Source organism: Spea bombifrons, chromosome 7, assembly GCF_027358695.1.
Source record: "Spea bombifrons isolate aSpeBom1 chromosome 7, aSpeBom1.2.pri, whole genome shotgun sequence".
In the NCBI taxonomy this organism is placed as follows: Eukaryota; Metazoa; Chordata; class Amphibia; order Anura; family Pelobatidae; genus Spea; species Spea bombifrons.
In genome coordinates this window covers 25,781,886-25,843,139 of record NC_071093.1, presented here as the reverse complement: position 1 = coordinate 25,843,139, position 61,254 = coordinate 25,781,886, and the positions used below count along the sequence as shown (strand labels likewise).

Below are 61,254 nucleotides of genomic sequence, written 5' to 3'. Positions count from 1 at the left end.
AGGCAGAGTGCTCTGTGAAATGCCTTTTAACCCCCTTAATGCCACTCTGCCTCCAGAAATGCCTTTTTAACCCTCTATACGCCACTCTGCCTCCTGAATGCCTTAAACCTCCCTATATGCCACTCTTCCCCATAATATGCCTTTTAACCCTCTAAATGCCATAGTGGCATATAGGGGTATAAGGCATTTCTGGAGGCAGAGTGGCACATGGGGGGGTCAAAAGGCATATCATGGGGCACAGTGTCATATAGGGTTAAAAGGCATATCATGGGGCACAGTGGCATTTAGAGGGTTAAAAGGCATATCATGGGGCACAGTGGCATATAGGGGGTATAAGGCATTTCTGGGGCAGATGTGCATAACTGGGGGGCAGGTTGGAAAATAGAAGGAAATAAAACCAAAATATTTTTCTCAATCATAGCTTTTATTAAAAAAAAATAGTTTAGATGAATTAACATTTACTGGTAAAACTTTTTTCCTATAGGGTCATCTTATATTCAGGCTTTTTCTTTTTTTCCTAAATTAATATTCAGATTTGGGGGGTCGTCTTATAATCGAGCAAATACGGTATATACTCTTAACCTCCTGGTATCCCTTTTTACTCACTTCGACGAGCTATATAGTGGCAGGAGGGCCCGGTTACAAACAAGAAACTCCAAACACCAGCAGAATAAAAGCAAAATGTGATTTATTGTAGCTTTCTTTAACCCCTGCAATCCCATGGGTTTTTGGTACCTCAAGTCCCAGAGCAATTTTGCCACTTTTGGGTTCAGCGATTATTCTCCTTTCCTGTGAATAGTGTACCTATGTAAACTATATATTGTTTTTTCAAGGGGAGAGAGAGAGCTTTCTTTTGATACCATAGTTGGATGATTAGCTGAAAATTTAGAATGAGAAATTTAGTAAAAACTAGCGAAAATTAGAAAAAAAACACCATTTTAAAAAAAATTTCCCTCTGAATCCTTACAAAATGTGATGGAAAATCCCCTCCAAGTTTATCAATCCAGTTGTCCTGATTTCCGAAATACCTAATTTATATAGATTTTTCAAACTTTCCCATCACCAGGGAAAATACTATAAGGTGTACATTTTTTGTATAATTTTTATGCCTATGGCTTAACGGGTTTGGAGGTTATGAACGGGGGCAGGAGGGTTATACTGGCTAGATATATATTTATTTAACTAATCACATAGTGATTAGAAAGCTTGGCTCCATTGACTTGCATGGTTGAATGCAGTACCTGTATTCAACCTGCAAGGGGAGTCAGACTTCTCTGGAGGGTCTGGAGAGACCCTCTGTGAAACCTTTTCAACTTACATCTTGCGAGTGGCAAAATCGCAACCACCACTGCGAGTGATTTTGCCAGTTTGCGTACTGGGGTGGGTGTTCGGTGTCGCTGAATGCCTCGCTATCACTGATCGCCTCCTGAACTCTTTTGAAGCGGACGTTGACACCCCTGATGCCGATCTCGGTGTTGCTGAATGCCTCAACATCGTCAATTGCATTCTGCACCCGTTTAAAGCCATGACGGTCTTGGCACGTCAATTGCCACTAACTGGAGCAGGTAGTCAGGCAAGCCGGGTCGGTACACAGGAGCAGGTAGTCAGGCAAGCCGGGTTGGTACACAGGAGCAGGTAGTCGGGTAAGCCGGTTCGGTACACAAGAGACACGGGCAGAAGCACAGAATCACTAGGCAAATGGGAGGTCCGGCAGGCAAGGGTCAAAAACAGGAATCAGCAATAAACTCAGGAACATAGGTAAAAGACCACAACAGGGTGCCTTTGATTTGCCCATCGAGGAGTTCCCAGGACCGATCTTCCTTCTCCCGTGTTGGCGCGGAGAGAACGTGAAAGTTTCTCGGGTGCCCGTGCACTGCGAGCGGAAGTCCGCTCACCGACCACAGGACCAGAGAGAGTAATATCGGGTCCCTGTGATCTGCAAGCAGACCCCCGCCCGTGGCCAAACGGGTCCCGAGGACATGACAGCCTGGACCGTCAATTGTCATCAAGGAGTTAACACTACCCATCACTAAAACTAAGGGCAGCAGCTTACCTAAAGGGGGCGGGGTGGTCGGGCACCCCGTGTGCCACTCATCAGGGTAGGTGGGCGTTGGGCCGCATAGGTATCTGCACAGCCCCCAGTGATGCTCGGCCGGCCCCTGGACCAGTGAAATCTGTAAGAGAGGTAAGGGGGTGCGGGAGAGTGAATGGGTGAGTGGGTGACTGAATAAATGCAGTTAGTGTATAAGTTAGTGTTTAGGGGCACAGGTGGCACAGGCAGGCTGATTGGGGAGGAAGAAGTGACACAGGCAGGCTGATTAGGGGGGTACAAGTGGCACAGGCAGACTGCTAAAGGGGCAGCGTTGGCACAGACAGGCTGCTTCAGGGGCAGACATGGCCCAGGCAGGCTGTTTCAGAGGCAGACTTGGCACAAGCAGGCTGCTTCAGGGGCAGCGGTGGCACAGGCAGGCTGTTTCAGGGCAGCGGTGGCACAGGCAGACTGCTTCAGGGGCAGGGGTGGCAGAGACAGACTGTTTTAGGGGCAGAAGCCTACCACCTCAATGTATAATAATAGGGGTTATGCTGCACTACCGTCAATGTCTGGCTCATTGTATAGTGGTGGGAATTACGCTGTACCATATCTGTTCAGTAAATGTTATTTGTGACAAAACCCTCCATCACTGGGGCCACTGGCAGAGCAAGCATATTGGGGGACTGCGAAAGAATTATTATTATTATGGGATAGTCTTCAGGGGATCCGGACTTTGGCAGCACAGCGGAGTGGCGGATTCAGGACATCCGGGATTTCAGGGAGTTGGACCTCCCAGATGCACTAGGACTGAGAGGTGATTTAGACTTTTTAATTACACAGGAGTGGGAACTGGAGAAGGCATATAAAAACAGTTTGACCGTGTTCAACAGTATGCCCCAATGTCCATGGATTTTGTGGATTCAATGGATTTTTCATCTGAGGATGTTAACCCAGGAGGGGTAGATGAGACTACGGTCTCCATACCTGGGTCCTCAGAATGCTGGGCAGTCCGCCCAGATCCCCAACCCCTAGCTGAAGCATTGACAAGAGGGCAACCTCTTGTCTTGGCTGCCTTGCACCAGTTTTGGGAGGGCATTGATGTGCCAAATGAACTGACTGACTACAGAGTAAACCCGTCTGTGGTCTCCTTCTGGGTCAGTCCCATTCGGAAGGAGAGAAATGTGACAGAACTCTCCATCACTGGGCCGCTGGAGAGGCCTGAGAGCCAGCCTTCTCCCTACCGACTATAGGCCCTGGCTTTGTAAAGACTTCTCTATCTACCCCCAGAAGTATATCATCCCATTATTAACTGGGGGTATTTTCTGTGACAGACGGCCAGGATCTGCAACCAGGGAGTGACCACCAATGTTTCAGTTTAATGTCAGACCTTCCCCCCACCCCAAGGTTCCTTTAATGTGTTGTATAAGTTACATAGTTACATAGGCTGAAAAAGGACATGCATCCATCAAGTTCAGCCTTTCCCATATCCGTTTATTTCTTGCTGTTGATCCAAAAGAAGGCAAAAAACCCCTAGCTGTGACTCTTTCCAATTTTGCACAAACTAGGGGGAAAAATCCTTCTTGACCCCAGAATGGCAGTCAGCTCTCCTTGGATCAAGAAGCTATTTCCTCATAATTTAAAAACTATATCGCTGCATATTATGTTTTTGCAAGTATACATCCAATTGTTGCTTAAATGTCTGTACAGACTCTCATAAAGGTACCTCTGCAGGCAGAGAATTCCACATCCTTATTGTCCTAACTGTAAAAAACCATTTCCTTTGCCTTATACTAAATTTCCTTTCTTCCAGTCTAAATGTGTGACCACGTGTCCTATGCATAGTCCTGTTTATGAATAGATTTCCATGCAATGGTTTGTATTGGCCCCGAATACATTTATATAATGCTATCATATCCCCTCTGAGGCGCTGTTTTTCTAAACAGATTTAAATTAACCTTTCTTCATAACTAAAGTTTTCCATTCCTTTTATTAATTTTGTAGCCTGCCTCTGCACTTTTTCCAGTGCTATAATATCCTTCTTTAGAATAGGTGCCCAAAATTGCACAGCATATTCAAGGTGTGGTGTTACCATTGATTTATACAGAGGCAAAATTATATTTTTATCCCGCGAATTGATGCCCCTTTTTATACATGACAATACCTTACTGGCCTTAGCAACTGCTGATTGACATTGCACATTGTTTCCTAGTTTGTTGTCTATAACAATTCCCAAATCCTTCTCATTTGTTGTTATTCCTAATTCACTACCATTTAGGGTGTTAAGTTGCTTGTGCATTCCTTACCCTGAAGTGCATAACTTTGCATTTATCTACATTAAATTTCATCTGCCATTTGTGTGCCCAGTCCCCCAGTCTATCTAAATCCCTCTGCAGCAAAGTACTTTACAGAGTTTAGTGTCATCTGCAAACACAGAAACATGACTTTCAACGCCTATTGCAAGGTAATTTATAAATATGTTGAATAAAATTGGTCCCAGGACAGAACCCTGAGGAACACCACTTATCACGTTTGTCCAGCTTGAAAATTTACCATTTACGACAACTCTCAGTACTCTCTATCACTAAGCCAATGTTCACCCAAGAACATTTGCATCTAGACCAATTTTTTTCAGTTTGAATACTAACCTATTGTGTGGAACCGTGTCAAACGCCTTTGCAAAATCCAAGTAGATTACATGCATTGCAACACCCTGATCTACACTTCTACTTACTTCTTCGTAGAATGCAATTAATTTAGTTTGACATGACCTATGTTTCATAAAACCATGCTGATTTTTGCTAATGACACTGTTCTTCCCAATGAATTCCTGAATATTATCCCTTAATAGCCCTTAAATTCTTTCCCAGCCACAGACGTTAAGCTCACAGGTCTATAATTTCCAGGCAAAGAGTCATCCAATCATGCTTTGTCTGTAATTTTTTTTGCAGTGGTCATTTGCATATCAATTGCCATAGGTTCCTCCTTTATATATATTAAGGAAAAATAGTTATTTAAAGTTTCTGCCTTTTCCTGGTACTTGTTAACTAACACTCCGATCTCTGTTTTAAGTGTACCTACACTTTACTGATTTTTTTTAGAATTTATGTACTTAAATAATTTTTTTATGGTTTTTTTTGCTCTCTTTGGCCATCCCTCTCTCATTTTCTAGTTTAGCCCATCTAATCACCTTTTGCATGCATTATTGGCTTCCTTATATCTTTTATAAGATGCTTCTGATTTAAATGCTTTAAAAGCCCTTTTCTTATTATGAATTTCTTGGTTTACTTCCCCACTTAGCCACATTGGTTTCAATCTGTTTCTTTTATATTTATTACCCAGTGGTATATACTGAGAAAGTGTACCTTTCTAATATTTGTTTGAGGATACCCCATTTTTCCTTACGTCCTTATCTTATTGAAATGTACCTTTTTAAAATTAGATGTTTTAGTATTCCCCATGGGCAATTTCATTTTTGAGTTTATTTCAAAAGACACCATATTGTGATCACTATTACCCAAGTGCTCCCCCACGAATGTTTGACAGTAAATCAACATTGTTTCTTATAATAGGATCCAGACAACACTCATTTCTAGTTGGTGCTTGTAGCAGTTGTGACATGAAGGTGTCATTTAACAGGTTCAAAAACCTGAATCCCCTTGCAGAACTACTAGTCCCTCTATCCCAATTTATGCCCGGGTAATTAAAATCTCCTATAATTAATGTGTTACCCAGATGTGCAGGTTTCTCATTTTGCTGTAAAAGGAATACTTCCTCATCAGTATTAACATAAGTTGGTTTATAACATATCCCAACCAGCAGTTGATTTCCTTTTTTTTTTGCCCGAAGCTGATATCTACCCATAAGGCTTCAATATTTTCAAGTTGCTTAATATTAGCTCATTGTTAACATACAAGCATACTCCATCTCCCTTCCTGCTTTTTCTATCCTTCCTAAATAATGTGTACCCATTTAAGTTAACAGCCCATGCGTCTCATCCCACCATCCCACCATGTTTCCGTTATGCTGTTATGTCTTGTTGCTTAGTTATTTCATTGCATTAGTAAGCACACATTTATTATCCTGAGTCTCTTGTCTTTTATGTGAATTTTTATTATTACATACCTCCTCTGTTCTGATCTTGCCCATCCCCCATCTCCGCCCCTCTTGTTCCGATCTAAAGCCCCTCTCCTTTCTGTGCTATCTCCATTTCCTAGATTTCTGTGTATGTGAGTATATGCTAAAGCACAAATCCCTGTATCATCTTCTGCAAAGCAAACCTTCTTACTGATCTGCAGGTCTTGAAATCAGAAATCAGAGGAGCAAAAACATTCAGCTAGCGACAACTGACGTGCCAGGACCGTCTACGGGTGTAGAAAGAGATCTACGTTCGCTTTCTGCACCCAAATGGTCTTGCTGTAATGCCTCGATGTTGAGGCATTCAGCAACACTGTGATCGGCATCAGGGGCCATGCCCGGAGAGCGGTCACAACCACCACTGGAAGATTTTGCCACTTGCAAGGTGGCGGCATGTCATTTAAAAAAATAAAGAAGTTGCCAAAGTTTCCAAGAGGGTCTTTCCAGACTGCATTCAACCATGCAAGTCAATGGAGCCCAGCTTTCTAATCATAATGTGATTAGCAAAGTAAATTATATATTTTTTAAAAATGGTAACGTGTAAAAATAATTTTTCACTGATGTCACCATCAGGGTAACTTCCAGTTCCAAAAAATTAACCCCTTCAATCCCAGGGGTTTTTGGTACCTCAAAGCCCGGAGCAATTTTTTCTGCTATGTCGGTTGAGAGATGATTCTCTTTTCCTGTGAATAGTGGACCCATGTAAACTATATATTGTTTTTTCAAGGAGAGATAGAGCTTTCTTTTGATACCATAGTTGGATGATTAGCTGAAAATTTAGAATGAAAAATTTAGTGAAAACTAACGAAAATTAGAAAAAAAAACTAATTTTGTTTTAATTTTCCCTCTGAATCCTCACAAAATTAGGTAAAGTGATAGAAAATCCCCTCCAAGTTTATCAATTCAGGTGTCCTGATTTCAGAAATACCTAATTTATATAGATTTTCCATACTTTCCCAGCACCAGGGAGCATACTATAAGGTGTACATTTTGTGTATAATTATTATGCCTATGGCTTAACGGGTTTGGGGGTTTTGAACAGGGACAGGAGGGTTATACTGGCTAGATGCTATGCTAGGACAATGGGATGTAAGGTTTTTTAATTTTTTTTTGTATTATCTTTTTTATATATTTTTTAAAATTTTTTAAAATTTTATTTATTTTTTAATATTTTTTGTATTTTTTATATATTTTTTTTTTTTACACACAAATGGTTAAAGGTCATCTTAGGGACCGCCTGAACATGCCAGTGATGTCACAATGACATCACAAGTCACATTATTTTTTTTATTATTATTTATATTATTATTTTAATTATTTTTTTATTATTATTTTTTAAATGAATTAACAGCTTTTTTTTCCTTCACTGTTTTAGGACGGGAGGGGGAGTGAGAGACATGGTTTCTCACTGCCCTCCCCACGATCCCCCTGCACCGATCACACTGTGATCTCTATGCAGGGCCGGACTGGGACTGAAAAGCAGCCCTGGAAAAATTTGGAGAGCAGCCCCATATAGTTTATCTCACGGTGAAGCTCTTATACCCACACGCACCCCTTATACCCACCCGAGTCACACTATTCGCCATTCTTTTTATCTCATTATTTGTATTAAAATGCCAGAAAGCAAAAGTGTTAAAAGGCCCCAATAAATGAAATACATTACACAGAATGGGATCAAAACATTTACTACTGCGAACATTTTTAGATGAAAGAGTCCATTTTATTCAGTGGAACAAAACACTGATCACATTATTCTTCACGATATTCTGGTAAGAAACTTTTATTTCTTTATTAATTCATGTAGACTATTTTTTTTCATATTTAATAAAAGCTATGATTGAGACATGTTTGGTTTTTATTTCCTTTCATTTGACAACCTACCCCCGAGTTATGCACATCTGCCCCCAGGCTTGCCACTCTGCCCCCTGATATGCCTTCTAACCCCCTATATGCCACTCTGCCTCCAGAAATGCCTTATACCCCCTATATGCCACTCTGTCCCATGATATGCCTTCTAACCCCCTATATGCCACTCTGCCATATAGGGGATTAAAAGGCATATCATGGGACAGAGTGGCATATAGTGGGTATAAGGCATTCCTGGAGGCAGAGTGGCATAAAGGGGGTTAAAAGGCATATCATGGGACAGAGTGGCATATAGTGGGTATAAGGCATTCCTGGAGGCAGAGTGGCATGAAGGGGGTTAAAAGGCATATCATGGGGCACTCTGCCTCCAGAAAAGCCTTATGCCCCCCTATATGCCACTCTGCCTCCCTGATATGCTTTATACGCTCCTATATGCCACTCTGCCCCATAATATGCCTTTTAATCCCCTATATGCCACTCTGCCTCCAGAAATGCCTTTTACTCCCTATGTCACTCTGCCTCCAGAAATGCCTTATACCCCCCATATGCCACTCTGCCTCCCTGATATGCCTCAACCCTCCTATATGCCCCTCTGCCCCGTGATATGGCTTTTAACCCCCTTTTTGCCACTCCACCTCCAGATATGCCTTTTGACCCCCTATATGTCACTCTGCATCCAGAAATGCCTTATACCTCTATATGCCACTCTGTCCCATGATATGCCTTCTAACCCCCTATATGCCACTCTGCCATATGTGGCATATAGGGGGGTATAAGGCATTTCTGGAGGCAGAGTGGCATAAAGGGGGTTAAAAAGCATATCATGAGGCACTCTGCCTACAGAAAAGCCTTATGCCCCCTATATGCCACTCTGCCTCCTCAATATGCTTTATACCCTCCTATATGCCCCTCTGCCCCATGACATCCCTTTTAACTCCCTTTATGTCACTCTGCCTCCAGATATGCCGTTGACCCCCTATATGTCACTCTGCATCCAGAAATGAATTATACCCCTATATGCCACTCTGGCATATAGGGGGTTAAAAGGCATATCATGGGACAGAGTGGCATATAGGGGGGTATAAGGCATTTCTGGAGGCAGAGTGGCATAAAGGGGGTGAAAAGGCATATCATGGGGCACTCTGCCTCCAGAAAAGCCTTATACCCCCCTATATGCCACTCTGCCTCCCTGATATGCCTCAACCCTCCTATATGCCACTCTGTCCCATGATATGCCTTCTAACCCCCTATATGCCACTCTGCCATATAGGAGGTTAAAAGGCATATCATGGGACATTTTTGTTTACTTTATATGGCAAGCCGATCCAGCTTGCCATATTAAATAAAAAATAATATATGCCACTCTGTCCCATGATATGCCTTCTAACCCCCTATATGCCACTCTGCCATATAGGGGGTTAAAAGGCATATCATGGGACAGAGTGGCATATAGGGGGTATAAGGCATTTCTGGAGGCAGAGTGGCATGAAGGGGGTTAAAAGGCATATCATGGGGCACTCTGCCTCCAGAAAAGCCTTATATGCAACTCTGCCTCCCCGATATGCTTTATACCCTCCTATATGCTCCTCTGCCCCATGATATACCTTTTAACCCCCTTTATGCCACTCTGCCTCCAGATATGCCTTTTGACCCCCTATATGTCACTCTGCATCCAGAAATGCCTTATACCCCTATATGCAACTCTGGCATATAGGGGGTTAAAAGGCATATCATGGGACAGAGTGGCATATAGGGGGGTATAAGGCATTTCTGGAGGCAGAGTGGCATATAGGGGGGCACACTTACATACACACACATGCCGATTTTTTTGTTTTTAACAAATACAAAAAACATTATACAGTACAAAAATACATTATTTTACTCACCTTCTACTTCTCTTGACTTCCTGGTAGCTGCACACTGTTCTCCTCTATGCTGACTGGATGCCACTGACCTGACATCCGGTGCTGCAGCAGTCTGAGCGCGAGGGGGCGGAGCTTCCACCTCACGCTGCTCCCATCACTATGCAGCCATCAGACTGCTGGGAATGTAATCTAAACGGCTGGTGCGTGCTGATGCCCCCGGCCGGAGCTACTTTAACACTTTTTTTTTTATTTATATGGTAAGCTGGATCGGCTTGCCATATAAAGTAAAAAAAAAAGTATTAAAGCAGAGGCGGCCGGCGGCATCAGCACGCACCAGCCGTTCAGATTACATTCCCAGCAGTCTGATGGCCGCATAGTGATGGGAGCAGCGTGAGGGGTGAAAGGTCAGTGCGAGGGGGCGGAGCTTTCACCCCTCACACTGCTCCCATCACTAGACGGCCATCGCACACGGCTGCTGGGTGCTGATGCCGGCCGGCCGCATCAGCACCCAGCGGCCGCTTTGATTAGATTTCGGGCAGCCTGGGGGGCAGCTCACCGGCTGTCTTCATGGCCGCCCAGCCCACGGACCTTCCGGCCCACCGGGAAATTTCCCGGTATCCCGGTGGGCCAGTCCGGCCCTGTCTCTATGCAAGTCCTCACAGACGTGCATAGAGATCGCAGCGTCTGTGCCTCATCGGAGGACAGGATATCCCCTGCCAGGTTACGTCAGCAATGAAACAGCATTTGAAACTGCCCGATCGCGTGATCGGGCAGTTTGAAACATAACAGCTTTCCAGCTTTCATGCCAGGAGCTGTTACAGCAGATAGGCCTCAGAAAGCCGGCGATGCCGGCTTCTGCTGTCAGTGGGTAGTCCAGGCTGTCAAACGACAGCCTGATCTCCCGTGCAGCAGCAGGGATGTGTCCCTGAGAGAACAAGATTGTCGAGGGCTGGACCTAAGAGAAGGAGACAGGTAGGCCTAAACAGTAGGCGAAAAAGTTCTGCTATCCTCGCCGAGGCCGAAAATGGAATGCCTCTCCTTGTTAAATCTGCCGTCAATTTGGGAATCATCCAAGCACGTAGAGAAGGTGAGGCAGCAATGTCTGACCCTGGCGTGGGTGAGCGGGGAATGGAAGACCTTTCCTCTTGTTCGATTGATATGACATTAAATGAATATATAAAAGGAGCCACAGACAGATACCACAGGCCCTAGGATCTAAAACTAACTCTATAGCTAAACGAGCTCTGCAATAGAGCGGGATGAAAAACATAGGGGGAGGCCTAACTAATAGTGAGGCACGAATGACTAGCTCGAGTGACGTAACCTCCAAACGAGGAGGGGATATTGCCTCGGGGTAGGGGGGTGGGCAACTGACTAGTTCAAGGAGGCAGACTTACTATGTGGTGACGTAACAAGTTAAAAACTCTACAGAATTACCTGTTCCTATGTTTATGACCTAAATCAAAAAAATACACAACCACATGACCTGGGACCTTAACCTAAACCTAAACAAAGCACACCTGACAGGGTTAACCGCCTCATAAAAACACCCAAAACTTAAAGCAACCGTCTCTGCCCCTAACAACAACACATAAAAGCAGAACCAGCACAGTGAAAACATGAAACAATCACACGGACAAGCTGTAACGTATAGTTAGTAATGTGAAGAAAGATATAGTGAAGGAATGTAAACACACTTAAGATAGGCAAATGAACCTCCGTAAAGGTGCAGACATAGTAACATGAACCCAGCAGTATAGAAGTCATATATCATAAAGATGCATTGCCAATGACGTATTGCCAACGATATTATGTAATATAAGTGCATAAAGGCAAGTGGGCGTGCTTAATAATGTGTAGTGCAGGACTATCAGAATTGAAAGGGATAAACAGGCTTGGGAAGGTTTATGTTTGATGAACACCACCTGTGTAGTGCCATGCATACACAATGGAGTCTGTACCAACAACAGAACTCTGCATAGACCCTGCAAATGAGTCAACAAACAAGCAACAAGAAAACAAAGTATAACAGGAAGGTGGTACCCCCCCCTCTCGAATAACCTGGAAAAACCTGATTTGCAGGAGTTGTTTGGCTTGTAACGGTTCCTGGAACACAGAACCGCCACACTACCAATACTAGCCGAAAACCGCAAAGTTTTTTTCCCCAGCGATCCGTAGCAGCCATTCCCCCTCAATTCCGTGCACGTGATCGCTTTGAAGCGAATCACGAGCATGGAATTTAAATATTTACAAAAAAACTGCGCTCTTCAAGGGACCTGCGTCGGACCACACAGACTGATGATCACTAGATCCCAAACTTTCACCTACAGAAATATCTGTTAACAAATCTCCATTTGTGAACACTAAATCTAATATGGCCTCCTTACGAGTTGGCTCCTCAATTACTTGTTTTAAAGATAATCCAAGTATGGAATTCAGAATATCTGCACTCCGGGCACAACCAGCTACTTTCGTTTTCCAGTTCACATCAGGGAGATTAAAGTCAACCATGATTATAACATCCTCTTTCACTGTCATTTAGCCATTTCCTCCACTAGTAGATTATCTAATTTTTCTACTTGTCCTGGGGGTCTATAAATCACACCTACACGAGTTACTTTACTTTTGCCAAATTGTACTGTAACCCAAACCGACTCTATGTTCTCCTCACTAACTTGTGTTAAGTTAGATTTTATGTTATTTTTCACATATAGGGCCGCCCCTCCCCCTTTCTTGCCCTTTCTGTTTTTTTCTATATAAAGAGTACCCCGTTATTGATATGTCCCAGTAACAGCTACTATATCAACATTCTCAGTTGCCACTACTGTAACAAGTTCATGGATCTTATTCTAAACTGCAAGCATTTGCAGACATGACCTTTAGCTTGTCATTTAACACTAATGCTGTAATCGCTTTCTGTCCTTGTTTTCGGGGGGGGATATATGCTTCTCCCTCTTATCTGTATAGACCAAGCCCCCAGATCCACCCACCTGGTAACTAAGTAAATCACCTTCCCTTTCTATACTGTCTAGCCTGGTATTTATTCCCGCCCCCCGATTCCTAGTTTAAAATCTCCTCCAACCGTCTAGCTATTCTCTCCCCAGGTATATTGGACCCTCTTGCATTTAGGTGCAATCCATCATGACTATACGAGATCATACCCCAAAGCAAAATCAGCCCAGTGCTCTAAAAACCCAAAGCCCTCCTTCTTATACCAAGACTTCAGCCATGCATTTAGCTGCGTAATGTCCTGCTGCCTTTCTGGTGTAGCACATGGCACAGGTAGTATCTCTGAGAAGACTACCTTAGAGGTCCTTTTTTTAATCTTAGTCCATAAATTACCTTTTAGGACACTCCATCTTCCTCTTACTGTGTCATTGGTGCCAATAAGCACCAAGACAGCTGGATCCTCACCACCCCCTCCCAATAATCTATCAACTCTGTCTGCAACAGAGACAGTGACATTTACGAGGGGCTGTACATTCATACCTAAAGTACAACTGAAAAAGGCTGGTGGTAAAATGTGTGCATACAAAGAGTTAAAATACCAACATTTAAAATACCCTGGGGTGTCTCGTTTTCAAAAATATATGGTTTTATAGGGCACATTGAATTGGCCAGGCTCAAAGATGTACGTAATAGGGCATGGGCACAGGATCACCAAATGTCAAAGTTCAATACTGAAAAATGTGGGGTATCACTGTACTCAGGAGATGTTGCTGAACACATATTGGGGTGTTGTGTGACAGCGGCATATAATCAGGGGCTATAAATTTATACTTAAAGTACAACTTGTGTGGAAAAAATACACACAAAAAATACTACTACATACGTTGACAAGGGCTGGTGGTAAAATGTGTGCAGCATTTGAAATACCATATCTAGTTTTCAAAAATATATGGTTTGATGGAGTAAATTGCATTGGCCAGCTTCAAAGATACCCGAAATAGCACATAAAGGCAGAATTATCAGATTTGGAGGAAATGGTTTTGAAATAGGAAAACACTACTTGTACTTATTGCCCAATAACTTTTTAAAGATGAGTAAAAGATTTTTCAAGTAAAAGTTAGGAAAAGTCCTTTTTTCTAAATTATTCACCATAATTTATTTATTAAATGATATGATACAATCAAAATAATGACATCTAAAGAAAGCCCTTCTTGTCCTGAAAAAAAAACAATATATAAAAGTAAAAATAACAATACAGTGAGGGTTCAGTAAACGGGAAGAAACTTACAGCTAAACACGAGCACTGCAGAAATGTTAAAACAGCCATTGTCACAAAGGGTACAAAAATAAAATCAGCCATTGTCACAAAGGGGTTAATTGTTTTACGTAAATTGGTTATCATCCATTTTTTACTTGTCCAATGTGGTACTGTGCGTTACTGAAGTGTCCATAAACTGTAGTCAGCTTAAAATATAACTTGGTGGTGGCAGCGTATTACCAGTCTGGGGTGGTATGTGTGGAGTGTTTATGGGTTAAGTGAGGGACCAAAGGGCTGGTATCGTTAACCCTTGCACACCCTATGTGTCCGGTTATCCAATATAAACGTGACACCATCCAGTTTCAAGAAAAAAAAAATAAAAAAAAAAAAATATATATATATATATATATATATAAAAAGTTTATTTTTTATAAGTGCTAAAATTATTCCCAAAACTCCTGGCATGGAAAGAGTTTAAATACTAGCATTTGAAATACCCATGGGGTGTCCAGTCCTCAAAAATATACAGTTTGATGGGGTAAATTGAACTTGCCTGCTTCAAAGAGGTCCCAAAATGTAGCAAAATGCTTGCACTGTTTTCCCTATAACTTGCAACATAAAAACATTGCCTTATATTTTATTATTTCTTTTATAGGAAATTAGATGAAATTATCAAAATAATTGTACCTAAAGAAAGCCCTTCTTGTTCTGAAAAAACAGTATATAATTTGTGTTATTACACTAAACGAGAGAGAAGAAAATTACGGCTAAACACAAGCACAGCATAAATGTTAACAGCCTTGGTCACAAAAGGTACAAGAAGAAAAAAAAACCTGGTCCTTAAGGGGTTAAATGAGTTAGGCCGAAACTGTGGAAGATGTCTTCACCTGGGTAAATAATTCTCTTCCCCAGTAGTTATCTTTAGAATTACTTCCCCAATAATTCTTTACCCTCAAAGGAGATGCTACACAGGCAATGTTTAGACGCTTTAGCTGCTGCCAAGGATTTTAGTCATAGATTCCATCGCTTAGAATATCTTCCTTCTTTGTCTTCATTGAATCTTTGAAAACGGCAGTAACATCATCATTAGCTTTAATGCAGGAAGAGCATAACTTCCTAGTGGGGTCAGATAAAGTAGCCTTGCAGTTCTTACAGGATGTATGTCCCGTTTCAGAGGATCTCCAGTGTCTTCAGGAAAACCCCAGAAAAAAAACCTAGCCCAAAACCACTGGAGTCAAGCTATCAGACAATTTAAAATCAGTGGTCATGCCATCAGACGCTTTTTCTTTAGATTAGCAAAAGGTGCATTAGACCTGCAAACGTGATAATAATCATATAATGTTACAATTCTGAGTAGATTATGCAGAGTTCTCACACATATATATCTCCCTGCAAAATTACATACGTTTATTAAACAAATTAAAGGTAAATATCCGCTCATATCCAGCAAACTACATTTTCTAGCATTTCTGCATATATTACAAAATTCCACCATTGGACCAATATATTTACACTGCACATATCTCACATACACCCCCCTATATAATATCTTACAATATGGTGCATTTTTACTGTGGAAATTTAAAGATACAGTAAAAATGCACCATATTCTCAGAAATAATAGAGGGGTGTGTGTTTGAGATATGTGCAGTGTAACTGTATTGGTCCAATGGGGGAATTTTTTTTAACCCCATGTAGAATGTTGAAATATGACATTTATCAAGTACTGCGCTGATATTTGGGGTGCTATATCTTTAAATTTCCACAGTAAAAATGCACCATATTGTAAGATATTATGGGGGGGGTGAGATATGTGCAGTATAAATGTGTTGGTCCAATGGTGGAATTTTGTAATATATGCAGAAATGTTATAAAAGGTAATTTGCTAGATATGAGTGGATATTTACCTTTAATTTGTTTAATAAACGTATCCAATTTTGTAGGGAGATATATTTGTGTGAGAACTCTGCAAAACCCACTCACAATTGTAACATTATATGATTATTATCACATTTCCAGGTCTAAAGCACCTTTTGCATCTGATGGCATGACCACTGATTTGAAAGTGTCTTGACTCCAGTCCCAAAACCTACTTGGGCATGACAGAAACACAGCATCTGGGTCTCAGAAGCAGGGTAACACGCAGGAAATCAGATAAATATCACCTCCAGGACATCTGGCAACAGGATGCCACTTCTGGTCTTTTTATGTACAGCCGGTAACCCGAGTCCGAAAGTATGTCATCCTCTTGAGGAAGTATCCACAACAAACTATGGGCCGCCCTCGTAGTCAGTCCACGGAGCCCAGCAGGAGGAAGAGAGTGGCCGCCCACTCAAGGGCTAGCAGTGACCGCTTAAGATATGCGTATCGTCCCAGCATTGAAATACTTTCAAATAGTCAGCTGAGGCGGAGATAAAAGTATAAGCTACCCGCTTCCTATAGTGGGGAAATCAAGCTAGTGAACCCAGGCTCCCACAAGTCCAATAGAAAATAAAAAATGGCAGAAGCCCCTACCCAGGATAGGGCCGGAAAAAAAAGAGGGAAAAGCAGAGGTTTCAGGAGTTTGATTTTCTGCCCTAACTGGATCGGCAAAGACTTTCCCTCTGCTACAAGAAGTGAAGTAGAAATATATAATACTGAAACCAGTTGTAAAGGTAATTGATTTAGCTTTTTGTATATCGTGGCTTATGTGGTTTGTTCATTGAAACTGTGCTATTAGGTGGGACAATACATTTCACAGACAAGGTCTCCCCCTCCCAAACTCAAAGCCTCACCCACATGCCGTGACACATATTAAAGTACTTTGTAAATAACCTTTTTAAATACCTTCTTTAGTTGTGCAATCAAAGTCAAAGCGGGAGCATTTGTGTGAGGGGTCTTGTTAAAAACCCTGAAACTATTGTTCAAGCTGGCTGGCGGCGAGTCTATTCTGCATAAGCAGTGACAAAAGGGAAATATGTTTGACTGAACATATGTAGAGCTAGAGGACATGGAAAGAGTGAAAATGCATAATGTGGATTTGAAAGTTCTCCATACATTTGCGAGAGGACAAAAATGATAATTTAAAGGGTACACTCAGCTATCATATGCATTAATGTGGATATGATGACTGTGTCCCTTTAGTTGATATATCAACATATGCTCTTAATCATCCCCCAAAATGGGTTATAGGCAAATCTTTAGCTTCTTGTTCTACTTTATTAAATACAAGTGAAGCTGAAAAATAAACCTAATTAGTTGCCTTTTGTCCATTAATGAAAATGTAGGGGTTGCGACCATTTACAGTGCTTTGCAAAAGTATTCACCCCTTGGCATTTTTCCTATTTTGTTGCATTACAACCTGGAATTAGAATGGATTTGTTGGGGGTTAATATCCTTTGATCTACACAACATGCCTACCACTTTGAAGATACAAAATAGTATTTTTTTTTTTCACAAAAAAATAAACTGAAAACTTGAGCAAGCCACCTTTTGCAGCAATTACAGCTGCAAGTCTCTTGGGGTACATCTCTATAAGCCTGGCACATCTAGCCACTGGGATTTTCGCCCATTCTTTAAGGTTAAACCCTTTCCAGCTCCTTCAAATTGGATGGGTTCCGCTGGTGTCATACCACAGATTTTCAATTGGATTGAGGTATGGGCTTTGACTAGGACATTCCAAGACATTTAAATGCTTCCCCTTAAACCACTGGAGTGTTGCTTTAGGAGTATGCTTAGGGTCATTGTCTTGCTGGAAGGTGAACCTTTGTCCCAGTCCCTAATCTCTGGACAGGTTTCCCTTAAGATTTTCCCTGTATTTAATGCAATCCCTCATTCCTTCAATCCTGACCAGTTTCCCAGTCCCTGACACTGAAAATGGTGTTCTCGGGGTCATGAGAGGTGTTGGGTTTGCGTAAGACATAGCGTTTTCCTCGATGGCCAAAAAGCTCAATTTTAGCCTCATCTGACAAGAGTATCTTCTTGGGGAGTCTCATACATACCTTTTCGTGAACAGCAAACGTTTGCTTATGTTTTTTTCTAATAATGGAATGTTCTAATTTTTGGTTATTTATAACCCAACCCTGATCCGTACTTCTTCACGACTTTGCCCCTGATCTGTTTGGAGAGCGCTTTGGTCTTCAGGATGCTGCTTTCAGAAGAGGTGAGAATATACTGAGATCATGTGACACTAAAATAAAGCCCGCCTGCATGTGCTCTAATTACATGACTTCTGAAGGCAATTGGTTTCAAGAGATCTTATTTAGGGGCTTCACAGGAAAGAGGATGAATTCAAACGCATGCACCACTTTTACGTTTTTTATTTTGATAATTTTACTTTGCCAATTTGGACTATTTTGTGTATGTCCATTACATGAAATACAAATAAATATCCATTTTAATTCCATGTTTTAACGCAACAAAACTGGGAAAAATGCCAACAGGGGTGAATACTTTTGCAAGGCACTGTACCAACTATCTCACATTCCTGCATTACACATGCTTCATTTAAGTTTCATAGTGTATTACATTTTACCTTTAAACACTGAAACTCGCTGAATTGTTGCAAGAAGAGTCGTTGTACTTGGTGTAAAAAAAACCAACAAAATATATATATATTATATATATCCAACCCTGTGTTCTGGAAGCTGCCTATTTCAATAACGTAAGTTGCCCCAAAAAGAACACTTTCACCATATCGCTGACCTTCATCTGTGAACCACAGGTTCACTAGTGACAATGTGCTGTCAAGTTTCAGGATGGAATCCTAATTATTGTAGGATCATAGGTCAGGGTGTGAATCTGAAGGAAAATGAAGACCAAATAACTAAATACGGATATGAAGTAACACAGATGCACAAATTACACACAAAAAAACTAAATATCCAAGTGGTTGGAACCGGCTTTTCAAAATACGCTATCCCTACAGTGAAATATGAGGATGGCAGCATCATGTTTCTGATCTGCAGGGGGTATAGGATAGCACAAGATAATGCATAGGGGGATTCCACAGAATATATGCTGTTCAACATGTGATTCACCTTCAGTCAGTCCCATGGTGGGCAGGAGTCTTTAAGCAACCAATCAGTTTGACAGACAAGGTGGAGAAGCTGCAGGGCTACAGCTTCTACCACAAGTCAGTCCTTAAATTTTGCTCACGCTTGGAAATACGCATTCTGCTTTAGTGCGAAACCATTATTGGCATGGCCGTCTTTAAAACAAGGGAAAAGCAACCACGGTCACAGGGGGTCGCAAGTGCGACCAAGCCTGACACTCTGGGGGGGGGGGGTCCAAGTGACCCCCCCGACACTCACTTCCGTACAGACCTGCTGCTTAACTCAGCGTCGCTCACACACTGTGGGAATGCATGTGTGTGCAAAAGAGCGTGAAAAAAAAAATAAAAATAAATAAAAGTGAATAAATGGGCATGCGTGATGGCATGGATGTGAAAGTAGGGGCAAAGATGGAAGTCCTATGCGTCCAATCTAGGTCCAGGGACAAGTCCTGTGTGTGAAATCTGAGTGCCAGGGCTGTCCTTTGGGGTGCGCAACCTGGAACTTGTGTCTGTTGCGTTACAGGTTGCACACCCAAGGGTTTCCAGGCATTATTTATTTGATCTCTACCTTCAATTGCTTGTGATTTTTCAGTTGATCTATACCCAGTGTCGGCTGGTGGGTAATTCCAATGGGGGTTCTCGCCTTGCGTTGTTAGCCCCACCTCCCTGCTCGCATCAGTCACTGGGCTGGGCGGTGAGTGTGTTGGCTGGGAGTGCCTCCCCTGTTCGCACAGCCTTTACGGTGTGAACGGGGATCAAATGGGCAGCTCAGCCGGCGCTTTGTAATGTAAGCAAGGTTCTGGCAGCAATTGAGCAAACAGGGTCTTTCTTGTATCTCATGTGCGCTGCAGCAGTGCGTTAGAAGAAAGAACTATGAACAGGCTGCCTGTTCATAGCTCTTTCTTGCATAGGCAGGCAACATCAGTGGACAGGAAGCTTTATATTAAACATATTTATTATAATACACTTATTATTTCTATTTAATTTAGATTCAAATTGATTTTTTTTTCCTTTTGCGCTTGGGGGTTCACGTGCACATGTGCTACTATGGAGGAGCCTCCACTGTCTATACCTGCAACACTGGGTTTGTGTGTTACTCAGTTGCACTGTATTTGCAATGCTATGTTTCATGTGTTATTTATTAATACCTGCAACTACAGGGTTTGTATGTCTTGTTCAGCTGATCCATACCCACAATGCTGCAATTCCATACCTGAACTACATGAGGGATTAAAAAAGTTTATAGAGAATTAAATTTCCATTTAACATTTGTGATTCAGCAGGATAAAACGGTAAGGATTTTGAATACCTTTGTATAGAACTAAACAGTTAGACGTAATTACATACAGGGTAATGGTTAATGTATTCTTAGGAACAAAACAAAATCGACAGAAAAGGTAATTTGTGAATAAATTAAGCCCAAACGAAAAGGGAGATAGCTTTATTCTAATACCGTATAGCCACTGCAGGTAAATGCACCCAACTAGCATTCTTTAGGTGCTAACACATACAAAGAAGTGTCCAGACCCAAGGTATAAAGGGCCAAAGCAAACATTTTATTCATGTTTTCCATGTAAAATACGGACAGAATTATCTTATTTACTAAAAAAAGTCTTGCATACCTTATTAAAATAAAGTAGTGTTTATTCCTTGTGGTGAACACTATACACCAAATCTATATATCTATTATATAAATATAATCTTTCCGGGTTCCATTAGTGAATGTTTTTATTTGTGCTGCTGCTGCCCAGAAAGAAGACTACTAAAGCCACATTATCCTCTAGTGGCAGTTTTAAAGTGGTATAAATCATGGCGATCAGTCAGTCTGTTCATTTACTTTGCAAATTCCCACGTTAAGAAAGGGTGGACAATTATAGTTACGTGATAAAATCATAGACCCCAGGTACACAACATATTTTAAACTACCAGCTTTGTGAAATTATATACTACAACTTCACGTTATTTGGCAATAAAAGTGTTGCATACTTGGATTTTTGGCTACTCAAAACTGCTTCATATTTAGAGGAAAACATTGATATTTAGTTTTTACTAAGGCTTATGTTTCAGGGAGCCTATCCTGCTGGCCCAAGCAACTTCAATACTGCAGGTCATAGAAAGATCACATACACAAACTAGAACATCTGAATGGGCTACAGCCCAAAAATATCAGTTCACTAACAGCCTAAATACACTAATGACTCAATATGGCATATGGTTTTTAATACATTATGTTATGGGTGGTGGGTTTAGTAAACTGGAAGAATGAGGACAAGCACTGAATGAATGGTATCAAGGATGAGCATGTAGGAACTAAAAGTGCACATTACATATATTAAAAAAAAAAACAAAATAAAAAACCAAAACCCACAACACAAATATGTAGGTTGTGAGTGAGACTTTGAAAACAAACACAACATGATTAGATCTTAAGTTAGAATACACTGCTTATATTTAGGGTTTCAATGTGTAATATCCCAAAATTCAGATATTCATTTTTATGGCAGTCAAAAGGACAGAAAGCACATACATTAAGAACCAGTAATATCTCAGTCACTTTTAACCAGGGAGCGAAGAATGTAATATAATGACACTCACTTATTCAACAACGTACAGGCTCTCTAAACATCTTAAAGGGGGTAAACAAGGACATGCATACGACGAAAGTGGTGCTGTAGACAAGATATCACTTTGCTATTTAAACCAAATTAATTCCAATTCAACAAGCAAGCCATGCAATGTCCTACAGAAAATAAGCTTTCCTAACGGACAGAATACATAAAATGTCACCAGACATTCATTAATCTATAAATTAATGCTCATTTTTAAAGTTGAAAATGACTCCTATTAAAACACCAGTGGTGTCTTAATTAAAATTATATAGTCCCTAGCTTGCAAATCTTCCTGAAAGCAACTCATCATACACAAACTCACACAATACACCCTTGAGACAATGCCTCTGGGCACTTCCTTTAATGTTGGTAAATTAGTGTTACAACTTCCAACATGCTTTCACACAACAGCAACTGGAGAATTCTACAAAACATCTCTGGAATACAACCACTCTTTACGCTTCATGTGCCCCTTGGCTGCATACAAACAAAATGATCTTGAAATGTTAAAAGGATGGATTTGGTAAAGTTCCTCCATATTTTCACAAATTATGGGAAAGTAGGTAGCTTTTTGGTTCTTAACTCTTGCTATGCCAGTACTCTGCTAACCTATTTCCTGCTTCAATAGCAACATTGATTTGGCTTTTAACTCTCTCAGTGCTGACATGGCTTTTAATGGTACATTCTCTGCTTCATGAGCAGTAAACTTAAGACACTTATTTCATGGGCAGTAAGCATGGTGATCTTCTGAGAACAAGATATTCAGTTCCTCATGGCTGTGCCTGGTACTGTTTGTTTGTCCAGTTTGTATTGTATGATTCTGTGTCATTGGTTCTGATCTGTCACCCAACCAGTAGATTTATCCTAAACATTCTTCTGCACATCCTCATATTCTCTGTTCCCATCAACTTGTGTTGAAGTGGATGTGATCACCCCTGCCTGTACCACATTGTCCTCCTCCAGACGTACTTTCTTGGGGGCAGGCTCTCCCCGAAGATTTGGAGGAGTTTTCCTGTCTCGGTCCGTGCCACTGATAACGCATACAGGAGGAGATGAGCTAGCTTGATTAGCCAGTAGATGCAGGGGGCTGGTAAGAGCTAAAAAGAGGCAAAAGGACTTTATCAGGTAAATAAAAAAAAGCATTGTCCATCAAATTAAGCCTACTTTAAAAAAAATAATGTGTCTACACTACAAGCATCTATTGAATAACTAGATGAAAATGTAATACTTGCATTTAAAAATATAACTCTGTAAAGAAAACAGGACATTATGCATTTCTCAGCTTAATTGCGAAATAGGATGGAGAAACATACTTAAGAGCGAATCTTCAACCATGCACACTAAGATCACTTTTTGTTATATCTATGGGAAATTGCCATTTATATGAATATTCTTTTCACACACAATCTGCTTATACATTTTCAAAACTGTTGTGGCAACATATAGTTAATTCAACAGGTAATATTGTAGCAAACATCTGAGTATTTTTTATTTTTTTATTTTAAATATATCAATATAACAAAGTAACAACGAACAGTAGTATTTTTTCTTAACAATGAACACCTGATATCACTTCTATAAATTACAGTCCCACTTATGTTTCTGTTACTGCTCTTGTTAGGAACTTTGAAAAAGGCCATCTGTTGAAATACCATAATATCACGTCAACATTTATGAGTTTAGTGAAGCAATTCAGTTGGGCTTTCTGGAGGCAGAGTGACAAATAGGGGGTTAAAAAGAATATCAGGGAGGCAGGGTGGCATATAGGGGTTAAAAGGAATTTCTGGGCGGGCAGAGTGGCATATAGGGGGGTATAAGGCATATCTGGGGGCAGGTTGGCAAATAAAAACAAAAAATGCATATTAAATAGTTTACATGTGAATTAATATTTAGTAAAAATGTTTTCTTATAGGGTAGTCCTAAATTCAAGCTTTTTCTTTTTTCCTAAATTAATAACATATATATATATATATATAAACCCTTTGATAAAAATGCATTTCTTGTTTTTATTTCCCAACCTGCCCCCGAGATATGCACATCTGAGCCCAGGCTTGCCACACTACCTCCCAGATGCCACATACCCCCAGATATGCCACACTGCCCTCCACACATATGCCTTATATACTCTATATGCCTTATACCCCCTGATATGCCACTGTGCCCCCTGATATGCCTTATACCCCCAGATATGTCACTCCATCCTCCCCAGATATGCCATAGTGCCCTCATAGATTCACAGACTCGTTCGCAGCACACTGACAATACTTTTATAAATAAATACAGGATTAATCTTCACTGCCCCCAGGATTTAGATTCCCCATAGTTTGCCCCCCCCTTTACCTCTAACTGCACCTTTAGTTAACCTTATTAAATTAAATTAAATTAACCCTCAGTCCTCAGCATTAAATTACCGTATTTGCTCGATTATAAGACAAGGTCTTTTCCAGAGCAAATGCTCTGAAAAATACCCCTCGTCTTATAATCGGGGTCGTCTTATAATCAGACCTCAAATAGAGGTCTGACTATGAGACTAAGATCCAGATCCCCCGCAGACCTGGATCCTCCTATATAGCCCCCCCACCACTCACCGGTGATAGTCGGGGGTGTATGCGCGATGGACGCAGACAACCCCCGCTGCTAACCACACCTCCTTCCGTCTGCAGCAGAAGTTGCCTACGCGAATCCCCTAGACGTCTACCTGCTGCCCGGACAACACACCGGGAGTCAGAAGCACCGGTAAGTTTTTTTTTTGGGGGGGGGTTAAATGGGGGGCATAAGGCATTCTACGAAATGCCTTTTAACCCCCTTAATGCCACTCTGCCTCCAGAAATGCCTTATACCTCCCTATATGCTATTTTATCGATTAGTTGTTGCAGAGAATATTATATTATATATTATATATTAGGGCTGCAACAACTAATCCTCTGACAAATACCCCTCGTTTTATAATCCAACCTCAAATAGAGGTCGGATAACACTAAGATCCAGATGCCCCGCAGAGCTGCAGGGGACCCGGATCCTCTTCTCTGACAGCCGGCGGGGGGTGCCTGTGCTCCACCATAGAAGCCCCGGCGGAAGTATCGGCCAGCACAGCGGAGGTGGTCTATGCGCATTGCGCAATGTTCGCTGGCTGCCAGAGAGGAGGATCCGCCACAGAGCTGCAGGGGACCCAGAGTCTGGAGCACGAGAGTAAGTTTTGGGGGGGCGGGGGATATCAAAGGCACAGTGGTATATAGGGGGTTATAAGGCATATTTGGGGGGGGGCACAGTGACATATCTGGGGGTATAAGGCATATAGGGTATAATAAGACATATGTGGGGAAGGCAGAGTGGCATATGTGGGGTATGTGGCATATCTGAGAGGCAGTGTGACAAACGTGTATAACCGGGGGGGGGGGGGATAAAAAATTTTTGTTAAAAGTAACACAACAAAAAATTTTTTTTTTTGTTGGTGTTACCTTTAATAAAAATTGTTAACGCACCACCCACCTTTTGGACAAAAAAATGCAATATATATATATATATATATATATATATATATATATATATATATGTAACAGCAATCACACTCCTATCATGCCCATGCAGCCAGCACATCCTAGAACCTGGGCATGATAACAGTGTGATTACAGCCTCCCTATGCCATGCTACCCCTCCACCACTTACACACTCATTCACAAACATTAATTCATGCATACTTGCTCATAAACTCTCCCCCACCCCTTACCTGAACTGCAGATCTCTCACTCACAAGGGCCCGGCTTCTTCCCTCTGCAGCTTCTCTTGTTCCGCCCACAGGGGAAGAAGGAGGGGACCAGAGTCATGTGACGCGCATTCGCGTGACTTCGCTGGGCTCCTGTTCTCCTGGCTGGCACAAGAGATGCTGCTCGCACAGTGTGTGCGACCAACTCATAGGCAAGCAGCCTGGCCCCTGCAGTCGATTATTTTCGGCCTTTTGTTTTATTATTTCGGCATTTTGCCAACCATGCCCTTTTCGGCCAATATATTTTGGCCACCGATATATCAGTGCATCCCTAGTAACACACTATTCTGCAGAGACATTTCAGCTCTTCTAGCTTAAAGGTTGTGTGATTTTCCAGTAGGACGATGACCCTAAACACACATTGAAACTATGTCAGCATTCATAAAGTGGAAAAAAAGAGAAAGGGTGCTAACTTTCCCACCACAACCCCATTTAACATTATTGGAAACATTTGAAAATGTGAGACACACCATGACGTCTCTAGACACTCTCTGGGATCCTCTAACAGGGAGTTGGAATAACATGGATTTTATTGATGTAAAAAAAAAAAAAAAAAAAACAAACAAAAAACAAAACATTGAAAGGGACATCAGTGATAACACCATGGCTACAACATCTAAATACAGTGGGGCAAAAAAGTATTTAGTCAGCCACCAATTGTGCAGGTACTCCCACTTACAAAGATGAGAGAGGCCTGTAATTTTCACCATAGGTACACTTCAACTATGAGAGACAGAACGAGACAACAAAGTCCATAAATCACATTGTCTGATTTTTAAAGAATTTATTTGCAAATTATGGTGGAAAATAAGTATTTGGTCAATAACAAAAGTTCATATCAATACTTAGTTGGCAATGACATAGGTCAAAACGTTTTCTGTCTTCACAAGGTTGCTGGTATTTTGGACCATTCCTCCATGCAGATCTCCTCTACAGCAGTGATGTTTTGGGGCTGTCGCTGGGCAACACGGACTTTTAACTCCCTCCAAAGGTTTTCTATGGGGTTGAGATCTGGAGACTGGTTAGGCCACTCCAGGACCTTGAAATGCTTCTTACGAAGCCACTCCTTCGTTGCCCGGGCAGTGTGTTTGGGATCATTGTCATGCTGAAAGACCCAGCCACGTTTCATCTTCAATGCCTTTGCTGATGGAGGTTTTCACTCAAAATCTCACGATACATGGCCCCATTCATTCTTTCCTTTACACGGATCAGTCGTCCTGGTCCCTTTGCAGAAAAACAGACCCAAAGCATGATGTTTCCACCCCCATGCTTCATCGCACGTATGGTGTTCTTTGGATGCAACTCAGCATTCTTTCTCCTCCAAACACGACATGTTGAGTTTCTACCAAAAAGTTCTACCTTGGTTTCATCTGACCATATGACATTCACCCAATCCTCTTCTGGATCATCCAAATGCTCTCTAGCAAACTTCAGACGGGCCCGGACATGTACTGGCTTTAAGCAGGGGGACACGTCTGGCACAGCATGATTTGAGTCCCTGGCGGTGTAGTGTGTTACTGATGGTAGCCTTTGTTACTTTGGTCCCAGCTCTCTGCAGGTCGTTCACTAGGTCCCACCCCGTGTGGTTCTGGGATTTTTGCTCACCGTTCTTGTGATCATTTTGACACCACAGGGTGAGATCTTGCGTGGAGCCCCTGATCGAGGGAGATTATCAGTGGTTGTGTGTGTCTTCAATTTTCGAAGAATTGCTCCCACAGTTGATTTCTTCACACCAAGCTGCTTGCCTATTGCAGATTCAGTCTTTCCAGCCTGGTGCAGGTCTACAATTTTGTTTCTGGTGTCCTTTGACAGCTCTTTGGTCTTGGCCATAGTGGGGTTTGGAGTGTGACTGTTTGAGGTTGTGGACAGGTGTCTTTTATACTGATAACAAGTTCAAACAGGTGCCATTAATACAGGTAACGAGTGGAGGACAGAGGAGACTCTTAAAGAAGATGTTACAGGTCTGCGAGAGCCAGATATCTTGCTTGTTTGTAGGTGACCAAATACTTATTTTACTGAGGAATTTATCAATGAATTCATTAGAAATCCTACAATGTGATTTCCTGTATTCTTTCCCCCCATTCTGTCTCTCATAGTTGAAGTGTACCTATGGTGAAAATTACAGGCCTCTCTCATCTTTGTAAGTGGGAGAACTTGCACAATTGGTGACTGACTAAATACTTTTTTGCCCCACTGTAACTACAAGAAGGACCTTGTCTCTACATGGCACTCAGGGGGATAATTTGCAATTTTGGCACTAATTCCCACAATGAAAGATCTTATAGCTGCAAAGGGCTGACCAACTACATATTAATGTCTATGTATTTAGAATGCAATGTCAAAAGTCCCTGTTGGTGAAATGGTCAGGTGTCCAATACTTTTAGTATATAGTATAGTTTTTTTTTTTTTTTTTGCATTAACAATGTATAATTTATAAATGGGTGAAATGGTGAAAAATCCCCTCATGTATAAAATAAAAGCCAGATTATCTTTCCTGAAAACAACTGTAGTGGTCCCAACAAAACCATGATAATTGTCATGCTTTTATATTTTTCTGCTCCACTGCTGAATAAAGAGAAAAGGACTGTTACCATAAGCAGCTGTGTTGTTAGTGGTTGGAACGTCATTCCCATTGGATGTCAACGTTCGCATGGGCAGTTGGTGTGGACTCAGGGTCAATGGTGCAGCCTGCTTCAAGAAAGCAACGGTTTGGCCAGGAACTCCTTGAGACATCTGGCTGGCTACAGTCTGAATAACTCTACTGGTATTGGGGAGAGTAGGAAGTGTAGCAAAAGTGATGGTCTTCTTCTCATCCTGGCTTCCTGCAAAAGTAACAATGTTGAGTCAAAAATTGGGCTCACTGAGGCAAAAATGCCACTTTGAAAAGGTTTTTTTTTGCTTATTTTAAATTATCTCCCGCTACCTAATCCGCACATAAAGTAGTCAAATGTCACATGTCAGAACCCAATAATTTATTAGCAATATTTATAATAAGCAAGATTATTTATAAATATACACAGTTGTAAAGTAGGTAAAGTAGTCGATAACACTTCTATGACATATGAACTATATGCGATGTTGCCAAAATATGTAATGCTTTATTTATTAAAAAAAGATGGTGGGAGTTTCCTTTTAAATTCGTACTGAACGTTACAGCTCAACAAGTTTACTTGCGAACGCAGGGAGCAAGCAGCTGTGTGTGCCTAGTGTTTTTTGGGGGCTTAAACTCCCAGAGTTTTTTCATTTAGAACACTGTGCGGGGAAGAAGAACTTAGATAAAAGGAAAGCATGATATAGAAAATGTAAGTTGTATGAAACTGTGAGTTGCCACAGGAACAGAGCTTATGAGTCTAAGCTCACATGAACAGAGGCCTATGCACTACATTCATGGAGAAAGCAAATTGGTTACTGGGTGTTAGAGTTCCTATATCATAGCACATATTTTTCCTTAATCGTGAAAGAAATCTTTAATATACACAGAACATCAAATAGAAAAGGATCCTGATATCACTAAACAATATTATCCGAGTACAACTCAGTTACCTTTTCCTTCAGCATTCACATCCAATATAGTTCCATGTATTTCTTGCGTGGTACATGTTGACCCTGGATTTGTAATTATGTATCCATTAGCAGAATTATTGGACGTCAATACACGCACCATGGTGACGGTGGGTGCTTGTTGCATCACGTGGATTGTGGGGCCAGCAGATTGTGACGTTACAATTGAAGCAGGCACGTATGCCATTGGCTTTGACATAAAACTGGGCTGTCGTTGGGGTAATGCCATGATAATGGGCTGAGAACTCACTGGAGACCCTGAAAGATAAAATGTGTTGAGGCGAAAAATAATTAGTTTGAAATGTTGTAATTGATATATGCTGTAGAACTAATAAAAGCCAATTAAGAAAATGTTACCTGGAGCACTCTGGGAGTATCGGTATTCTGGAACAGAACTTAATTTAGAGCCAAAGTCATGTGGCATTGGGGAGCCCTCTCGAGAAAGACATTCAGGGGTCTGTACACCACTGGAACTAGGGGACATCAGACCAGGATGTGTGGGGGAAGCAGGAGCGCTCCTAAGACAGATATTTTATTATTTGTACAGTCATTTGAGCAACTTACTAGGAAAAACCCTAATATTTATAAACAGTATGATTTAAATATCCCACCTTTCCCGTTAGTCCTTTGAAATGGACATTTGCAAATATGTAGCCCAATTAGCTTGAATTTTACACTAGTACACAATTTACTATAAAATGCATTATCCAAAAGCAAATATGACAAATATATAAATTGTAATTGCAACAAGCATTTTTACACTGCAGATTTATGGCACCATGGTGTCTAAACATATAATCCGAGTACAAATGGTATTCTAAAAATAAACACATAATTCTATTTTTTAATATAAAGTCTGGTTTAAATTGATCAAAATAAAAATAGCTTAACCCCTTAAGAACAGAGCTGGGTTATTTATTTTTTTTTTATTATAATTTTTTTTGTACCATCTGTGACAATGGCCATTTTACATTTCTGCGATGCTCATGTTGAGCTGTAATCTTAGTGTACTCACACAAGCTATATATTTTTTTTCCACGAAAAGGGCTTTCTTTAGATATTATTTTGATCATATATAATTTACTAAAAATATTTCTGCCTTTTATTTAATAGTTAATTAAAAAAAACCTGCTAAATAGATTCTGATATTTGTCCTGAGCTTAGAAATACCCAATTTTTTTTTTTTTTTTTTTTTTTTAAATACGGCAATAAGTACAAGGAGCATAATGCTCAAAACCATTTTCTTACATGGTCATACTGCCCCCCCCCATGTCCCATTTGGGACATCTTTGAAGCTAATTATTTCAATTTACTCCCATGAAACTATATATGTTTGAAAACTAGATGCCCAAATGCTGGTAAATGCTGCTCTTTCCATGCACACATTTTAAATCCAGCTTTTGCCAAATTTGCAGTAGTATTTGTTCCTTGTCCCCACCCCAACATGTATTAAACAACATCTCTTGAGTACAATGACACCACCCATGCGTAGGTTTGACACTGTCCCCCACAAAAGAATCAAATTGCAGTGTGTGAAGAATGGTTGTAGTTAATGGTGAAGGTGGTCTTGTTAATATTAATATTTTATTAACCATGTCACAAAAGGTATTAATGGTAAGGTACCACTTAATGCATTTGATATAAAGGTTTGCAACTGAGTAGACCTTCCTGGTGGAACAAGCAAAATGGCAAATGATTGAATTAAATTAGAGAGCAGCAGCTACAATTTAAGGCTGATCAATTGAAAATAATGCACTTAGGATGTGAAAATCCAATGTCAAACCAAAGCCCTGAGGGCACTGTTTTGCCAGAAACAATAGATTATTCCTGAGGACTTAAAAGTAAGCAGGAAATGCAATAAAGCATTGGAAAAAGCAAGTAGGAAACTAGGTACAGCTAGAGGGATTAGTAGAAGAAGGGAGGTGGTTTTGCCATTTTACAGATCTCTGATCAGATCTTGAGACCGCATCTCCAGGCAGATATTTAACCCCTTAAGGACCGGGCTCGTTTTTTTCTTTTTGTACCCTGTGGGACCGAGGCTGTTTTAATACTTTTGTGGTGCTTGTGTTCAGCTGTAATTTTCTCCTCACCCATTTAGTGTACCCACATAAGTTATATATTGTTTTTTTCAGGACAAGATGGGCTTTCTTCGGATACCATTATTTTGATCGTATCATCTTATTTACTATAAAAAATTTAAAAAACATGGTGAAAAATTGAAAAAAAAACACATTTTATGACTTTTATTTGAAAAATCTTTTACTCACCTAAAAAAGCAAGTAAAAAAAACTAGCTAAATAGATTCTACTACTTGTCCTGAGTTTAGAAATACCCAATGTTTTTATGTTTTTTGTAAGTTATAGGGCAATAAGTACAAGCAGCGTTTTATGATTTCCAAATCTTTTTTAACAAATCTGGTCAGTCTGCCTCCATCTCCTCTTTGGAACATCTTTGAAGCCGGTTAACTCAATTTAACCATTCAAACCATATATTTTTGAAAACTAGACACCCCAGGGTATTTCAAATGCTGTTATTTTAACCCTTTCCATGCAACAGGTATACAACCACACTAATAGTAATTTTTTTTTTTTTCCACACACATTGTACTTTAGTTATAGATATACAGGTTCTGGTATATGTCACTGTCAAACAAACCCCCAATATGTGTTCAGGAACATCTCCTGAGTACAGCGATACCCCACATGCATGGGTTTGTCAGGTTGTTTGGCTGGTAAAAGGCTACTTTTGGGGCATGCGTAATTCAGATGGTCATTTGGTCATTCTGCCTCCATCTCCTCTTTGGAATATCTTTGAAGTCTGTTAACTCAATTTAACCCCGTCAAACCATATATTTTTGAAAACTAGACACCCCAGGGTATTCCAAATGCTGTTATTTTAACCCTTTCCATGCAACAGGTATACAACCACACTAATAGTAATTTTTTTTTTTTTTCACACAAATTGTACTTTAGTTATAGATATACAGGTCCTGGTATATGTCACTGTCAAACAACCCCCCAATATGTGTTCAGGGACATCTCCTGAGTACAGCGATACCCCACATGCATGGGTTTGTCGTGTTGTTTGAGATTTAAAATGCCACATTTGGGAAGTGCGCTTTTTTTTCTCCGTTTTGGTCAGTCTGTACCTATGCCTTATCTTTGAGCACGGCCTCTCCAATTTACCCCATCAGCCATTTTTTTTTATATTAGACACCCCTTGGGTATTTGAAGTGCTTTTATTTTAACTCTTTGTTGAGATTTTTGAGAAATTTTAGCACTTGCTCAAAATAATAAACGTTATTTTTTTATTTTATTTTTTTAATACTTTTTTTTATATATATATTTTTTTTTTTTTTTACACATTTTGCTGGTACTGGATGGTTCATCTAGTGACATCACTGCATAATTATTTTTAAATGTTAGCACATTTTATTTTTCCATTTTTTTTTTTTATTATTTTTTGAATATTTTACTAATCACATTGTGATTAGAAAGCTAGGCTCCATTGACTTGCATGGTTGAATGCAGTACCTGTATTCAACCTGCAAGTGGAGCCAGGGTTCTCTAGAGGGTCTGGACACAGTCTAGCGAACTCTTTCATCTTTATTGTTTTTTTTCCCGGGCGCCGCCATCTTGCTGATGGCAAAGATCACCGGCAGCTGCGGCTGTGACCGCTCTCCGGAGCGGTCACAGCCCATCCAGAGGTAAGTGTTTGGTATCGCTGGATGCCTCTTGATCGAGGCATTCCAGCGACACCATTTAAGTTTAGGAGGCGATCGTTGGTCGCCTCCCAAACGCTTTTAAAACGGGCGTCCGCTGCTATACAATGTATGGCGGCTGTTGACGCCCCGGGGAGGGGCCAGACATGGCCCCCGATGCCGATCTCGGCCTTGCTGAATGCCTCGACATCGAGGCATTACAGTAACGCCGTTTAAGCGAAGAAAGTGATCGTTGATCACTTTCTAAGCTTATTTAATTTTTTGACGGTTCAGGACCGTCAAAGGTCATTAAGTGACCGTTTTTTCCATGACGGTCCTGAACCGGCAAAGGTCGTTAAGGGGTTAAACTCAGAGGAGAGAGATCCTAATCCCTGCTCGTTACCTGTATAAAAAGACACCTGGGAGCCAGACATCTTGCTGATTGATTGGGGAGTAAAATGCAAACCAATGTTAATGAACTTATTTGAAATGCCTTATTCTGGATTGCTATTCTGTCTCTCACCATTAAAATTATAGACTGATCATGTCTGTCAGTGTGAAATAGTACAAAATCAGCAGGGGATTAAATATTTTTTCCTTCACTGTACATGAAAGTGCACAATAGATGACTATTCTACAGAGGGACTAGCAAATGCTTTTTCTTCATGCGTCAATTAAAAATGGTTTTATTTGTCAACCCCCGACTAAGCTAACAATGATTATATAGCCAATCTCATTGGGCTATACCGATATAAGCAACAATTCATAAACAGACAATTTTGACATTAGATAAGAACCATTTGGCCCATATAGTCTACCCTTTTATCCGGATGTAAAGATTCAGACTTTAACCCATTGACGGGTCAGGCATGTTACGCAAAACGGTCACTTAATGACCAATGACGTGCCTGACACGTCATTTCATTAAACCAATCTACGATCACTTTCTTCGCTTAAATGGTGTTGCTGTAATGCCTTGATGTTGAGGAATTCAGCAACACTGAGGTTGGCTTCAGGGACCATGTCTGGCACCTCCCCGGGGCGTCAACATCCGCCTTACACCGTATGGTGGCGGACGCCCGATTTAAAAGAGTTTAGAAGGTGATCAACGATCGCCTCCTAAAACTTCAATGGTGTCTCTGAAAGGCATTCGGTGATAACAAACACTCACCCCAGGACGCGTTCTGTAAAAAACAAAAAAAAAAAAACAAAAAAAAAACAAAAAAAAAAAAAAAAAAAGGAAAAAAGAAGTTGGAATAGTTCGCCAGACCCTGTAGAGAACTCTGGCTCCACTTCAACCATGCAAGTCAATAGAGCCCGGCTTTCTAATCACAATGTGATTAGTAAAATATATAAAAGAAATATATATACACACACACGGACACATATATATACATATAGGGAAAAAAAGCTTAAAAAACAAAAAGTGGTAACATTTAAAACTTATTATGCATCCAGCAAAATGTAAAAAAAAAACCAAAAAGTCCAAAAAGAATAAAATAAAGTTTATAATGAGCAATGTATCTTCCCAAAAATCTTGACATGGAAAGAGTTAAAGTAAAAGCATTTCAAATACATAAGGAGTGTCTAATTTTTAAAAAAACGAATGGTTTGATGGTGTAGAATTGGAGTGGCCGGGCTCAAAGATTGGGCATAGGCACAGACTGACCGAAATGGGGGAAAAAAAGCACACTTCCCAAATGTGGCCTTTTAACCCCCAAACACCAGACCGTGCTGGTGTGGTATCACTGTACTCGGGAGATGTTGCTGAACACACATTGGGGTGTTGTAAGATAGTGATCTATACCGGGAGCTGTCAATTCATACCTGAAGCGCAATTTTAGGTGATAAAAACAAAACAATAAATTACTACCACAAAGTTTGACAAAGAGTAGTAGTAGAATTGGTGCATAGAAAGGGTTAACATACCAGCATTTGAAATACTTTAAGATGTCTAGTAGGGCTGCAACAACGAATTGATAAAATAGATAAATTGAATCGATTTATAATCTGACCTCAAATAGAGATCGGACTATAACACTAGAATCCAGAGCCCCCGCAAAGCTGCAGGAGACCTGGCTCCTCTCTGCCACCCGGTGAGGGTCTGTGCAAAACGCGCAGACACCCTCCGCTTCCCCACTCCCCTCCCGCTGGGGCTTCTATTACTGAACCCGGCGTCACGTGACCTTCCGATGCGGCTTCCATCACAGAAGCCCCAACGGAAGCGGAGGGGAGAAGCGGCTGTCTGCGCGCATCACACAGACCCCTACCGGCTTCCAGAGAGGATCCAGGTCCCGTGCAGCAATGCAGGGGATTTGGATTTTAGTGCGCGATGTGTGCAACCTCCGCTACTTCACCTCACTGCCACTTCCACCTGCCCCACCAGGGGTTAATATATCAACAGAAGAAAAACAGGACAAGTAAGCAGCACTGGGTAAGGTAAGCCTGGACTATTATCTTTATTTTTATGCTCATTTGCCCTGTGTTTCTTCTAGGGCTGCAACTAACTATTATTTTCATAATCGATTAGTTGGCCGATTATTTTTTCGATTAAATCGATTAATCGGATAAAAAAAATTAAATTTTTCATTTATTTTAAATTATTTAATAAAGTAACACAGGATGTTAAAAACAAACGGCAGAATAAAATTTTTTTCTTGTTTTTATTTCCCCAACCTGCCCCCCAGTTATGCATATTTGAGCCCAGGCTTGCCACACTGCCCTCCCCGACATGCCACACTGCCCTCCCAGACATGCCACACACCTTATATACCCTATATGCCTTATAACCCCAGATATGTCACTCCTTCCTCCTCGGGTATGCCGTATACCCCCCTGATATGCCATAGTGCCCTCATAGGATTTGCAGACTCGTTCACAGACACAATACTTTTATAAATAAATACAGGATTAATCTTCACTGCCCCCAGGATTTAGATTCCCCTCAGTTTGCCCCCTTTACCTCTAACTGCACCTTAAGTTAACCTTATTAAATTAAATTAACCCTCAGTCCTCAGCATTAAATTAATCCTGAAGAGAAGACCCCATTAACCACAACTGCCCCTAAATTAACCCTGAAGACCCCATCAACCACAACTGCCCCTAAATTAACCCTGAAGACCCCATCAACCACAACTGCCCCTAAATTAACCCATTAACTATAACTGCCCCTAAATACCCCATCAACCACAACTGCCCCTAAATTAACCCTAAACACCCCATTAACTATAACTGCCCCTAAATTAACCCTAAACACCCCATTAACTATAACTGCCCCTAAGTTAACCCTAAACAACCCATTAACTATACCTGCCCCTAAGTTAACCCTAAACACCCCATTAACTATAACTGCCCCTAAATTAACCCCCACCTCCCCTAACTTTCAGCAGCCCAAATATTAATTTTATACTCAGTTAGACGAGTGTCACAGCCATGGCGATGCTAAGGAAATGGGCGGAGCCAATCAGCAGTCTGGCTCCGCCCCTTTCTTCATCCCTGCAGTCACTGACGATTGGCCCCGCCCCTTTCTTTCTCCAGCAGCGATTGCAGGGAGGGACTGGAAAAAGGAAGTGGGCGGGCCAATCGGCAGTGACTGCAGGGAGGAACTGTAAGCAGCAACTGCTGCTGTGACTCCTGTAAGTCACACTTAACGGATTATAACACGAGGGGTATTTTTCTGAGCATTTGTTCTGAAAAAACCCTCATTTTATAATTGATAAAAATCGATTCAACTAATCGATAATGAAATTCGTTGCCAACGAATTTCATTATCGATTATCATCGATTTTATCGATTAGTTGTTGCAGCCCTAGTTTCTTCTGTTGATATATTAACCCCTGGTGAGGCAGGTAGAATTTTTTCGGGATCTATTAATTATGTGCATTCTTTAATTTGTGTTTTTTTATTTTTTGATGTCTGTAATATTTGATTTATTGTTTATATTGTCCATATATTTATATTGTATTGTGTATTTATTTTTTTGTCTGTATTTATTAAAGTACATATATTTTTATACCTATTTTAGCAATGTCAGTTTTTCTTATATCGGGGGGGCATAAGACATAGTGGCATAAAGGGGCTATAAGGCGTATCAGGGGGCACAGTGGCATAAAGGGGCTATAAGGCGTATCAGGGGGCACAGTGGCATAAAGGGGCTATAAGGCATATGAGGGGGCACAGTGGCATAAAGGTGCTATAAGGCGTGTCAGGGGGCACAGTGGCATAAAGGTGCTATAAGGCGTGTCAGGGGGCACAGTGGCATAAAGGGGCTATAAGGCATGTCAGGGGGCACAGTGGCATCTCAGTGGCATCTCGGGGTAAAAGGCATATCAGTGGGCATAATGGCATATCAAGGAGCATTGTGGCATATCAAGGGTAAAAGGCACATCAGGGGCACAGCGGCATATATGGGGCTATAAGGCATATCAGGGGGACAGAGTGGCATATAGGAGGTATAAGGGGGCACAGTGGCATCTCTGACATATAGGAGGGTATAAGGCATATATAGGGGGTATAAGGCATTTCTGGGGGTGAGGTGTGCATAACTGGGCAAAAATAGTTTACATGAATATTTATTAGTAAAGCTTTTTTGGGTTCTTGTTAAAATATAGCTTTAATTATTATGTCAGTAAAATAAGAAGGCAAATCGTGAAATGCCATTGTAAATTATGTTTTTATTTTAAATAAACGAAAAATTTGCATATTTTTTTTTTACCCGATTAATCGAAAAAATAAAAATCGGCCAACTAATCGATTATGAAAATAATCGTTAGTTGCAGCCCTAATATCTAGTTCTCAAAAATATATGGTTTGATGCAAAGATACCCGAAATACCACATGGGGCAGAATGACCAGCTTTGGGAAAAAATTGGTTTTGAAATAGCAAAATGCTACTTGTACCTATTGCCCAATAACTTGCAGAAAAACATAATAACATTGTGTATTTCTAAACTCAGGACAAATAGTAGAATCTATTTAGCAGGTTTTTTTCATTAGTTTGTGCAGATGAGTAAAATATTTTTCGGTTAAAAGCCAGAAAATGAGTTTTTTTCATATTTTTTATTATGGGAAATTAGATAATAGGATTAAAACAATGGTATCTGGAAAAAAAACAATATATAAAACTTGTGTGGGTACACTAAATGAGTGAGGAGAAAATTACATCTAAACACGAGCACTGCAAAAGTGTTTGGTCCCAAAGGGTATAAAAGGTAAAAGACAGCCTGGGTCCTTAAGGGGTCTCTCTCAGCAAAGTAAAACTTCTTTAAATGACATTTAAGTCGGTCCCTAGTTTTAGATTCTGACCTCTTCTAACATGTCTCCACCTTTAAAATAGTCACCAAAATCAGGAATCTGCACATACTCCCCACAGGAACTCAGGTGCTTAGCTGTGCCAGGAAGGGCCAGCTCCCCAGTAAATCAAAATAGAAAAAGGCTCTAGGCACTCAAGGGTTCCATCAGGCAGATTTATTGAAGGAGAAAGACAACAACGTTTCGGCCTCACGATGAGGTCTTTATCAAGTTCTTGATAAAGACCTCATCGTGAGGTCGAAACTTTGTTGTCTTTCTCCTTCAATAAATCTATTTTGATCCACCTTTAAAATAAACGTTCTTGGACAATGTAATTCTCTCTTTCCTACAAGCTATACATTGACAGCAGTGTAGATACTTTTTTAGTATTTAGGAGAGTTGTATGATGCTGCCACTATGTTTACAAAACGGTTTGGAAATGCACATTTCAGACATTACACATACACTCAAAGTGTAGTATTTCTAAGTCCAGGGATAGCAACAGGCTTTGGTGGTGTTAGCAATCTGTATAATATTCATAAATATGATCTTGTTTTTCAGAACAGCTGTCTCCCCTGGAACTAGGTTACTGCCTAGCAGAGAACTTATAAATATAAGAGATAAAAAAGATACAACAGTCTTTATAATGCTTGGAAACTTAGTTTTACAACAAATGTGATTTATATGAAAACAGTTGGGCCAATAAACATGAACAGTAACAAAAAAACAGGACAGAATCAAAGATGTTGCCAAAAAAGCGCCAAGTTTTCCTTTCATCCATTTGACTGCAATTATAAAAACACACAAACAAGTAAAAATAATAAATAAATATATATATATATATACACACACACACACATACATATACTAACCTGGAAGATAATGGTCCAAAAGGAGTGCGGAAGCAGGATGCCCCCCTTTGTCTTCTCTTTCTGAATGCTTGTTCAGCTAATTTAGCTTCTGATGTGGGGTCAATCCTCCAAAATGAACCTTTCCCAGGCTCCTCTTGGGAGCGTGGTACTTTAACAAAGTATCTGTTCAAAGAGAGGTTATGACGAATGGAGTTCTGTGAAAAAAAAAAAATATATATATTTTTTAAATAAAACATAAGCACGAGAGTCTGAAAAGATGATGTCTTGTTTTTCAAAATGAACACAAACACACATCCGGTATCCCAGGCAGCCTCCTCAAAAAATAAAATTTATATTAAAGCACTTTGTAGGTATTTTAATGGGTATTTCACTAAACCTGTAGAAGAAAGATGATTATATATACACATATATATACACACACACACACACACACACACACACACACATTTAGGCAACACCTCATATCCAGCTCATATAACAATATTTAGCAGAGATCATATATGAAGAAGTTAGTAAAAATATAGACCTGGGTGTGGCTGTAGATGTGATTTATCTGGACTTTGCTAAGGCATTTGATACAGTTCCACATAAAAGGTTACTCTACAAATTAACAGAAATAGGCTTAGGGGCAAATGTCTGTATGTGGATTAGGGCTGCAACTAACGATTATTTTCATAATCGATTAGTTGGCCGATTATTATTTTTATTTATTTAAAATATAAACAAATGATGTTAAAAACAAACAGCAGAATAAAAAAAATTTCCCAACCTGCCCCCCCACCCCAGTTTTGCACATTTGAGCCAAGGCTTGCCACACTGCCTCCCACATATGACACATACCCCCAGATATGCCACACTGCCCTCCCCACATATGCCACTCCACTCTACCCCCAGATATGCCTTATACCCCCTGATACACCACTCCGTCCTCCCCTGATATGCCACACTGCCCTCCCCACATATGCCTTATATACCCTATATGCCTTATACCCTCGATATATCACTCCGTCCTCCCCAGATCTCATAGTCCCCTCATAGATTCACAGACCCGTTCACAGCATACTGACAAAAATACTTTTAAACATAAATATTTTAGATTAATCTTCACTGCCCCCAGGATTTAGATTCCCCTTAGTTTGCCCCCCCCCCTTACCTCTAACTGCACCTTAAGTTAACTTTAATAAAATTAACCCTCAGTCCTCATTAAATTAACTCTAGACCCCATTAACCACAACTGCCCCTAAATTAACCCTAAACACCCCATTAACCATAGCTGCCCCTAAATTAACCCTAAATGGATGTTTCTCAGCCTGCATGCAGGTATTAAGCGGAGTGCCTCAGGGGTCTGTCCTCGGTCCTCTTCTTTTTAATTTATTTATAAAATGATCTCCCAAGCTGCATTGAGAGCCATGTCACAGTTTTGGCCGATGACACAAAATTAACCCAACAACTTTCACCTGAGAGATAAAGCCAGGCTTTTTTATTTTTGGGAATTCTGACAACCACCACTTGTATTTGTAGCGTCAGAAAATTATATTTCATGGGAAACATCCACGATGGTCTCACCTGCCAGCCCTTGTCAGCAGATCTGTAGTAAGGGTAATGCTTTGTAATATGGGCATATATTCCGCTCAGAGTAAGCTGACGATCTTGGGCAGATGAGATGGCTTGAACGATCAGCTGAGCATATGAAAATGGAGGCTTTGCATCATCCTGCATGGAAATTAAAATGATGTCACAAATAAATAGATATGAACAACCTGACAAAATACCCTGCGGAGCATGAACCCAACAATAATGTCACGGAAACGACTACAAAAGACCTTCGTTAGTAATCTCAAGTTTGACAAACAATGCGAAATGTTTACCTATCTTAGAGAAAATGTAACTATGTTATGATGATGGAGTTCTGATACAAACATTGCCTATGTACCTTTGGACCGTCTTCTTTACATGAGTCTGCTTGGTTATCTTTCACGGCCTTTGCTGCATATTCTGCTGCTAACTGGAGATCTGAAGCAATTTTGTTGTTGAAACGGTAGCCAGATGACCCAGCTCCACGTGGGCTGGCAGGGCAGGAGTTAGGAACACTGGGAAAAGGGAAAACAGCTGTAACTTAGGTAATATTGCAAAAACAAAACAACGTGTCATTTTGCAATGACTGGTATTCTCTGTCATTCTCCGCATCTGGTGTAATTTATCCAAAAGAAAAGGCCAATCAAGTGACATTTACAGTACTAACAAATCCCTATTTTGTCAAATACGGGAGCCTCGGTTTCAGTTTTACAATACTGTTTTGCTATAACTAAACAATCTGTTAAAATTAGTACAAGGAGGTCAGAATCCAACAATAATCCCACAGAGCCAGTATAGTATTAGCAAACTACATACATCTATCTATAGGTCATTTGTTACAACTTAACCCCTTCAATCCCAGGGGTTTTTGGTACCTCAAAGCCCAGAGCAATTTTGCCATTTTTGGGGTATGTCAGTTTAGCGATGATTCTCTTTTCCTGTGAATAGTGTACCCATATAAACTATATATTGTTTTTTTCAAGGAGAGATAGAGCTTTCGTTTGATACCATTAGGGCTGCAACAACTAATCGATAATGAAAATCGTTGCCAGCGAATTTTATTATCGATTAGTTGAATCGATTTTTATCGATTATAAAAGGAGGGTTTTTTCAGAGCAAATGCTCTGAAAAATACCCCTCATTATATAATCCGTTTAGTCTGACTCACAGCAGCAGCTCCTACTTACCAGTCCCTCCCTGTAATCACTGTGACAACTGGCCCCGCCCCTTCCTTCTCCCAGAAGGCCAGAACCACATGGCTGTGACACTCATCTAACTAAGTATAAAATTAATATTTGGGCTGCTGAAAGTTAGGGGAGGTGGGGGTTAATTTAGGGGCAGTTATGGTTAATGGAGTGTTTAGGGGCAGTTATGGTTAATGGGGTGTTTAGGGTTAATATAGGAGCAGCTGTGGTTAATGGGGTGTTTGGGGTTAATTTGAGGCAGTTGTGGTTAATGGGGTGTTTAGGGTAAATTTAGGGGCTGTTGTGGTTGATGGGGTCTTTAGGGTTAATTTAGGGTAGTTGTGTTTGATGGGGTATTTAGAGTTAATTTAGGGGTAGTTATGGTTAATGGGGTGTTTAGTGTTAATTTAATGATGAGGACTGAGGGTTAATTTAATAAAGTTAACTTAAGGCGCAGTTAGAGGTAAAGGGGGATAAACTAAGGGGAATCTAAATCCTGGGGGCAGTGAAGATTAACCCAGTACTTATTTATAAAAGTATGATGTCAGTGTGCTGTGAACAGGTCTGTGACTCTGAGGGGACTATGAGATATCTGGGGGGTATAAGGCATATCTAGGGAGGATGGAGTGACATATCTGGGGGTAGGGGTATAAGGCATATACGGTATATAAGGCATATGTGGGGAGACCAGCGTGGCATGTCTGGGAGGCAGTGTGGCATGTCTGGGGAGGATGGAGTGGTGTATCAGGGGGTATAAGGCATATCAGGCACAGTGGCATATGTGGGGGTAGAGTGGAGTGGAATATGTGGGAGGCAGCGTGGCATGGTATATGTGGGAGGCAGCGTGGCGTTGCATATGTGGGAGGCAGCGTGGCGTGGCATATGTGGGAGGCAGCGTGGAGTGGAATATGTGGGAGGCAGCGTGGAGTGGCATATGTGGGAGGCAGCGTGGAGTGGCATATGTGGGAGGCAGCGTGGAGTGGCATATGTGGGAGGCAGCGTGGAGTGGCATATGTGGGAGGCAGCGTGGAGTGGCATATGTGGGAGGCAGCGTGGAGTGGCATATGTGGGAGGCAGCGTGGAGTAGTATATGTGGGAGGCAGCGTAGAGTAGTATATGTGGGAGGCAGCGTAGAGTAGTATATGTGGGAGGCAGCGTGGCATGTCTGGGAGGCAGCATGGAGTGGCATATGTGGGAGGCAGCATGGAGTGGCATATGTGGGAGGCAGCGTGGCATATGTGGGAGGCAGCGTGGCATATGTGGGAGGCAGCGTGGCATGTCTGGGCTCAAATGTGCATAAATTGGGGGGGCTGGTTGGGAAATAAAGACAAGAAATGCATTTTAATCAAAGTTTTTTTTTTTTCTGCGTTTGTATTTAACATCATTTGTTTATTAAATTATTTTAAATAAATGAAAAATGTACATTCATTTTTTTTATCCGATTAATCGAAAAAATAATCGGCCAACTAATCGATTATGAAAATTATAGTTAGTTGCAGCCCTAGATACCATAGTTGGATGATTAGCTGAAATTTTAGAATGAGAAATTGAGTAAAAACTAGCGAAGATTAGAAAAATAAACTAATTTTTTTTTTACATTTTCCCTCTGAATCCTCACAAAATTAGGTAAAGTGATGGAAAATCCGCTCCAAATTTTATTAATTCAGGTGTCCTGATTTCAGAAATACCTAATTTATATAGATTTTCCAGACTTTCCCAGCACCAGGGAGCATACTATAAGGTGTACAATTTTGTATAATTTTTATGCCTATGTCTTAACGGGTTTGGGGGTTGTGAACGGGGGCAGAAGGGTTACACTGGCTAGATGTTATGCTAGGGCAATGGGAAGTAAGGTTTTTTAATAATTTTTTTTATTATCTTTTTTTATATATATATTTTTTTTATTTTTTTTAATTTTAATTTTTTTACATTTTTTTTATTTTTTATAGATTATTTTTACACAGAAATGGTTAGAGGTCCTCCTAGGGACCTCCTGAACATGCCAGTGATGTCACAATGACATCACAGCTCACATTATAATTTTTTTTGTATTATTTATATTATTATTTTAATGATTTTTTAAATGAATTAACTTTTTTTTTTCTGCTTTTCTCTTACAGGACGGGAGGGGGAGTGAGAGAGATGGTTTCTCACTCCCCTCCCCGCAATCCCCCTGCAGACCTCACAGACTTGCATAGAGATTGCAGCGTCTCTGTGCCTCATCGGAGGGCAGGATATCCCCACAGGGGATATCCTGTCCTCCGATGACCTTCCGGGTTACGTCAGCAGTGACGTAACCCGGAAGGGAATGCCCGATCGCGCGTTTGCAACTGCGCGATCGGGCACTTTCAACTGTAACAGCTTACCGGCTTTCATGCCGGTAGCTGTTACGGGAGATTGGGCAGCAGAAAGCCGGCAATGCCGGCTTCTGCTGCCAGGGGGGAGTCCAGGCTGTCAAACGACAGCCTGGTCTCCCGTGCAGCAGCAGGGATGTGTCCCTGACGCTGCACGAAGGGCTCGACGTACCGGGACGTCCATAGGGGTTTCTTTGTGGGCGTTTTTTGGACGTCCCGGTACGTCTATAGGGGAATGAAGGGGTTAAACAAATTGGTATGTTATTATTAAAACTGAGACTGCACTAATTATCTCAGTTAACACAACAAAATGCCACATAAGTGGAAACATGTCAAGGGGGAAAATATAGTGGTAAAAGAAGCCTTGGCAGAATTTCATAATGCACCTATAATGGTAGAAAGACTCTGATTAATATTAACGTACAAATATTCTGCTCTGTACATCATACAAATGTACTAATCATTAAGAAACAGACTAATTTTTGTATATGTCTTGCAAGGCCAATTCATACCTACACTAACAGAGAAATTTGTAACCAGGGAATGCACACTGTGGTGAAAACCTTTTATTCTGCAGTAAGGTACACAGCTTTAATAAAGCACTATTCCATATAGATAGAAGTGCCCATACACTTGTTCCTTACCTCAGGGTCCCTGTAGGCGATGGGAGGGGACTGATAAGGCTTCGTATATCAGGCTCAGGGATGTGAATTTTCAAAGGCGAAATGCGAGGATAAACAGGAGCTGGTATAGCAGGTTTCACTTCCTCCTGATAGAGGGATGTAAATTGCATCTTAATGACTGTGCTAGGAAATCGGAATGTGCACCTATGAAACATAAGAGTAGTAAGGTTAATATGCAGAAAGCTAACAGACTTAGTTTTTGGTAATCCTTTGATCAAAACACATAGTATGCCCACTTGACACTCAAAACTTTAAAATGATTGTTAACCAGATTAGACTCATAAAAGGCACAAACTGAATTATCAAGGCTAAAATAAAAAGCACAATTAGCTTATGTATTTTTTAACATATGTATAAAATGTGATTGGACCATGTGATTGTGTGTATTAGTTTGTGTATGTACATGAGCGTAGAATGTTAGCATGTATTATTGGAAACTTTTAGAAACAGCAGTAACTCATCCATAAAGTGCAAAACCTCATTAAGTCACAAAGCCGGGGTCACCAAGTGCTGAGGTACATGGTGCGTACAAGTTGCCAACGCTCTGGTGATTCCATACCTGAAGAGTTCCAAACTTCCACTGGCATTAATATCAGCACAAAAAAATTGCATGGTGAGAGCTTTGCAGAATGAGTTTCCATGGCTGAGCAGCTGCATGTAAGCCTTACATCACCAAATACAAAGCCAAGCGTCTGTGGATTGAAGAATCACGGTTCTCTGTTTGGCAGCCTAATACGCAAGTTTTGGCAGATGTCAGGAGAACATTACCTGTCTGACTGCATTGTGCCGTTTGGTGGACGAGGGATAATGGTATGGGGGTGTTTTTCAGGGATTTGGCTAGTGAAGGGAAACAGCAAATTCTACTTCCCGAGAGCTTCTTTTCCCTGCCGATCCCTGGTGACACCAAAGATACTCCTCCGTACCCGAGATAGGGCAGGACTCCAAACACTTAGAAGCCCCTCCCCTCCCAGATAGCTTCGGTGAAAAACAAAGACCACACAGGAAACAAATATGATGCAAAAAAACTTTATTCAAGGGGAGGGAGGAAACAAACGTGTCACCAGGGATCGGTAGGAAAAAGAAGCTGTCATAAAAAAACAGAGAAAAAAAAATAAAAAATAAATAAAAATGAACCCCAGGACTTTATGACCAAAAAGCGAGTCTTCCTGAGCCATCTTATCAAGTCTGTAATGCTGGGCAAAGGAATGGATATTCCCGCAAGTAGCCGTCTTACAGATCTGTTCAGGAGAGATGAGACACCTTTCAGCCCAGGGGGTGGAGACTGCTCAAGTAGAGTGGGCCTGGATCCCAGCAGGTAAAAACCACCGGATGAGGCCACAAACAGGTGAGAGGACTTCCGCAGGGGCAGAGTCCGTTCCAGATAAATGGCAGAGTATGTAGAGCCTTTTCTTCAGATGATCGGGGAGATGGAAAAAGTTGGCAACACAATCTCCTAGTTCTTGTGGAAGGCCAACTGCACCTTGGACGTAAATCCGGGAGGCAGAAAGAGCACAACCTTATGAGGGGAAAAACGCAGAAACGGTTCTTTCATTGACAGAGCCGGAAGTTCGCCAATGTGTCTAGCAGAGGTAATGGCCACCAAAAAGGCAGTCTTCAGAGACAACACATGTAGGGATACAGACTGAAGAAGCTCAAAAGGCGGCAACAAGAGTCTTCAAAGGATGAGATCAAGGTCCCAGGGAACCATCTTGGTGACAGGACGAGGTCATATACAGACGATGGCTTTAGAAAAATGTCTGACGACCGGTACCGAGACGTGATCAAATCCCAGTAAGATCTTAGTATACCTGAGGGAGGTAACCACCTTCCTACTGCGAAGAATAGTCTGAGCCACTGACACGCTTTGGCCAGTTTGGAGCTATTAGGATACCCGAGACGAGGTCGTTCCTGATCTTCCACAGAACCTTGTAGATTAGAGAAAAGGGAGGCAAAATGTAGGCAAGCCGGAAAGTGGTTTCTCAATGATGCAGGGCATTTTCCACCGCAAGCAACTCCAGGCAGTTGGAAGGAATGAGTTCAACAGCCAGAGGCCGAAGACCTTGAACAAATCTGTCTTGACATGTAGCTCCCCATCCTCTGATGTTTGCGTCGGTGGTGAGGAGTTCCTTGGCTAATAAGGACCACCTTCTCCCTGCAGCTACGGTGTCCCTTTGAAGCCACCAGGTGAGAGATGCTCTGACATAGAGATGGAGGGAGATGGGCGAGCTGGTCCAAAGCGAACAGGTTTCCATTGAAATCATGAAGAATAAAAGTTCTGGAGAATCCTCATATGGGCAAAGGCCCAAGGGACTTTGTGGAGGCCATTCTGCCCAGCAGGGACATACACGTCCTTACGAAGCTTCTGCACACAGAGAGAACACTGCGAACACATCCCGTTGATCTTGGAAGGTGAAAGAAAGGCCTTCCCTGAACGAGAATCCAGACACAGGCCCAGGAACACAGTCTGCTAAGAGGGAATGGTGCTGGACTTGTTCCAATTCAGAATCCAAGCAAGCTTGGATAAGCCAGTCATCCAGGTAAGGAATAACCGAAATCCCCTGAAGTCTGAAATAAACTGCCACTACTGCCAGGAGTTTTGCGAAGACTCTGGGAGCTGCTGAAAGACCAAATGGAAGGGCCTGAAACTGGAAATGCTGGATCCTCAAACCCTGAGGAATGGCTAAGAGCAGAAATTGTTGATGAGACAGATGGATAGGAACGTGAAAAGAAGCATCCTTGAGGTCTATAGAGACCATGAAGTTGTGGAGGCATAAGTACTCTAGAGCAGATCTTATGCCACCTGAGAAGAGGAGCAGGAGTGGAGAGGATGCCGTCAATGAGCTAAGAAACGCTGGTCGGCACGGCACCAGCCACCTGGCTATGGTGCAAGAGGCATCCCCCACTAAGGGGGCTTAGTTCGGGGAACCGGCTCAACCTAGAGCCGAGAACAAATAATAAACGGGAGACGAGTCCTCCCTACCTGATGTAGGGCAGGGAAAAAATCAGGGAGTGGAAGGACTTTTACGTGTTTGGAGTCCTGCCCTCTTCAGGTACGGAGGAGGAGTCTATCTTTAGCGCAGGGCTTGACAAATTTGTTGTGAATCTAGGCGCCAGCTAAAAAAAGTTAGGAGCTAGGATTTTTTTTTTTAACTAACGGTTGGTCAGAAGTGATCTGATCATCATCAGCCCACTTACTAAACTTACAGCATTTAAACATGGAAACACCCTGGATTTTCAGGTCAGTGCAGTTTTTTTTTTTTATTATTTTTTTGGTAAATTATTATTATTATTATTTTTTTTTTAACTCTTTCAATTCCGATGTTCCGTTGGAGCACATCATTGACTGATATTTAGTCCCCACAAGCTTGTGGGGACAAATGTTAACCCCTGCAATGCCATGGATGTGTCATAGACAATTGTGGCACTGAATAAGGCAGCAGGGGGATGTTGTGTCAGGTCCCCACACTTGTGTGGGGACCCAATCAACACACAACCCCTTTCCCTGAAGCTGTATGTGGCAGCTGAAGACGCAATTGCTGGTTTGGCGGCAATCGCGTTTTCAGCCTACAGAATCACTCCGTGGGAGTGATCAAAGTAGGGCTGCAACTAACGATTATTTTCATAATCGATTAGTTGGCCGATTATTTTGTCGATTAATCGATTAAAAAAAAATGAATGTAAATTTTTCATTTATTTAAAATAGTTTAATAAACAAATGATGTTAAATACAAACAGCAGAATAAAAAAAAAAACTTTGATAAAATGCATTTCTTGTCTTTATTTCCCAACCAGCCCCCCCCCCCAATTTATGCACATTTGAGCCAAGGCTTGCCACGCTGCCTCCCAGACATGCCACGCTGCCTCCCACATATGCCACGCTGCCTCCCACATATGCCACTCCACGCTGCCTCCCACATATACCACTCCACCCCCACATATGCCACTGTGCCTGATACGCCTTATACCCCCTGATACACCACTCCATCCTCCCCAGACATGCCACGCTGCCCTCCCCACATATGCCACTGTGACCCCAGATATGCCTTATACACCCCGATACACCACTCCGTCCTCCCCAGACATGCCACACTGCTCTCCCCACATATGCCTTATATAATGTATATGCCTTATACCCCCAGATATGTCACTCCGTCCTCCCCAGATATCTCATAGTCCCCTCATAGAGTCACAGACCCGTTCACAGCACACGGACACCATACTTTTATAAATAAGTACTGGGTTAATCTTCACTGCCCCCAGGATTTAGATTCCCTTTAGTCTGCCCCCCTTTATCTCTAACTGCACCTGAAGTTAACTTTATTAAATAAACCCTCAGTCCTCATCATTAAATTAACACTAAACACCCCATTAACCATAACTACCCCTAAATTAACTCTAAATACCCCACCAAAACAACTACCCTAAATTAACCCTAAACACCCCATTAACCACAGCATCCCCTAAATTAATCCTAAAGACCCTGTCAACCACAACAGCCCCTAAATTAACCCTAAACACACCATTAACCACAACTGCCTCAAATTAACCCTAAACACACCATTAACCACAACTGCCTCAAATTAACCCCAAACACCCCATTAACCACAGCTGCTCCTAAATTAACCCTAAACACCCCATTAACCACAGCTGCCCCTAAATTAACCCTAAACACCCTATTAACTATAACTGCCCCTAAACACCCCATCAACCATAGCTGCCCCTAAACACCCCATTAACCATAACTGCCCCTAAATTAACCCTAAACACCCCATTAACCATACCTGCCCCTAAATTAACCCCCACCTCCCCTAACTTTCAGCAGCCCAAATATTAATTTTATACTTACAGTTAGATGAGTGTCACAGCCATGTGGTTCTGGTCTTCTGGGAGAAGGAGGGGGCGGGGCCAGTTGTCACAGTGATTACAGGGAGGGGCTGGTAAGTAGGAGCTGCTGCTGTGAGTCAGACTAAACTATTATATAATGAGGGGTATTTTTCAGAGCGTTTGCTCTGAAAAAACCCTCATTTTATAATCGATAATAATCGATTCAACTAATCGATAATGAAATTCGTTGGCAACTAATTTCATTATCGATTATTATCGATTAGTTGTTGCAGCCCTAGATCAAAGGCTCGGGGTGGCTGTGCCGGTCTGCCCAGACACCTGGGCAGACAGCAGCAGTGCCCCCGCGATTACCACGATTGTGGCGATGTGGGGGCATTTTTGGGGGATGTAACAGGCTGACAAACACCTATGGCGCCAGGACAAAATTCTCAGTCGAGCCCTGCTTTAGTGTATGGTAGGAAAATATGAATGCTTCCGCATACAAAGACATTTTGGACAATGCCCCAGTGCACAAAGCAACATCCATAAAGATGTGGTTGTGTGAGTTGGTGGGGAGGGGGGGACTTGACTGGCCCACATTGAGTCATGACCTCAACCCCATCGGACACCTTTGGGATGAACTAGAACAGAGATTATGTGTCTGAACAAATGCACCACTGGATGAATGGGCAAAAATTCCCACAGAAACACTCCAAGATCTTGCGGAAGCAGTTATAGCTGCAAAGGGGGACAAACTACATTTTAATGTCTATGTATTTAGAATTTGAGGTCATAAAAGGTATAAAGGTCAGGTGTCCCAATCCTTTTGTCTGTATAGCGTGTACATTTGTTAGATATCTATACACACACACACAACTGATTATATAGCCTCACTGGGCTGTCTGTACATTTTATATACTGCCTAAATGGAAGTGGGTACACTAAATGAGAAAGAAAAAAAACAAGAACTATAATGTAAATTGTTTTTATATGGTGCGGTACCTTACGAAGGGCATTTTCTTCCCCAACCATTATTAAACTCTTAGATTAATATACGATACATCTGCTTATAAGTGTATTTGCTTAACACAGAAGACAACAGAATTAATGTGGAATTAATGGAGGTACAACCCCAGTAAGCTTCTGCTACAGGACAGGCTTGATTTCCTCATTCACTTAACTGTGAATTATGCTGGAGAAATTTACAAGAACCATAATTTACACACAAACTATCCTCACTAAACTGTGGGTATATAGGTGAGACCAGTATAAGTGAAACATTTCCTCACACCAATTCATTGACGCATCATGAAGGGACTTCCTGAAAGATGGATACAATTGGTCCTTCACAATTTAACCCCTTAATGACAAAGCCCGTACATGTACGGGCTCAAAATGCATTGTTTTCAATGGGTTTAGGGACCGCCCATTGTCCTTAAGGGGTTAAACTGAACATACATAAGCACCAATAAATGAACTCTGCTATCCACATTGCCAAACACCTGTATGCAGCCTGTCCAAAAAATAAATATCAAGATAATACAATCAAACCACATTAATTTCACTCTCTAAACATGAAAACATTTTACCTCAAAATTTGGCAATGTTGTCACAAAGACACTGGACAAAACACCTATATACCATAACTTCTCCAGATGCCCTATATCCATATTGATATTATGATATTTCAATATTCATATATTTTGTTAACATTACTACACAATTAGTATCCCTATGTAAATTTTTTCAATGTAACATTGTTTGCCTGATCATCACACATACATACATACATACATGAACATACATCTACACATCACAAGGCCTGTACTTGACAACAGATATTTATAGTGTCATACATATCTGTAAACTACCAAGCACAGATTTCAACATGGCCTCCAGATGGTGGATAGATTGAAAGTGGAAGACAGGCAAGCTATCAAGCAATACTGGATATCGGCTGCACAATCATGTTCAGCAGAACATCTGTTATCTGTTAATTGTACAGCATAGATCTCTCACATTTAAAAATCAGAAAGCAGCTAGATTACAGATTGATGAGCAATGGGCTGTTTGGAGTCTTACTGGTACAGCCATAACTGGATCTTTTTTTGTGATTTGTGATGCAAACAGTGTTTGTTTAAGGCATGCACCTTGTTAAATCAAACAAGTGTGTTTCACTTAGAAATTACGTATTTATTTTACTACTACTCAGAGAGCTGCACTCGTCTTTTAGCCATGATGGATTGAGATTTGAGCTGAACATTGACCTGTCCTTGTCAATGGCACACTAGCCTACTGAATAGACTAGCATGCTTGATCACACAGGGGGGTGCCCACAGCAAGCAGCCCTGTAAAACCCTTTGCAGAGACTTATTTTTAGGGTTAGCACAAATGTTTCTTTATTCTGACTTGTTTTCAATGAAAGTACACTACAGTTACATGCATTCTTGGAATGGCTGCAAACTGCATGGGTGGCAAAACATTAATTTATGATACAACCATGTTGTCACAAATTCTGGGACAGTGAACCTTCGGATTATTTGCTTACCTTCTACAGAACTGTTGATCTTGGTAGATGTGACATTTTAAGTTTGTGACAGAATACTGTTTGTGCAAAGTGATCATGGCATGAGAAGCTCATAATGGGGATTCTGGACTGGAAATATTGTGATATATTAAGAATAAATAAAAAGGGTATAAAAGCACTGTCAAATATTTCTCAGTTTGGAATATAATGTTTCCCTAAAACTGCTTAGATTGTATCTTTTTTTCAATATTTGTAATATGTGCTATAATCAGCCTGGATTGAGGACGTCTTTCAGCCATTTAATAATGCAACCATTACAATATCGCAAAAAGCCACAACTGAGCTGCTGTTCTCATGTAAAAAATACATTCCTTACACATTAGAGAAGTGTAAAGGCAAGAATAAGGAGTGTCGGGCAAGAAATGGTACCAATATGTATACACTGCCTCCAATATGTTTGTCGTAACATTACAGCACTGTCACAGGCTCTCTCAACCACAGTCTCAATCAGGATAAATCACCCAATGTGACAGAGCAAGAACAGAAAATCAGATACTGTCACCGCATGCCCCTCAACACCTTATCAGCTAGAGATACAAATATTTACATATCCCTGTTTACAGGATGTTCTACAATTCAATTTAAAGAATTTTGAATCTACAACCCTTATAATAAATAAAAAAAGAAAATTCTACATAATTTGGTTTACAGAATCTTTTACAATTAAATTATTTTATGTAGTGTACCTTACACCACAGCTGTCAGGATAACTAAATACATTTACTAAGTGTAACTATATAGCATATACTTTTTGTTTGAAAATAGTGGTGTTTTTCCTTACAAACCAAAAAGATCTATGGCACAGTGGCAATGATACAGTGCCAATATTATGCCCACAAAACAGGCAAACAGATCAAATAAGTTGCCACAACAAAAAAAGAAAAGGGAGGGGTAGTAACAGTTCACGTCCTTTTCCAAGATTTGGACATACATGTATATTGCTTATTATAATATGCAGACACCATTGCAAAGATTTATTATGCCTGATAAAAGCTAAAATGCCATACATGGGGGGGGCGTTGGGAAGCTACAGTTCATCCATAAGAATTATTATTCTTATAAAAATGGCAAGGTGTCACTGTATAGGACAAAAAAAAACCTCTTCATATTACCGTATTTGATAGATTATAAGACAAGGTTTTTTTTTTCAAGAGCAAGTGCTTATAATCGGGGTCATCTTCTAATCAGATCTCAAATAGAGGTCTGAGTATGAGACTAAGATCCAGATCCCCCACAGCGCTGCAGTGGACCTGGATCCTCCTGTCTGGTAACCTCAGCTGCTGCCGGCACTTCCACCGGCGTCTATTACCAAGCACCGGCGAAAGTGCGGACAGCAGCGGGATAGCCCGCCCACTGCAGGGGAAGCAGAGCCGGTCGAGAGATCATTAGAAAGACCAGCGGCACTGTGCCGTCCCAAAGTCATCGGCGGATCCAGTAATTTTCAGGAGGAGGCGGGGCCTAGCGGGGCTACACAGCGCCATTGTGTAATCCCGTGGGAGCTGCATCACAGTGAGTGAGTGAGTGTATATTAGGGTCTGGGTATCTAAGTGGGTAGGTAAGTGGGTATATTAGCGTCTGGATGTGTAAGTGTCCTCCTATATGCCACTCTGCCCCGTGTTATAAATATGACTTTTAACCCCCTATATGCCAGAGTGGCATATAGGGGTATAAGGCATTTCTGGAGGCAGAGTGGAAAATAGGGGGTTACAAGGCATAACATGGGGCAGAGTGGCATATAGGAGGGAAAAAGGGCATATCAGGGAGGCAGTACATTAGTGATTTTATTTGCAAGTGTAAAGGCATATAAAAACTAGGGCTGCAACTAACGATTATTTTCATAATCGATTAGTTGGCCGATTATTTTGTCGATTAATCGGATGAAAAAAATGAATGTAAATTTTTCATTTAAAATAATTTAATAAACAAATGATGTTAAATACAAACAGCAGAATAAAAAAAAAACTTTGATAAAATGCATTTCTTGTCTTTATTTCCCAACCAGCCCCCCCAATTTATGCACATTTGAGCCCAGGCTTGCCATGCTGCCTCCCACATATGCCACTCCACGCTGCCTCCCACATATGCCACTCCACGCTGCCCCCCACATATGCCACTCCACGCTGCCCCCCACATATGCCACTCCACGCTGCCCCCCACATATGCCACTCCACGCTGCCCCCCACATATGCCACTCCACGCTGCCTCCCACATATGCCATTCCACGCTGCCTCCCACATATGCCACTCCACCCCCACATATGCCACTGTGCCTGATACGCCTTATACCCCCTGATACACCACTCCATCCTCCCCAGACATGCCATGCTGCCCTCCCCACATATGCCACTCCACTCTACCCCCAGATATGCCACTGTGGCCCCAGATATGCCTTATACACCCTGATACACCACTCCGTCCTCCCCAGACATGCCACACTGCCCTCCCCACATATGCCTTATATAATGTATATGCCTTATACCCCCAGATATGTCACTCTGTCCTCCCCAGATATGTCCGATATCTCATAGTTCCCTCAGAGTCACAGACCCGTTCGCATCACACTGACACCATACTTTTATAAATAAGTACTGGGTTAATCTTCACTGCCCCCAGGATTTAGATTCCCCTTAGTTTGGCCCCCCTTCATCTCTAACTGCACCTTAAGTTAACTTTATTAAATTAATCAAATTAACCCTCAGTCCTCATCATTAAATTAACCCTAAATACCCCATTAACCATAACTGCCCCTAAATTAACCCTAAACACCCCATTAACCACAGCATCCCCTAAATTAACCCTAAAGACCCTGTCAACCACAACAGCCCCTAAATTAACCCTAAACACACCATTAACCACAACTGCCTCAAATTAACCCCAAACACCCCATTAACCACAGCTGCTCCTAAATTAACCCTAAACACCCCATTAACCATAGCTGCCCCTAAATTAACCCTAAACACCCTATTAACCATAACTGCCCCTAAACGTCCCATTAACCATAGCTGCCCCTAAACACCCCATTAACCATAACTGCCCCTAAATTAACCCTAAACACCCCATTAACCATAACTGCCCCTAAATTAACCCCCACCTCCCCTAACTTTCAGTAGCCCAAATATTAATTTTATACTTACAGTTAGATGAGTGTCACAGCCATGTGGTTCTGGCCTTCTGGGAGAAGGAAGGGCGGGGCCAGTTGCCACAGTGATTACAGGGAGGGATTGGTAAGTAGGAGCTGCTGCTGTGAGTCACTGAAACGGTTTATATAATGAGGGTATTTTTGGCAACGAATTTCATTATCGATTATTATCGATTAGTTGTTGCAGCCCTAATAAAAACAATGTATAAATATAAAGTACAAATATTAACCCTTTCAATCCCAGGGGTTTTTGGTACCTCAAAGCCCAGAGCAATTTTGCCATTTTTGGGGTATGTCGGTTTAGCGAATATTCTCTGTTCCTGTGAATAGTGTACCCATGTAAACTATATATTGTTTTTTCAAGGAGAGATAGAGCCTTCGTTTGATACCATAGTTGGATGATTAGCTGAAAATTTAGAATGAAAAATTTAGTAAAAACTAGCGAAGATTAGAAAAATAAAATAATTTTTTTTTACATTTTCCCTCTGAATCCTCACAAAATTAGGTCAAGTGATGGAAAATCCCCAAGTTTATCAATTCAGGTGTCCTGATTTCAGAAATACTTAATTTATATAGATTGTCCAGACTTTCCCAGCACCAGGGAGCATACTATTAGGTGTACAATTTTGTATAATTTTTATGCCTATGGCTTAACCGGTTTGGGGGTTGTGAACGGGGGCAGGAGGGTTATACTGGCTAGATGTTATGCTAGGGCAATGGGATGTAAGGTTTTTTTAAGAATTTTTTTATTATCTTTTTTTATATATTTATATATTTTTTTTTTATTTTAATTTTTTTACATTTTTTTGTATTTTTTATATTTTTTGTTTTTACACAGTAATGGTAAGAGGTCCTCCTAGGGACCTCCTGAACATGCCAGTGATGTCACAGTGACATCACAGCTCACATAATTTTTTTAGTATTATTTATATTATTATTTTAATGATTTAATATTATTTTTTAAATGAATTAACTTTTTTTTTTCAGCTTTTCCGTTTCAGGACGGGAGGGGGAGTGAGAGAGATGGTCTCTCACTCCCCTCCCCGCGATCCCCCTGCACCGATCACACTGTGATCTCTATGCAGGTCCTCACAGACCTGCATAGAGATCGTAGCGTCTCTGTGCCTCAGTGACGCAACCCAGAAGGGAATGCCCGATCGCGCGTTTGAAACTGCGCTATCGGGCAGTTTACCGGTAACAGCTTACCGGCTTTCATGCCGGAAGCTGTTACAGGCGATCGGACAGCAGAAAGCCGGCAAAGCCGGCTTCTGCTGTCAGTGGGGAGTCCAGGCTGTCAAACGACAGCCTGGTCTCCCATGCAGCGGCAGGGATGTGTCCCTGACGCTGCACGAAGGGCTGGACGTACCGGGATGTCCATAGGGGTTTCTTTGTGGGCGTTTTTTGGACGTCCCGGTACATCTATAGGGGAACGAAGGGGTTAAACACCTACTACACTCACTGGCAACTTTATTAGGTACCCCTTGGAAGTACCGGGTTGGACCCCCTTTTGCCTTCATTCTTCATGGCACACTTTCTACAAAGTGCTGGATACATCAGATATTTTGGTCCATATGCACATGATGGCACCACGCAGTTGCTGCAGACTTTTTGGCTGCACATCCACGATGCGAATCTCCCGTTCCACCCCATCCCAAAGGTGCTTTACTGGATCGAGATCTGGTGACCATTGGAGTGCAGTGAACTCATTGTCATGTTCAAAAAACCAGTTTGAGATGATGTGAGCTTTGTGACATGGTGCATTATCCTGCTGAAAGTAGCCATCAGAAGATTGGTACACTGTGGTCATAGTCAGCAACAGTACCTGGGTAGGCTGTCATGTTTAAACCATGCTCAATTGGTACTAAGGGGCCCAAAGTGTCCCACACAGCATTACACCACCACTACCAGCCTGAACTGTTACAAGGCAGGATAGATCCATGCTTTTGTGTTGTCTTTGTGACAAGGTGCGTTATCCTGCTGGAAGTAGCCATCAGAAGATAGGTACACTGTGGATGGACATGGTCAGCAGCAATACTCAGGTAGGTTGTTGCATTTGAACAATGCTCAGTTGGTACTAAGGGGCCCAAAGTGTGCCAAGGTAATGTCCCCCATACCATTACACCACCACCAGCCTGAAGCATTGATACAAGGCAGGATGGATCCATGCTTTCATGTTGTTTACACCAAAGTCCGACCCTGCCATCTGAATGCTGTAGCTGGAATCGAGACTGCTCATACCAGGCAATGTTCTTCCAGTCTTCCATTGTCAAATTTTGGTGAGCCACTGCGAATTGTAGCCTCAGTTTCCTGTTAGCTGACAGGAATGGCACCCGGTGTGGTCTTCTGCTGCTGTAGCCCACCTGCTTCAAGGCTAGACGTGCTGTGCGTTCAGAGATGGTACCCTTGTTGTAACGAGTGGTATATTTGCCTGTCATCTCAAACCTGCCTGCCCATTATCCTTTGACATCAACAAAGCCTTTTCGTCCACACAACTGCCGCTCACTGGAATTTTTCACTTTTTTCGGATCATTCTTTATAAACCCTAGAGATGGTTGTGCGTGAAAATCTCAGTAGATCAGCAGTTTCTGAAATACTCAGATCAGCCTGTCAGTCACTTAAATCTCCATTCTGACACTCGGTTTGAACTTCAGCAAGTTGTCTTGACCACGTCTACATGCATTGAGTTGCTGCCATGTGATTGGCTGAATAGCCATTTGTGTTAACAAGCAACTGAATAGGTGTACCTAAAAGTGGCCAGTGAGTATATTGAGATTAATTATAGTGCATCTAGAGAGCTACGCATCCACAATACTCTCTGCATAGGGTCATAAAGCTTTGTATGCAAGTCCTTCTAAGAAAAAGTCAATGGCAAGCCACGCCTACAAGGTTTAGGCATGTATATAAATGTAAGCATGACGTGTGTGTCTGTGGATGACAGGTCTACTTTAAAGGTGGTCCAGGTCATTATCAGCTAAGATTTTAACAGACACTGGCCCAAGTCACCACTTCGTCACTAGGGATTAATTCCTAGGGAATTAATTGCAGTCTACAAACAATGTGTCAATCATTACTGGAAATAATCGCACCATTATTGGTAGTAAAAAGTTTAACCATGACCAATTTGAATTACCCGTAAAAAAAAAATATAATAATAATTCAAGCAGTGAGAACGGGTCTGTCTACAAAACACAACTTTTTTTTTTCTTTTCAACTTTTGCAGGTCTGGCTAAACGTAAAAACGGCACATTTGAATCAATTGAATAAACACTATGTATACCATTCAAACATGGAAAGCATCTGTGGATTTGCTTAAACATTGAAAAATCCCCGTTGTTTACTGGAAAACAAAAATGGGTACTTGCGTCAATACCGGTAGCTGTGTTGACAATAAATAACAGTTCTATCCTACGCCGAGGACTTATTTCTGTTGCAGCAAATAAGGGCTTGGGATGAGGGGCACTGGACGTGGAGACTTATGTGAATTTAATACTTTTTTTTTTATGAACAAATGCAAAACAGGGTAGTTATGTAATTTAATGTAAATACAACCCTGGCAGAAACCCCCCACCAAAAACTAGCCAAACAACATTTGCTTTGTGTACATGTATCCGGCAAAATAAACCAAGTTGGCACCAAAGAAATGGTAAACATTGAAAGTACTGTGTGACTTTTGTGACCATAGGGCAGGAAGTATCGGGGCACAACGTGGCATTTGGGTTTTTAATATATATATATATATATATATATATATATATATATATATATATATATATATATATAATTGTTTTTTTAGACAATCTGCGTGTATTTAACATTTTCAGTCACCAGGGGCTAAACTTCAATTCACTCATATGCTAAGCATGGCATCCATTAATACATGTACTAATTCTGAAAAATTGTTTACAGAAACAAAACCTAAAAAGAACTACCAACCGACATAAACGGCAGCAATCATGGCCTAGTATTCACATTTCGCATGTTTGCTGTCCTGTCTTGTGAATGCAAATGTACTGCAGTGAACAGAGGAGGCCTAAAAAAGGTCCGTCCAATGGCACAGTGGGTGTACGTTACTGAGAGTCAAACGTACATAAACAGACGTTAAAGCGGGTATTAGCTGCTACTGCGGCAGTCAGAATAAACATATACAAAAAATAAACATTCTTAAGGGTGCAGCACGAAGGTACGAGCTTTAGATACGACCGAGGGGGAAACGCTTTCTCTGTAACACTTCCTCAACGTCTTTTGTTGTTCTAGGAAGTGGAGATGTTACTATGACTGGGGTGAAAGCTCTCCATTTTACACCATGCTACTACGTGTTGCTCCGCAGACGCACATGGCATGTCACTTTCAGCATATGGAGCGTCATATACGTTAAGAGGAAGACGTGAAACTTTGTTTATGTGGAGGCAAAGGCGTTAGTGACATTTTACATTACCACATTAGTGGTTTGATAATTAAACGTGGGGGTCGTATTTTATATATTAATTACCATGGAAACCTGCGTAATATTCTCCCCCATAACCCGCACCAGAATAACTTTTTAAAGATGTGTTACCCCTCACTAACTTGTACACCCCACCCCCAACAACAAATCCAGCACACGTCGGGGGTCTCGCGCTGTCCCAGAACCCACTCACTGTATGGGAAGCTGAAGTGGGGGAGCCCCCCTCCGCTGGAAGGCCCCGTCAACAAACACCCCGTTCTTGCCGATGCAGCGCAAGTAGAAGTGCGGTTCCTCGAAAGCGATCTGAAGGTGACGGCGGGAAATGAAACTGGATCGACCCATGTTTACATCCACTGAGCCCTGGCTGGAGTCACGTCCGATGGTCACTGTCGGAGTCCGCATTAGAAATTCGAAGTCCCGTCCTTCCAGTCGGGCCAGCACAGGAGGGGAATCGCGTACTGACGAATTTAGGGCTGGAAAAGTCCCCCCGACCATCATGGGGCTGCATGGTGCAGAGCGAAGAGCCAACAAGGCCCTAGCCCCAGAGTCCTCTCCGGTCTCCATGGCGGATTCTGCCTATTAATAGTTTTGACTGTTTTGGTTTAGTGCCTCCGTGAGGCTGAGAAACTCGCGGCGGATCCCGAGGCGGAACAAGTGAGATAGGCGGGCCCTCGTCGTACGGAGAGGAGGGCCATTGGGCCTTAGCAGAGCAGTGTACAACAGGGCAGTGTGACGCCATTCACACCCAGGTCACTGTCTCGCTTACTAAACACATCGGCATTGGCTGGAAGTCACGGGCGAGCAACAGGGGACGTAACTACCCCTTAGGAAAGTCACCGGAGCCTTTGTTTTTTTTTTATCTCTTCTTGCCCTCATTAAGATTTATGTTTGCTCATTTTCGTACTATTAGTTGTTATTAGTTGTGGCACCTGCGGAAACTAGCAACTTAAACCAGTGAAACGTGAAATAAGTTGTATTAAATATCGCGTCACTAGTGTTCATTTGCATTTGATGGTGCACTTTATACATTCGTAACAATTAAATTGAAATGGTAAAAATATGTTGAGTTTGTAACATCACAAAAAACATACTAAAGTCGAGTTATTACCCACTCTAGCCATAAACTTCCAGGCTGCAGCCATTTATGACCAGGTAGGGTGGTGAGGAACAACAATGGAAGATACCACATATTGTGCCCATGCAGTGCTTGGTATTAACCCTGTAAAGACACAGGCTAATTGACACAGTTTCAGAATCTTCACTAGGTGTTCGTTAAAACTTAATTTCTATTATCAGGGCCGGAGCGCCTATCTGGCACACTGGGACCTGCCATCGATCCATGCACACCCAATTTATCACTACAGCGATCAGGGTGCTGTAGTGTGCGGCTTCTGGCTGGATATGCAGAGCCATATCACGTGAGCGTAAAAATGTAGCATGGGGTCTCTCATATGCAGCTATTGGCTGCGCAGAGGTCATCAGGTGGCTGCCAACCTTAAAGTTCCAGGGATGCCTTGTTATCCCTGGTCTGGCCC

General features: G+C 41.4%; 1 protein-coding gene across 1 annotated transcript; it reads right to left on the bottom strand.

Annotated features, from left to right (window-relative positions):
- Positions 1 to 22,078: 22,078 nt before the first annotated feature.
- FOXK1 (forkhead box K1) lies at positions 22,079 to 60,442 on the bottom strand. Its single transcript, XM_053470679.1, has 9 exons — positions 59,913 to 60,442; positions 44,688 to 44,870; positions 40,864 to 41,020; positions 40,497 to 40,643; positions 38,931 to 39,124; positions 29,427 to 29,587; positions 29,052 to 29,327; positions 28,100 to 28,330; positions 22,079 to 22,842 (listed from the first exon to the last, which is right to left on the bottom strand). The coding sequence occupies exons 1-9, from the start codon at positions 60,281 to 60,283 to the stop codon at positions 22,610 to 22,612; spliced, it is 1,953 nt and encodes a 650-aa protein (XP_053326654.1). The 5' UTR covers positions 60,284 to 60,442; the 3' UTR covers positions 22,079 to 22,609.
- Between the last annotated feature and the right edge of the window lie 812 nt (positions 60,443 to 61,254).

Excerpts from the sequence above, each read along its gene's own strand:
- FOXK1 (XM_053470679.1), bottom strand. The coding sequence starts at position 60,283 with ATGGAGACCGGAGAGGACTCTGGGGCTAGGGCCTTGTTGGCTCTTCGC. Across the intron at positions 44,871-59,912 it reads CCACTTCAGCTTCCCATACA|GTGCACATTCCGATTTCCTA; the intron begins GTGAGTGGGTTC and ends TATGTTTCATAG. Across the intron at positions 39,125-40,496 it reads CTGCTGACAAGGGCTGGCAG|AACTCCATTCGTCATAACCT; the intron begins GTGAGACCATCG and ends TTTTTTTCACAG.